Source organism: Malania oleifera, chromosome 4 (genome assembly GCF_029873635.1).
Source record: "Malania oleifera isolate guangnan ecotype guangnan chromosome 4, ASM2987363v1, whole genome shotgun sequence".
NCBI lineage: Eukaryota > Viridiplantae > Streptophyta > Magnoliopsida > Santalales > Ximeniaceae > Malania > Malania oleifera.
The window spans coordinates 57,772,224-57,844,312 of NC_080420.1; the positions used below are offsets into that span (position 1 = coordinate 57,772,224).

At 36.4% G+C, this 72,089-nt stretch overlaps 1 protein-coding gene across 1 annotated transcript; it reads left to right on the forward strand.

Annotated features, from left to right (window-relative positions):
• Positions 1 to 12,117: 12,117 nt before the first annotated feature.
• LOC131153121 (uncharacterized) lies at positions 12,118 to 28,431 on the forward strand. Its single transcript, XM_058105192.1, has 7 exons — positions 12,118 to 12,802; positions 21,381 to 21,467; positions 21,600 to 21,644; positions 21,758 to 21,853; positions 21,956 to 22,057; positions 27,818 to 27,972; positions 28,070 to 28,431. Exons 1-7 carry the CDS (start codon positions 12,230 to 12,232, stop codon positions 28,149 to 28,151), a joined length of 1,140 nt encoding a protein of 379 aa, XP_057961175.1. The 5' UTR covers positions 12,118 to 12,229; the 3' UTR covers positions 28,152 to 28,431.
• Positions 28,432 to 72,089: the final 43,658 nt, after the last annotated feature.

Below are 72,089 nucleotides of genomic sequence, written 5' to 3' on the forward strand. Positions count from 1 at the left end.
TAGAAAAATGGTTCAAATAATCGCAAGGGAATGATATTACCAAAAAAAAAAAAAACGAAACAAAAAATAAAAAAAACAAAAAAGCAAAAACAAAAACAAAACAAAACAAAACAAAAGAACTATTCTATTCTATAGCACCAAAATCACTACTAAATCATCAAATGTATATTTGACTTTGATATAATGTTTTTTATGAATATATAATCCAAATTTCATTTATTTATTTATTTTTTTAAAATATTCATACCTTATTGTGTACGACTTACTTAACATCATTTTCTGTTTTTGAGGATTAAGTCTTCAACTCCTTTTCCCTCTACTGTCTCTCCATCCTAATATAAATTGAAAATTTAATTTTAAAGAAACAAGCAAGTGAATAAGCTTGTTTTTCCACACACAAAAAAGAGAACATTAGTACAAGCAATTTAAAAGCACAAAGTGTGGAAATAATGGCAACATGAAGAAATAAGAAGCATATGGTGGCATACACACACATATGGAGAGAAAAGGATCAAAGGAAGAGATCTATTCAACACATAAAATATAATTACTAAGTAGACCCTCAAGCTTAACCATAGCCACCAAGGGCACAATGCGAACTGCGAGAATAACTAGAACCTAGGTGCAAGCTAAAGGCAAGTTCCACATAAAGGTTAGGCCGACACTTGCTTCATTCCAATAGTGAGAAGTGTGGATAGGGTCCCATGGTCCTAACTTTTGTAGGGTGCAACACAATGGAATTGAACCTCAATATAAATTTCAAATAACTACATTAGTTTTGGGATTTTGGCTTCACATCTCAAATTTGAATTGGGATTTAAGGTTTCTTAAGTGCGAGTACCACCTCACTATCTTAAGGTTTTCGTTGTCTTCTTCTTCTTCTTCTTCTTCTTCTTCTTCATTGCTCATCTCACTGAGTGGGTTGCATAATAGCCACCTCACTACGTCAAGGTCTTCTTCTTCTTCTTCCTCCTCCTCTTCTTCTTCTTCTTCCTCCTCCTCTTCCTCTTCTTCTTCTTCCTCTTCTTCTTCTTTAGCTCAAGTTCTAGTTTACTTCTTCACTTTCATAAACTACTACTAGAGTTCTTAGAGGAATATTAGTATTGTTGTTAAAGTAATTAAATTGATGGCACTTTTTAGACACAAAAATAAAAATCACAAACAAACCTCACTTTCACCTCCTCTTACTTTTGATTGATTTACTGAATATTTTCTCAACAACCTCTGTACAAAAAAATCATGCATATTAAAATTCTCAGCTATAAACCAAAAAAATCGCAACCAAACAGCCCAGTATTCAGTTCTCCAAGGATTAGATGGTTCGATTTGGATTTAGTTTCTGTTTGACTAAAGTTAAAAGCACACTTTTCTTTTTGGTTTTCAGTTTGCCCCATAAATCGAATCGAATTGAACTGATTTCACCCCTAAGTGTGGTTATTCATGTATTAAGTTAAAAATGTAAGAGAAAGTGCATGTGCATGGGGCATGCAAAAATGTTGGTTGCTATTTCATAGGGATTTCCTTTTACAATGTAGGGTCTATTTGAAAAAAAAGGCAAGTCAAAAGAAGAAACGTAGTCCGCTTTATATTCGGGTTTGTTTTCCAAGGTTGTTGCTTCATAGGGATTTCTTTTTACAATGTAGGGCGATGACAAGTAGAAAACAAGAATTGGAACCAAGCATGTGATTAATGAGACCATAAAGAAAATTGAGGAAGCTACAAAAGGATGTCAGTCTCTCAGTTAAAAGGATGAACAACTCTAAGGTACAACCATCTAATGTTCCTACCTACTTATACCGTGAAGGGTTTCCTACATTCCTATATGTTTGACAACTCTGAACAAATCAGATGTGAATGCATCAGAAACAAAAAAAAATGACAAGTTGCTACAAATTATACGTCAATTTATCAGCAAAGGTAATTTATTATTGTACACTTTTCCTACATCAAAAGGTGTTAAAGCCTCACAATCATCTGCTGTAAATTTCAGGTTGTTGAGGTGGATCCCACTCATTGTGTTGTAGAAATATTAAAATATGTAGGGGAATTGGGAGTTTATAATGAGGAATAATAACCTTTTGTACACTTATTAAATTTGTGGAGCAACTCTTACATTGCTAATCAATGACTAGTTTTGTAACAATATATCGGGTTTGTTGAAAGAGAAATCAAGTGTTCCATTAGAAGGAGAAAAACGCAAGGAATTTCACATTAACAATCAAAAAAGAGGACGGTAATCCTCAACAGACTTGAACTAAAACAAAGATTGCTTCAGTCCATACACTATCATTTTTCACTTATGTAGATCTGAAGAGAAACATGATGAGGACAATAGAGATAGAAGGGTTATTCTTCTTGACAACAACCCCCATCTCAACATACTTCAACGTAGTTCCTAGTGGATCCTAATGGATGATGTGAAACACACAATAAGGTGACCTGTTGTTGTGAATATGAAAGAAATATTGCACATAGATTATCCAGTACTTAGCAAGAAATGTACGATGCCTCCATATTATGTGTTTCAATGATTTTGATTTTTTGACCCTTCCACACACATATGTAATGATAAAAGGTTGGAATTTTCACCACTCTTTTATTGAAAGAAAAATAAGAGTTGAATTTTCAACAAACATGAGTCTCCTTATTTTAGCATATTTATTTATCTATTCGCAACTTAAATTCATGTAGAGAGAGAGAGAGAGGGAGAGAGAGAGAGAGAGAGAGAGAGAGAGAGAGAGAGCATCATCTCAATCCCCCATTACAGCTTCATCCAAACCCACTATTCACGGTCATCAAGCACACTTCCAGCATCTCAGCTTTGCTGCCATCATTCTTAGCCATCAACGAGTACTCGTAGCCCTAGCGCCAGCATAAAAAAAACCCTTCCCATCCATCATTCATAAGCCCAAACACCTTCAAAAACCCTAGTTGACCCCAAGCTTCACCAAATAACAAATCCAAACCCAAATTCCTCTTCTTCAAACACTGCATTAAGGTCTCCACCACCCATACTAGAAAGTCCTACTCCATCACCTCCCGCACTCATGTTACTGTTCCTCGGGTCCATCATACAAAGGAAGCAGCTAATCTCAGCATACAATTATTATCACACAACCAATACACGGCTATAATTCATAAATTACTCTTTTATGACCATTTATCTCCACATCCTTAATCCCCAATTAGGATTCAGCCTTACCACTCAGAAACAAGACACAACGATAATATCCATGGTTTTCCTGAAATCGTCACCCTACCACTCAGAAACAAGACACAACGATAGTATCCATGGTTTTCCTAAAATCATCACCCTAGGAAAAACACAGAAACAATCCCGATACTCCTGTCTCTAGGCCGCAAGATAGAATCCTAAATTTTCACCTCATCCTTTAACAATCACTAACTCACATTTCAATCTACCCATCTCCTATTTCCATCAAAATCCACTCCTATACTCTGGTATTGTATTTTGTTGTTTACTAAAGTCTACAGAACCTAGAAACCTAGGCTCTGATACCAAATTGTGACACCCCAATTTTCATACAATTTTTTTAAAATAATAATAAATAAATATTCACTCTTCATCCACAACATTCACAAATTGGTCATGTCAACAACCCTACTACCATTCATACGACCCGACCTGCATTGGGTACCGGGTAAAAAGTCATTTTATTTATATAACCTAACAATGGAAGATAGTATATACTTAACAACCAGAGTATAATACCTAGAGAATCAACATACATATATGTACATACCCATCACATACCCAAAAATAATAAAACTCTAGGGGAATTACACCTCCCTAGTCCAAGAACTCGCCCTGTGTGTTAAGGTCCCAACTCCCTATGGTCCCGGAGCTCTATCTCCTGGCCTATCCCCGTTCCCTGAAAAATTTAGATAATTTGGGTGAGACACATCTCAGTAAGAAGGAATAAATTATTTACAGTGTGTGGCCATATGAGTTCAGTTATAACACACTTTACTTTTCAAATCAACATTTCATCTGAAAAAAAAAACACTGATAAACATATTCTCATAATCATATAGATATACAACACAAGCTTTTATAAGCTTTAAAATCATTTCTGAAATTCAATCATTTTCAACACATATTTACCCGCGAAGTTCTTAAGAATGGGGAAGATTACCCGCCCATACAGGTAGCTTTCCTCTACCCTGACACGTTATGCAACCAGGTATGGCCATGTAATGCCCTAACCTGGGTTTGCCACGGAGCACTGCATCTCTCCTCCTCCACCTGGACCAAACAACAGGAGGGCGGGCCTTATCGGACTAATGACTGACCCCACAAGCCAACACGTGTCCTTTTCAGTGTGTTTTGTCCTTACTCACACATTTCCTGCGAAAACTTCCCAGGTGGTCACCCATCCCAAGATTGCTCCAAGTCATGCATGCTTAACTATGGAGTTCTTATGGGAAAGCTCCCGAAAAGAAAGGTGCACCTTGTTGATATGGGCAGTAACATCTAATCTTTTTAAGTCTTTCATCCATGGGGTATCACATTTTCCCCCACTTATAGAACACAACGTCCTCGTTGCGAACTCATATTTCCAAACCCAAGCGATGTGAATCTCATCACACTTCCGGTTGGGTGTTGGCTCTAATACCATTTGTAACGCCCTTACCTGGGTCTGCCAGGGAGTACTGCGTCTCTCCTCCTCCACCTGGATCAGACAACAGGGCGGCCTTATTGGACTAATGACTGGCCCCACAGATCAACACGTGTCCTTTTCAGTGTGTTTTGTCCTCACTCACACACTTCCTAAGAAAACTTCCCAGGAGGTCACCCATCCCAAGCTTGCTCCAAGTCAAGCATGCTTAACTATGAAGTTCTTATGGGAAGGCTCTCGAAAAGAAAGGTGCACCTTGTTGATATGAGTAGTAACATCTAATCTTTTTAAGTCTTTTCATCCATAGGGTATCACATTCTCCCCCACTTATAGAACACAACGTCCTCGTTGCGAACCCACATTTCTAAACCCAGGCGATGTGAATATCATCACACTTCCGGCTAGGTGTTGGCTCTGATACCATTTGTAATGCCCCAACCTGGGTCTACCAAGGAGTAGTGCATCTCTCCTCTTCCACTTGGACCATACAACAGGGGGGCGGGCCTTATCGGACTAATGATTGACCCCACAAACCAACACGTGTCCTTTTCAGTGTGTTTTGTCCTCACTCACACACTTCCTGTAAAAACTTCCCAGGTGGTCACCCATCCCAAGATTGCTCCAAGTCATGCGCGCTTAACTATGGAGTTCTTATGGGAAAGCTCCCGAAAAGAAAGGTGAACCTTGTTGATATGGGTAGTAACATCTAATCTTTTTAAGTCTTTTATCCATGGGGTATCACAGGCCACATCTAATACCCATCAGGGCACTCACCTTACTTAGTAAGCCCTCAGATGGAGAATTTTACTTCACCTCAGTTATTTATGTTATTAACTCACACGGATCCATTTCTCAATCTTATCATTCTTTATTTCTCAATTTCCATTATTTCTTTCATTTCTCATTTTAGCCCATTTTCATTCTTTCACCTTCCATTTCCATTTTACTGTCCAGCTCATGAGTATCTTTGGTATCTAGCACCAACATTGCGTCTGTAACTCATGGCTACCCTAAGGATCTTTCTTTCCACGCCATACTTCTCCCTATGGTCAAGATTGTGTGGCCCAAAGGCTGGATCTAACCACGGTTGGTCAACCCGGTTAGATCAAAATATCATATCACATATCTCGCGTCTATAGTACGACTAGCTAGCCTATAGCCCTTATCTGGACTCAGGGGGCACAAAAACTCTACTAAACAGCTCAGTCGACTGTCATGCCATACGCTCCAAGAGTCCGTGTGGTTGCACTACACCACTAGCAACAGTATCGTGCTCAATATCACAACCCATCATTAGGCTTTCTACATCCATCCATCAGGGTTCACTACCACATACCCGCAATTATTATACGGTATTGACATTTCATCAATCATATTTCAGTATATACATTTCACATGTGCACACCCCACCTCAGTTACTATCTACTAGTCAGGCACGTCGATTGCTATTAGAAGGCTGTAAGGGATATTTAGTCTGTGTGAAGGCAGTATCAGAAGGGGACCTGAGGGTGGAGGATATCCCAGTGGTGAGGGATTTTCCTAATGTATTCCCTGAGGATTTGCTGGGACTACCTCATGATCGTGAGGTAAAGTTTGTTATTGATCTGGTTCTGGGCAACACCGATTTCGAAGGCGCCGTATAGAATGGCACCGACAGAATTGAAAGAATTGAAAGAATAGGGGCAAGAACTGTTAGATAAGGGGTTTATTCGGCCTAGTGTGTTGCCCTGGGGAGCATCGATTTTATTTGTGAGGAAGAAGGATGGGTCGATGAGGTTGTGCATTGACTACAGGGAAATAAATAAAGTAACTATCAAGAATAAATACCCGCTCCCACGTATCGATGATTTATTTGATTAGTTACAGGGGACATAGATCTTTTCGAAGATAGACTTACGCTTCGGGTACCATCAAGTGAAATTCAGGATGGAAGATATTCCGAAGACGACATTTAGAACATTGTATGGACACTATGAATTTCTGGTTATGTCATTTGGATTGACAAATGCTCATATAGTGTTTATGGATTTCATGAACAGTGTATTTCACTAGTACTTGGACCAGTTTGTGCTAGTATTTATTGATGATATACTGATGTATTCGAAGAGTCCAGTGGAGCATGAGGAACATCTAAGGATAGTGCTTCAGGTGCTGAGAGAAAAGAAGTTGTACGCAAAGCTCAAGAAGTGTGAGTTTTGGCTAGAACAAGTTACCTTCCTTGGACACGTTATATCTAGGGGTGGTATTTCTATTGATCCGAGTAAGATTGAGGCAATAGTAGACTGGGTATGACCAAAGAATGTGCACGAGGTCAGGAGTTTTCTGGGATTGGCTAGGTACTACCGCAGGTTTGTTGAGGGTTTCTTTAGACTGTCAGGCCCATTGACCAAATTAACCAGGAAGGGAATGAAGTTTGAGTGGTTTGATGAAAGTGAACAGAGCTTCTAGGAATTGAAGCAGTGACTCATCACTGCGCCTAGGTTGATGTTTCCTTCAGGAGAAGAGGGGTTCGTAATTTACAATGATGTGTCCCATAAAGGGCTTAGATGCGTGTTGATGCAGTGAGGGAGAGTGGTAGCCTATGTCTCACAACAATTGAAAGAATATGAGAAGAACTACCCTACCCATGATCTAGAGTTGGCAGCAGTGGTTTATGCGCTGAAGATTTGGAGGTACTATCTATATGGGGGTAGGTGTGAGATATTTACTGACCATAAGAGTTTAAAGTATTCCTTCACGTAGAAGAAATTAAATATGAGGCAGAAAAGATGGCTGGAGTTAATAAAGGATTATGATTGCACTATCAGCTACCACCCAGGAAAAGCTAACATGGTCGCTGATGCTTTAAGCCGAAAATCAGTGGATTCATTTATATCTGCAGTGGAGATTCAGCATCCGATCCAGATGGATCTAAAGAGGCTCAATGTGGAGCTGGTAAAGGGCGATTACCGGACATTTATTGCTAACTTGGTTTTGCAGCAAACTCTATAAGAGAGAATTAAAATAGCTCAGAGGAATGATGCGAATTAGTAGAGCTTATGGGGAAGGTACAAGATGGTCAGGAAATAGAGTTCAACATCTCAGATGATGGAGCCTTGAGGTTCCGTACCAAGTTATGCATTCCTTCCGACCTTGAGATCAAGAAGGTTATTCTGGAGGAAGCACATCGGTCTCTATATACTTTACATCCAGGTAGCACTAAAATGTATAGAGATCTTTGAGAGTCCTTCTGGTGGAGCAACATTAAGAGGGAGATAGCCCAGTATGTGGATCAGTGTTTGACATGCCAGCAAGTGAAAGTTGAGCATCAGAGACTGGCGGGATCATTACAACCACTCCACATTCCTGAGTGGAAGTGTAAGCATATTGATGGATTTCGTGACAGAATTACTGCCGACGTTGCATGGATAGGACGCTATCTGGGTAGTGCTGGATCGACTGACAAAGACTACCCACTTTTTGTCGATTAGAGTTAACTACTCCATGGACAGATTGACTGAGTTATATATCTAGGAGATTGTTAGGCTCCATGGCGTCCCAGTGTCCATAGTTTCAGACAGAGACCCATAGTTCACATCTCGTTTTTGGAAGAGTCTGCAAGAGGCCATGGGTTCTCAATTGTCATTCAACATGGCTTTTCATCCTCAAACAGATGGGCAGACGGAGAGGACAATACAAATTTTGGAGGATATGCCCTGAGCATGTGTGCTAGACTTTGGAGGTCGTTGGATACAGTTTTTCCCACTGGTTGAGTTTGCGTATAGTAAGAGCTGCCAGGCCAGCATTAGGATGGCACCGTATGACGCGTTGTATGGAAGGAGGTTCCAATCCCTGTTATATTGGGATGAGATTGGGGAGAGACATATATTGGGGCCAGAGTTGATACTACAGACTCAGGATAAAGTCAAACTCATTAGAGATAAGATCAAGACATCACAGAGCCGGCAGACGAGTTATGCAGATACTCGCCGACGAGAATTGGAGTTTGACGCAAGAGATCACATATTCTTGAATGTGGCACTGATGAAAGGAGTTATGAGGTTTGGGAGGAAGGTTAAGTTAAGCCCTAAGTATATTGGACCATTCAAGATTCTTGAAAGAGTGAGTCCAGTTGCCTATCGATTGGCATTACCATCGGTCCTGTCTAGGATCCATGACGTATTCCACGTTTCTATGTTGAGAAAATACGTCCCAGACCCCTCTCATGTGATCAGCTATGAAGCATTGGAGTTGGGTGATACTTTAGCTTATGAGGAAGTACCAGTGCAGACTCTTGACTAGAAGGAACAGGAACTACGCATGAAGAAGATTCCACTGGTAAAAGTTTTGTGGCGCAATCATGCCATTGAAGAGGCTTCCTGGGAACTAGAGAATCAGATACGCCAGAGATATCCACAGTTATTCAGTGGAGTTTAGTATTGAGCCAGTCATAATAAAGTGAATAATACTGTGTATTTTGATTTGTATACTGTAACATAGGATAGATAGAGTTTTTAGTTTTGGAACGTGAATGACTTTGGAAGAATTTTGAATAGTTGTAATCTCCCAGAACCCTCTTTGTAATCACGGTATTCCTCCGCCATAAGTGAGGATAATTAATAAAATTGGAAGTGTTTTCTCTAACGATGGGAAGCAAACGAATAACAAATTTCGAGGATGAAATTTTTATAAGGATGGGAGAGTGTAATAATCCCAAAAATGGCTATATAAGATTAGTGCGATGTTTCCAAAAAAAAATTAATTAATTAATTAAATTAAATTTATAAAAAAAGAAAAAAAATAACTAAAATTTATTTTTATTTTTATTAATAAAATATATTATTATTAATATTGATTAAATATTATTATTATTATTATTATTATTATTATTATTATTATTATTATTATTATTATTATTATATAATGAACCTACCTGAAGCTTCCTTTTCGAAGCTTCAAGAGATTGTTGTTGAAAGGAAGCTTGCGCAGGGAGCCTCCCCTTTCTTCTGCGCGCAGGAGTCTCTCTCTCTCTCTCCTCGTTCTCTCTCCCTCTCTCCTCAGTTTCGTGATGGATACTCGCCCAATCGGAAATCAGAAGATACCACTTGACTCTATTTTCCGCTATCGTCATTTCTACCAGAACGGATTGGTTGTGGGAGCAGCGTAGGCGTATCTCCTAGGGTAAGCCAAATCTCTCATTTTACCTCAATTTATTGCGAATTATAAGCCCAATTGACGATTGGACACCACCACGAGAATTTAGGGATAATTCTCTACAAGTATAGTAAAATGGATTTCTCGTGGGGTCGTCGTGGGCATAACCCCAAATTTGGGATAAGGGGGTTATTAAGGGGCTAATTTCTATTTAATTAGTGTTGATTTAGAAATTCTAGAATATTGAACATCTGAGGTTGAAGTAAGATTTTTGAAATTTAGGGTCCGAGTGAGCGCCTCAGGTGTAATTTTAGAACCCGTAGGTTTAGTTCAGAAAATTAAGTGAGGGTGTTAAATATTAGTTTAAATGTTAATTTGGGGTATATGGAGCCTACAGAAGGTTAGATGGGTGTCATTTTGAGGAATGAGTTAATTAATTTGGGGAAAATGCAAATTGCAGGATTTGAGTTTCAGGTGACAAGGGCATAAGATTTGGATTCTAACGAGACTCTCAGTAAGCTAGGTAGGAGGAATAAATTATAACAGTATTTTTAGAACTACTATTTGAATTAATATGTAAAAATGAGCATATGATATCTTGTCTAGAAATTATTATGATATAAATATTAGATAAATTGTGTGGCATATGACGTGTATTGAAAAATATGAAATATAACGATGAGTAATTTCTAAGAAAATATTGAAATAAGAATTATTGATGTGATTAGTGGAAAATAATGAAATATGGTATTTATATGTGAGTAGAAATGATTTCAATTGCATGAAATTAATCCAAAACAGATAGCTGTTCTTTATTCATATCATTTAAACACTACACCCAATACCATGTTGACTTCAAAATCAAACTTCCCCGACCATAAAATTGTAACCAAAAATATTATTTTAAACTATAACAAACCAAAAAGAACAAAAAACTACAACATTGAACTAATATTTGCCTAAGAAATTTGCAGTTGGTGGCAAAAAATTACTTAACTATTTGATTTTTTAAAAATATGGAGTTATGAGATATTTTAAAAATTAAAAGTTAAAATAATTTGTCAGAATTACTTATTACTTATATATTTATACTATATGATATTATTAATAATGAAAACCTTTAATTGTCAATTTTTTTAAATATATAAAAGTAATAATTAGTAAAAGGCATATGATATTTGGATAGATATATAAATATTTTTTGAGAACATATAAAAGCATGTAATTTTGGAAAAGTTGACCAATGAATAACAAATCAATACAATAAAAAATCTAAATAGCATAACAAATATAACATCCAAAAATTGCAATTTTGCAGCAAACAGAATTACCAAAATTACAATATCAAAACTTATCTTAAAAAATACAAGAAAAACCCTAACCTTATAGCAGGCAGCACACGAATGAAACTAAGAAAACTACATTACAACATACAGATAAGAAAAACTTATCTTAATAAAACTACACTACAACATATTAAAAATTAAATTTCATATAACACATAACACATAACAAATGAAATGAATCAAGAAAAACCCTAACCTTAAATTTGGGCGTTTCCAAACGAAGCATTCAATCAGCAAATTGAAGGAGTTAGGTAGTAATTTATAAGACACATTAATAATTTGATCAATTAAACTAACAAACTCTTTAATCAAAAATATGAATTTCAATTTCAAAAAAAAAAAAAGAGCAAACGGTATACATTTTAACTTACCCCATCTCCTCCGTTTATATACTCTTCAACGTTCACGAAGACCGTTCGACGAGCAATGGTTACCTGCCACATGTTCGGCTTCTGCAATCTGCCCTCTACCCTCAGCAACGGTCACCTGCAGTCCTCTTCGGTCTCTCTGCGTCTGTGTCGCCCTCTGCTCTCTGTTTGTGTATAAAAGTGAAGGAGAAAGGACTGTTGAAAGGCCATAGCAAATCTCGCTGTTTGGTTTAGCGAGATTTGTCACACGCCAACTCACAGATTATTTTTGAAGCAAAACTCGCTGTTTCGTCCTGTGAGATTTGCAGGAAGACAATGCCATGCGTCACCATTGGAAGCCCTATCCATGACAAATCTTGCTATTTAGTTCAATGAAATTTGTTTAAATCTTGTTCGACCAAGTAGCGAGATTAGGTGAACGTCATTTTGAAAAATATTTTCCGATATTATTTAATATATTATTTCGGAAAAACCTCTTCCCAAATTTCTGCTGCTCATGTCCTGGGTGACAGAGTGTGTCATCGCGACGAATCAGGCAGCTGACAGCTGATTGGAAATGGAAGGCACTCGGTTGTCATACAATAATTTCATGAGGGCAGGAAAGTAAAATGACATGGCTGTTACTGCAGGGAATCCGCTTTTAGATTTTAGTAGAAAACCCTACTCCAACTCGAGCGGCCCAGTCAACAAATATACGTGCCTTAAGAAGAAATCTTCCGTCGTCTCCCTCCGTGCGTGGAAAATGAAGGCCGCCGGTATTGCTCACCGCCATCCCCACCAGCTTCTCGGCAGCGCTTTCGTCCCCAGAACCAGTCTCAAACAACCGCCTACGGCCACTTCCGTGCGAATGTCCCTCCGAGAGGACGCCCCCTCCCTCGCCGTCGTCGGTGTCACCGGGGCCGTCGGCCAGGAGTTCCTCTCCGTCCTCTCCGACCGCCAATTCCCCTACAGCTCCATCCGAATGCTTGCCTCCAAGCGCTCCGCCGGCAAGCACCTGACCTTCGAGGACAAAGACTACGTCGTCGAAGAACTGACTCTCGACAGCTTCCACGGCGTCGATATTGCTCTCTTCAGTGCCGGAGGCTCCATCAGCAAGCAGTTCGGACCGATCGCCGTTGATTCTGGATCGATTGTTGTCGATAATAGCTCCGCATTTCGGATGGACGAGAATGTGCCGCTTGTTATTCCAGAGGTTAATCCCGAGGCAATGTCGCATATTAAGCTTCGGTCGGGGAAGGGCGCTCTTATAGCTAACCCAAATTGTTCGACTATTATATGTTTGATGGCTGCCACGCCTCTTCATCGACATGCCAAGGTAAGAGTTTTTTTGTTTTGTTTTTTTTTTTTTTGGGCGAGTGGGATAAATGGAATGAAATTTTATTGATGACTATCTGCCAAAATCAATAATCTCATAACTTCATCAGGATAATTATGAGGTTCAAAAATACTGGGTGACCAACAGATCTACAGAACTGAGCTAAACAAGCCTATTATGATGGTGAAGGAATTTATGATTGGAACATAAAAGGATGGTGGAATAATTGCCTCATTGCTCAAGATAGAAGTACAATTCTTCAAGCTTTAAAAATGGAAGTAACTTGACAGGGTCAAAATTTTGTAGAAGTAACAAATGAAGAAGCATTTTCTAATTTAATGCTGATCCTTTTCTATGAGAAAAATAATTGGACCATTATGTCAAAGTCTTAGAAAAATCATTTTTTGTGGTCTTTAAAACATACTTGCATATTTCAAAAGGTCAAAAATTCCTGAACCAAAACATACTTATCTAGTTCAAGGTCAAGAGTCAAGAAATTCCTGATCCCCCTTCTCCAGCCCATTCTTCTACACTCCCTAAAGTATCCCAAAAATTTCCCAGGACTCTCTACATAAACAAAGAAAATCTATTATCTCTATTTCTGTGATAGAACTTGAATTTGTGAATCCCAATATCCTTTAAATAGCCCAGAAAATATTCCCTCTTAATTTCCATTACCTACATGAAACCTTCCACTCAGTTAATGAATTTATCCTTGTTGAGACCAACTCCATTACCCTGAAAAAACACTATGACCAAAAAAACCAAAAATGTCCGTCTTACTGTAAATAATAAAATGGAAACATTATATAGGAGTATTCCCTATCCACAAATCCTTCTAAAAGTTGATTTCGGCACCATTCCCCATCTTGTATGTAGCCAAAGAGATAAAAAAAGGTGGGCTAAATTCAAGAGAGAAGTTTCCAAGGACTAGCATGGATACCTTTCCTTCCACCTTAGCATCCCATCCATTTCAACGCAGGCCATATTTACTTTTGATTACCTTATGCTGAAGGGGTCTAACTGCTAAAGATAGCTTGGTAACAGACCCCCAAAGAAATGTTCTTGTACACTGAGCTCTCAATCCCCAATCCTCCTATAGAATTTGGCCACTCTCAACCTCTTACCTTACTAAATGGTCTTATCTACCCTCCCCCATTTCTGGCCAAAGAAGATCTCATAAACTTTTCTAGCATTCCAGCCCTTATTGACAAGCTGAAACTAAAGTAATGCAACAACTTAAAGAAAATTTATACACTTTCACCCATCTAGCCTCTTGGCCACTTGCTCCTCAACAAGATCCCAAAAAGAAGTTGCACAAGGACCACCTCCCAAAGGGAGACCTAAGTATGTCATAGGTCTCTCCTTCATTCTATGGGCTGGGAGTTAAGAACAGAATTGCCAGCAAACAATCAGAAGCACGCGAAGGACCAGAATTAGCTGCCAGGACATTTTGTTAGTAAATAGCAGATTTGAGCAATCAAAGGTATTTAAAGAACCAAATTTGGCTTTCAAAGTAGTGGAAAATACAAATAAAAGTCCCTTAAGCCTCATTTAGAAAAAATTTCAAAATCAATCAGTTCAGAATTATCAGCCAAGAAATGAAAGCATGTTTTGGAACATGCTTCTTAAAACAAATTGGCATTTGCCCAAGGAACCAAGGGAGCCTTTACTCTCAAGTGATTTCTACCTGATTTAAGAGAGAAGATGCTTGGGGAGTCAGCTTCCCAATAAATTTGATCAGCAGCATACACATTGAAACAAGCACAGTTGGAATTCTTGAATAAAATCAACAAAACAGGAGAAGTTGGAAGATGGCCAATCCGGAGAACTAATTTCCCACACCACTGCTGCAACTTTAGCGTTAGCTGTTAGACCAAAATCTTGCTCTATTTGAGCAGTGAGCACCATAAGCCAAAAACAGAGAACAAACAAGACCCCAATTATCAAAAAACAGGATGTTTATAGAAAGGCTCTTGCTGCTTCTACTTTGGTTAACAGTATTTTCTCTCAGGAAGCTGGACTGATTGGATTACTGCAGCTAGTTCCTCTCACACATTGGTTTCTCAAATCTGCAGGCTCATTTAGGCAGCTTACCATATTTGGGGAGCTAGAAATTTGGAACTCCATGAAAATATGTTGATGTTAATTCTGTTATTAATGAAGTTCTTTTTGATGCAGGACTCATTACGTAACGGTTGCGGCCGTTATTTAAAACCATGTGTAGGAGGATGGATTTTGCATATTGGTAAAGTTAAGCCAAATAGTTGTAGTGCTAGGATTGTGGCTAATTTGGAGCTGGATTAGGTTCACAGTTTTAGCCTCTGCTTCTTTTTGTTTAGATTTCCTGTTTTTTCTGCTATGCTTACTATATTTTTTTTCCCTTCTCCCAAAAGAAAAAAACACTATAGTGCAGTCTCTTATGGTCCTACATTGGAGGTGTACTAGGAAAATCTTAGGCTTATAAGTTTGGTTTGGGATCCAACCATGTGAGGCGCCTTTTATAGGGCAAATCCATGAGGGCAGTGGGCCAAAGCAGACAATGCCTCACTGGAGTTGGGCCCAAGACTGTTATGTTTGGTATCAGAGCCACTGTAGGGGTAAGTGGTAACATCATGTGGGACCCTGCTTGGAGGCAGTCTGACGAGGACGTAAGAGATTAGATAGGGGAGAATGTCATGGTCCCACATTGGATTTGTGTTAGGGAAATCTTGAGTTTATAAGGTTGGTTTGGGCTCCAACTATGTGAAGCGCCTTTTATAGGACAAATCTGTGAGGGCAGTGGGCCAAAGAGGACAATACCTCACTGAAGTTGGGCCCAAGGCCATTACACAGTCCTCATTCTGCCCCATGGGGTGGGTGATTGTAATTCTTTTTTGTTTTTTTTATAGGTTTGCTAATGGCAAGAGGAGAAAGAATATGATCTTGGAATTGGAATTGGAATTGGAATTTTGGGGTGTTTGGTGGGTGGGGTGGTTGAGGTTAATATTGATAATTTTTTGCTAATCTGTTTGGGGAGGATGGGTGTAGGCCCTATGCTTGAGGGGTTAGAGTGGAGTGATGGTTTTAAGTAGCAGCCCTGACTATTACGTAATGGTGTTACATAATGGTTTTTTGGTTTCCAAATACTGTTATACCCACAGTAGTCAAAGGCGTGCCTCTGTTATACACACAGTAGTCAGGCACACCTAGGTGTGGGTCGCACTGAGGCAATGAGGCTTGCACCTCGTAGGGGTTGAGGCGAGGCGACCTTTAAGAGGCACAGGGGCATACTGAGGCATAGCGAGGCACATCTCACAAATTTTCAGATTATACTCTTTTTTTTTCACTTCTCTTTAATCTCAGCTATCTTTTTTTTTTTTTTCCCCTTTATTTCTTTTTGCTGTATTTATGGAATTGCTTCCACTTTTTCCTGATATATGTCCTCAGCTGCTCTCCGACTTCTTCCTTCTTTTCTTCTTCTTCCGGCCTGCTGTGCTCTCGGTCAAAGCTGTGAAGCCCTCTTTTTTCTTTTTATTTTATTTTTTTAAACAAATACCAATAAACATCACTACAAGAAGGTGGACATTGATCCAGTAAGTTGGTTGTCTGTTTCTTTTCCGGAAATTTCTGCTCTGCTGCTCCTCAGTCTTCTTCTTCTTCTTCTTCTTCTTCTTCTGAACTGCTCTGCTGCTCTGTGCCACCTCATTTATGTTCTTTTTTTTTCCCCTACTTTTTGGCAGTTTTATTTGGAAAATGAGCTGTTTTATCTTCCTGGAAGCATTTCTTTTTCTCAAATTTCTACTTCTGCAATCTGGAATTTCAAGCATTTCAGTCAGTGCTGCACTGCTGCTGCTTTTGCCGTTTTCTTTATATTTATATATATATATATATATATATATATATATATTTTAAATTTCCCTGCTGCTTCTCTTTTGTGGAACTTATGGCATGAACATCAGATATTATGAAAATTTGTGTTATAGTATTCTTTTTTATGCCCTTTTGAGTATTTTGATATTTTAAAATTCAAATGTTAGTCCTAATGTGTTTACAATCAAAAATCCATTATGTAGGGTTATTTACAGACAATTTTAACAGATGTGTGCCTCACTTTCATGAGGCGCGCGCCTTTGCCTTGCGCCTAGGCTCCAGGCACCCTTTGCGCCTTAGTGTGCTTTGCACCTTGGACTACCATGGCTACACATCACTAAAATTGGTAGGAAGAAAATTCACATCTGTAATGGCCGCTATGGACCACTACCATTTAATAACAGTAGTAGCGACTGTTATGTAACTGCTACCAGACTTTTACAGCAAAACATATGTATATTTTAACTTTTTCTTTTCATTTTTCATTTTTTTCCCTTTCACAACTCATTTTGATAAGCTATGTGAAAGGGGAGTAGAGAAGATAATGAGGATGATGATGTTACAAAAAAAAATTATTTTTATTAATATTCGCAGGAGTTGCATTAATTAACAAATTTTGATATGAATTAACACTATTTTGTTAAAAACATATTTTGATAATATTAGTAATTTATATTTCTTTTTTATATTTTTCAACTTCAACCTTCTTTTCTTTCTAGGATTCTAGTTTTGTCGTGTTCAAGTTAGTACTTTATTTATTTAGTCATAAATTTTATTAATTTATATTTTATAATTTTGAAGCTTAGGTTATAGCTATACAATATAACTCACTAGTCTAAATTTATTATATTTTATACTTTCAAAAATAAAATAATAAAAATTGTTTAAATTGTTGTATTGTTTGTATATCTCATGTGCCTAATAGATTAATGGAGTGTATGATATATTTTATTTTATTAATTGATTTATCACACATATGATCAATTAAAAAGTGAAAAAAAATATAATTTTATCTGCCAATAGTGGTTTAAAAAAAATGTAAAATTTATTACCATTACTAAACAATGCTAGCGAGTTGAGCTAATGGATCCAGAATGCACTAAAACTCTTTTAAAGAAGTTTTGAGAGCTTAAAACATGTAGATAAACCAATATAAATAAGAATGTGTGTTTGAAAAAAATTTACGGCTGTTACTCCCCTTTCTCTATGTAACATCTGCTACTTTTCTTTTCACCCGATATTGTTACGCTATGCTATTCTCTACCATTATTTAAAGTCATGAGTGGAGTCTAATTTCTAGAGAGAAGATGGTTTGGTTGGAAAAACCTTTTGAGGAAAGTGAGGTGAAGGTGGTTGTGTTTGGAATGTGAAGGATAAGGCCCCCTGCTCAGAGGGGTTTTATATGGTTTTTATCAGGACTGTTCGGATGTGGTTGGGGGGGATTTAATGAAGATATTAAGGAATTCTATTTTTAATGGGATCTCAAGTAAGAGTATTAACTGAACTTTTATCACTTTGGTGCCTAAGAAGAATAGGCCTATTAAAGTTACTGATTTTCGGCCTATTAGTCCTGTTATGAGTATCACATTAGTAGCTGATAGCATGAGTTATGTGATTGGTGATGCTATTGCTGAGGGCCGGTGGCTCAAAGTGATTTTGTGAGGGTAGGCAGATTGTGGATGCTATTTTGGTGGTTAATGACTAATGAGATTGCTGAGAATGTTCGGAGGAGGAAAGAAAAACAGGTTGTGTTTAAAGTGGATCTTGAAAAGGCTTATGATCAAATAAGTTGTAATTTTTCAGATAAAATCTTCATTTAGGTGGGGGTTTGACAGGAGGTGGCAATGTTGGATGACGGGGTGCTTGTCTAATGCTTTATTTTTTATTTTTTATTTTTTCCCAAGCTATTATTAATGGAGAAAGGTCATAGTTTATGGCTTCAAAAGGGGTTGGGCAAGGGGATTGACTTTCTCCTTTTGAGTAGATTGGTTCATCAGGCCATAGTAAATTTTTAATACCCAACACCCTCTCGGGGGTTGTATGCAGTAGCATGGTGTGGTATCCCATGTTGGCCCTTGACTTATCTTGGAGTCCCTTTGGGTGGTAACCTTAGGTCGGTTGGGTTTTGGGATTCTGTAGTGAAGAAAATGTATAAGTTAGATGATTAGAAGGGTGCTTCATTCTCTTTGGGTGGGAGGATCACCCTTATTCAGAATCTTTCTAGCATCTCTTCCTCTCTTCTTTTCTATTTTTACTGTGGGTGTTGCTAGAAATATTGTTAGAGTGATAAGAGATTTTCTTTGGTCTAGGATGGGGAGAAGAGGAATGGTTAGTTGGTAGATTGTTTGTTGATGGAAAGAAGATGGGGATTTGGGTCTTGGGATGGTGTATTGGGTAAATGGCTTTGGCGTTTTCTTTTAAAGGAAAATTACCCTTGGCATAAATTTACTAGAAGTGAATTTTTCATGCAGGTTAATGAGTGGGATGCTTCTACTGGGCTTAGGTGTTCTTTTGAAAGCTTGCGGAAGTGTATTTTGCGTATTTATTCTATTTTTATCCCATACACCAAATCTAATGTAGGTAATGGTTATCGCATTCGGATTTGGAATGACAATTGTGCGTGATTTTGCTCTTTGGACTTTTCTTTCATATTTATAGTGTTTTCTCTTTGCATAATGAATCTGTGTTTTCCTTTTTAATTCAAAGGGAGATGAGCTCTCTTGGTATTTTCATTTTCTTAGGCATCTTAATGATAGGGAGGTGATGGAGCTATTGTCCTTGTCATGCTTGGTTGAAGGAATTCCCCCTTCCATCAGGATGGACTATCAGTACTGGATTCTAGACTCTTCAGGGAGTACTGCAAATTTGTTTTTTAAGTTCTTAATCCCTTAGTATCTGTCTTACCCATTTTATTGTACCATTTGGAAGGTCAAAGTCCCTTACAAGATTAAAGAATTTACTTGGTTAGTTGTTCTTAATAGAGTTAACACTAACAATTTCTTGAGGAGTAGGAGTCCTTTTAAGGCTCTATGCCCCAATGTTTGTTCACTATGCTTTGTAAGTTTAGGATCTGTTTTTCACTAGCGCCTTCATTGTACATTTTCTTGGAGGATTTGGAGTAATCTTTTTGGTCTATTTGGATTTTGGAGTGAATAGGGTTTGTTCAAATTTGATGGAGGATTCCATAGCTATCTAATTAAGGGTTTCTGGAAGAAATACAGATGGATCAGCTTTGTGGAGATGTGGTATGTTTGCTGTCTTGGGGGATTATTTGGTTTGAGAGGAATGCTTGTTATTTTCATTGGGAAAAAGTTATCTTGCTCAGTGCTGTGGGATAGGATACAGCATATGGCAGCGGTTGTTTTAAAGAAGCATCTTTTTTTTGTTCTTCAATGCGATTGGAAGGCAGTTCTGTTTTGGCGTTTTTTCTTCTTTTTGGTGCTCATCTCTTATAAGGAGGATTTCTTATGCTCCTTTTTTTTGTATATTCTCCCTTCTACAATAAAATCTCTCGTTTTTTTTTTATATTGAAAGAAAACGGAAAGAAAAACAAACTTGAAAATTTTTGATATTAGTTTGCATTTTTTAGGTTAGACAAGCAATCATGTTACTAATATACAAATGATTTTCTAGAAACGAAAAAGTAAAATTCATCTTTTTCCTAATCATAAATACATAATTGATACCAGTCCTTTAAAGGTTTGTAAGTTTGTAACTAGATGCTAACTTGTGTGATGAATCTGTGGGCCATGACCTTGTGAATTCAAGGTTCCCTTTTTTTGTCTTCAATTTTATATATTACATAGTTGAGATCCATACATAGATGTCCTTAAAGACATCACTGATCATTCTATTTAGATGGCTTTAACTGACTTTGGTTACTTTTAATATTAAGGGAATGTGAGAAGATGTGCCATAGTTTTTTGGGAGGATGACAATCTGTTTTCTTTAACTCATTCACAATTTGTTCATATGAAAACTGTGCTGGTGGAACCTTTTCAATTAATGTGTTAAATTGCTATTTCAAGAAGGGGGCATTTTATTGACCTGAAGTGTGGTGTGTACTTATTAAAGGTGTTAAAACATTTTATTTTCTGGATTGTTGAGCTTATCCCTCTTATTGTTTTTTGGATGATAATCATGGAGCAAAAAGAATTGTTGGGCTTTCAAAGATGTTAATATTTGTATTGATACTTTAAAGGACACGAGGTTCAAAATATTGTATTTCTTGTTTTAGCTGGCAGCATTTTTTCAGAACTCAGAAGTCCGGCTGCCATTGATTTTGTTGGTCCTATTTTCTTGTAAATCCCTCTGTTTTATTTGGGTTGCACCCTGTTTGCCTCTCTTAGTGGATTTTTCTCTTTGCTTCTAAGAAGACTAAATAGAAACATATAAGTATATATTTATGTGCTCATGCAGAATAAAGTATATTAGTAATCAATATCCATCTATTAATAGAAAATGACTGACAAATGAAACGGCCAAAATGATATTAATTGTATTTATTAACTAATGGTTGTAATCCATTGCTGAAACCTTGGTGCACTTGAGCAGAATGATTTATCATATTGAGTTAAAATCAAAGGATATTGGGGACACGAGTGTATGGGTTCATCTTAGATCTGCACTCATTACTGATTGTAGGTATAGCTAAAGTGCTCTAGGCAAGTTAGACATAATGGTATTGTGATGCCTCACTGAATTCCTGGTTAAATGTACTTTGCAGGTAACACGAATGGTTGTTAGCACATATCAGGCAGCAAGTGGTGCTGGTGCTGCTGCAATGGAAGAGCTTGAACTGCAGACTCGTGAGGTTTATTCTATTTATCCTGTCTCACTAAATTGATTTTGGTTTGGTTGTTGCTTTTATAAATCGAACATGAAAATCTAATTAATACTATCAATGTTCCATGCTGATCTGTTTTCCCCATTTTTTTCTGAGAAGGTCCTTGAAGGGAAACAACCAACTTGTAGAATCTTTAAGCAACAGGTCACTTTTCTTCTCATGTCTCATGTTGTGATATCATAATACACACACAAACATTCATGCGCTCTTCTATTCTTTCTCTTGCACTTTTTAATCACTCTTTTTACTTAATACAGTATGCCTTTAATTTATTCTCTCATAATGCACCTGTCCTCTCAAATGGATACAATGAAGAGGAAATGAAATTGGTGAAAGAGACGAGGAAAATTTGGGTAAGAATTGAAATTGAATTTTTTATTTACAGTTTCTTGTACCTTTGGAGATCACTAATTTTTGTAGTCTATGTCACATGATTTTGACAATCTGTTTTGTAGAGTGACGGGAATGTCAAAGTGACTGCCACATGTATACGAGTTCCTGTTATGCGCGCACATGCTGAAAGTGTGAATCTTCAATTTGAGAAACCCCTAGACGAGGTAATATTCTGATGATTTGAGCTACTGTTTTGCCTTTTAAACCCAAATTTGCATTTCTAAGGAAATATTCTTTTGAAAGGCTTTATACATAAATCATCACCATTCACTAGTGGTTATGAGTTTGAAAAATTGAGCCCCAGATTGTGGATCGTAACAATGTGTGTAATAAATGTGCCTTATGTGCCTTTATGTTATGAATTTCCATTCTGCTTTATATCAACGATTGCCCTTTGAGTCTGCAAATTTTTGTTATTATCTTAATGTGTTATGTTTTCCTGTATCGCTATATGCTATTTTTTGTCTTTGTTTTTATTTTTTTGTGTTCAAACATCTATATGTTTGAAAGTATGTCCTTACAAATTGTCGGTTCGAATTGATTTAGGTGATGTGTTAATATATTTTCATCCAGTGTTTCCTGTTACATAATAATCTACAAATCTTTACTTTTCTTTATCAAGGCTACCTCCTTTATCTTCAATTTTCTTCAAAATGTCTTTCCACTTCGTCACTCTTGTCATATTACTCTTGACTATTGAGCTATTGTTTGTTTTGCTATGAGGGCAGGATCTCCAATAATATTCAGGGTGTTGTGATACCTTTTAACTTCTCTCATGGTTTAGACTAGAAGGGAGCCTGATATGCACTGATACTCTCACCATCCTTGAAGTTATTTAAGTCATTCTGAGCCTTAAAACCTAAATTACTTTTTTCTTTAATATCTGGCGTTTATTGGCTCTGTGCCCTTGAATATATGCTTGCCTCTATATACATGGAATACAAGTTCCCATTGTTTGACATGTGTCATTCATAATGGAGCACTACAGATAGGCTCGCCCTGCGCCTGGCCTCCCTGTGGGGAGCTCAGCCAGCATATTTTTGTTGTTAGTTCTGAGGAAAAGATAATTCCTAGTTACTTATAGTTTGACCTGGTAATTTATTCAATACTATTATTTTGATGGTAGTAATTTTACTATGTAGTAGCATTACTAGTAATAATAATAATACTAGTAGTAGTAGTAGTCAGTGTTTTAAAAGCCGAAGGCGTGAGGCGTTTTACCCTCCATGAGGTGAGGTGTAAGCCTCAAGGCGTTGAGGTGTGAGCATTTTGGGATTATATTTTTTAAAAATAATTAATAAATAAAAAAATTTATATATAGTATAAAAATGAGAAAAATGCTAGAATAATGGAGAAACAAATAAAAACATAATTCTTAAGTATCATATAGGCCAATTTTAGCTAACAAACTCAAACAATTCATGTTAAAAATAAGCCATAAGTTTACAAAAAAAGAGAAAAAGCCAAATTACAGCATCACAATGTCTCATAATCCAAGATTCTAATTTCTAAGACTCTAAATCTTGATCAACAATGTTCAGAGGGAACTATCAAGATCTTCATCAAAGTCCTCATCTTGATCAAAATCATCTATAATAGGAGTTCTTCCACTAATAAATTCCTCTCCCACTTCAACATCATCGTCTTCCTCAATTGTGCCCAATGTTGGCCTCTTGCATTTGTTTTGAGTGCCTACATATTCAATAAAGCTATAGGTTAGGAGTTAGGAGAAATGGAGAATTATAAATTAGTAGATTCAAAAATGACTATTGATATGTATGTACTCAAGTTCTCACAATAATCACTAATCTTCCTTTTGCTAGGAAGATTAGAATGTGAGCTACCAGAAGCTTGTGTTTTGAGCATCATCTCCTTCAAAAGTACCGCGGGCAAAGCTCTAATAGCATCAACATCTAGGAGATGTTCATCATCAAACCAAGAAGTATCTTTTGGGAGGATAGGTTCTTTCTCTGTGATCCATTCATCATTTGAAGCTGCTTCCGACACCAATATTGGATTATAATTTTGTCTTCTTCTTATAGCTCTCTCCTTCAGTTTGGTGTTGTACTTGACGTAAACTAGAGCATTCAATCTCTTGTGCTCTAATCTATTCCTCTCTTTCGTATGAATCTAAAAATTGAGTTTAAGACATTTAAATTTTTAGATATTAGAAGATAGTTTCATATTTGAATGAAACCATAATAACATGGCATTTGTAAGAAGTAAGAACTAAGAACCTGCTCAAATGTGCTCCAATTCCTCTTACATCCACTAGCACTACATGTCGGGCTAAGAACACAAATAGCAAGCTTCATGAATTCTGGGGTCTTTGTCCCAAAACGCTTCCACCAATTAGCTACAAAAGAAAAAATCCAAGTTTAAGTTCCAAGTTATAAGAAGAAACAAGGATAGAGTACTACTAATTAACTTATTTTTATTGAAATATTATTTTTACCTGGAATTCTCAACATTCTGGAGTCAATAGCCACTTGAGACCCAAAATCCCCTCGTGCATTATCAAACAAATCCAATTGGATGTCTATAGCTAGCCTCTCCTCATATGACAACATTCTATCCATGCATTCATATAGTCCTTGCTTCACTTCTTCACAATCAGAGAAGTTCTCCTTATAACGCAATTGGGGATTTAAATAATATCCTGCAGCATATAAAGGGTGATGAAGTTGTGGAGTCCATCTATCATCTATTTTGCTCCAAATGGGTCCATATTTCTTCTCATTTCTAGAAAAATTTGCAGCAATTTTTTCCTTCGCCGAATCCATCATCTCATAGAGAGACCCCATGGCTGGTCTTCCCTCAGAATTAACTTCCCTTAGAACACATACAAGATGGACAACATTCTTGATAACATACGCCACGTGAGGCCAAAAATGTTGGTCAAATAAAATTATTGAGCGACTCCTTATACCTTTATGCATTTTTGCATATGTAGGTACCACATCTACGAAGAAAACATAGATTGAAGACCTTGCTTTTGTTTGTAAATGCTCTGAAGTGTCAAAAATGCAAGTAGCAAAGCATATCACTACAGGGCGGATGAGTTCTTTGTTGTTGGTGAAATGCTTCCTCATCATTGCAAGTACATAGGAATGATTATAAATAAATTTCACAACTTGCTTAGCCTTTAGGATTGTGCTTGCATTGATCTTCAATTTTTCAATATCCTCCAACATGAGATCCAAACTATGTGTAGCGCATGGAGTCCAATAAAGCTTCTCCCTCTTTTCCAAAAAGCTTTTTTCCACCATTTTTCATGTTCTTTGCAGTATTAGTTATCACCTGCACAACATTTTCCTCATCAACTTCCTCAACCACCTCATCCATATACTTAAAATCAAATCACCATTTTTTATAGAATCAAAAGCATAAATGGATTTTAAAAACCATGTTCCAGTAGGACTATTCACAAGGAAATTAATCAAGACCCTTGAACACCCATCAGTCCATACATCAACCATGATAGAACATCCATATTCCTTCCAAGCTTTTTTGTGGTCTTTCAACATATCATCGATATCTTTCACTTCATCTTTAAGGATCCACGTCCTCATCTCATGCATAGATGGAGGCTTGAAACGTGGCCCATAATTAGCAATACCATCCACCATAACTTGCCAATGTATGTCAGCCATCAAATTAAATGGTAAAACATTATCGATATCTTTCACTTCATCTTTAAGGATCCACGTCCTCATCTTATGCATAGATGGAGGCTTGAAACTTGGCCCATAATTAGCAATACCATCCACCATGACCTACCAATATATGTCATCCATCAAATTAAATGGTAAAGCATTGTTGAACACACAACGGCCAACTTTCCTACACACTTCATTTCTTTCTTCCTTCTTCCATTTTGAGTTTAGAGTGGATTGTTTGGTCTGAAAATTGAAACTTATCCATTGGACCTTTAGCCTTAGGAGTATGTCCACTCCCACTATTCTGCTACTCAAAATCTCCAATTAATGGAGACATAGCACTCTGAGTCCCTCCTCTTGGACCCTACCCAGTCTCTTCAACAAGTTTATTTCTTTTACCCTTCTCTTCTCGGAATTTTTCAAGAGCAATCTTGCACTCATCACTCATGTTTTGAGGGGTTTTTGGGCAAGGTTTCATTCCATTCCTTGTTCCAGCCAAATGATGTTTAAATCTTGTGACAGTCTCACTACAACGATGATCACAAAATTTGCATCTAAAATATTTTTCTCCATCAACTTCTTTTATGTATTTACAAACAAAATCTTTTTTCTGCCCCTTAGAATCAACTTCAGACATGTTTCAGCAGGTGCAACAAGATTTAAACAATTAAAATTTGAAATAAAAACCTTAGAGACCAGAGACGAGAACCTCAGACTTGTTGAACAGAGACTTCGAAAGAGAGAGTTGAGGCTTCGAGAGAGAGCAGAGGCTTTGTCGAGCTTCGGCAAGGCTTCAAAAGAGAGAGCAGAGGCTTCGTTGAGGCTTCGAAGAGAGAGCAAAGGCTTCGTTAGGCTTCGTTGATAGGGTAGAGGAGAAGAAGCTTTGCAGGAGAGAGAGGGAGGATAGGATTTCAGTGCATTCTGGGACCTGGCCTTTTAAAAATGTGTTTTAACCTAGGAATACCGAAAGGCGTACGCCTTGAAGCTGAGGCGTAAAAAGACAATGGTTGTTGTTTGAGGCATACGCCTTTTTGCCAAATTTGTACGATTTTATGGAGTTGTGCCTTTTTCACATACGCCTTGGTGCATTTTTGCCCTAAAACGCCCCTCAAAAACGCCTTTCAAATCACTGATGATAGTAGCAACAGCAGCAGTAGTAGTAGTTGTACTACTACTACTACTACATGGGCATGGATGTAGTGTGCGCTCTATAACTTTTTATTTTTTAAAACTTTTAAAAAAGTATAAAAAAAAAAATAAAAAATTAAATTGTATAATGACATTTTGGGATAGTTGTTGATAGATATAGGGGTATTTTGGGATAATTATGAGTAATTTGAGGGATAAATTTGATATAATTATAAGGGTATTTTGAGATATTTGTGGGTAATTAAAGGAATATTTTGGAATAATCATTGGAAGTTATAGGGATAAATTTGACATTTTTGAAAGAGGACACCAAATGGGGGAATCCCCTTTATAGTACTATACATTAGTATAATAATAATACTATGTATAACAATAAGGGTGTATGCTTAGTTTAGGGCTTCAAAACAAGGGTGAAGTGATGAGGTATGCTTAGTTTAGGCCTTCAAATTCATTTATCTTTTCCAATTTTTTTCCTTCAAATTTGAGCTTGAAATTTTCAAAAACAAATTTGACAGTAGAGTTACGATTCGATACCTCCAAAACTCAATTTTTACCAAAATTTTGATGTTGTAGTAGTAGTAATAGTAGTAGGCAAGATGCATTTTAGTAGTAGTAGTAAAAATGCATTTGACAGTTGTATATATATATATATATATATAGAGTTTCGATTCAATACCAAAATTTTGATGTTGTAGTTGTAGGAGTAGTAGTAGTAGTAGTAGTAGTAGTAAGTGAGAGGGCATTTTAGTAGTAGTAAAGCGAATTTGATGGTTGTGTTTCGATTCGATACCTTCCAAAACTCAAAATTTTGGTAAAATTTTGATGTTTCAACTGAAATTTAAGTCATTGTCAGTAGTAGTAGTTGTAGTAGGTGAGAGGCCATTTTAGTAGTAGTAAAAAAGAATTTGACAGTTGAGTTTCTATTTGATACCCTCCAAAACTCAATTTTTTAGTAGTGGGAATGAATCACTGAATGTCAGATATTTTATTTATCATCCCAGTTGCACCTTTTAAGTGAATGATTTGTTATAAAATTTATACTCCAGACAAAAGCAAGGCCTTCCTAGTTCTTTGAACTATTTGATCTTTTAATCCAATTCTATGCTGTTTTCCCAGGACACGGCAAGGGATATTCTGAAGAATGCTGCGGGTGTGGTGGTTATTGATGATCGAACATCTAATTACTTCCCAACTCCATTGGAGGTATCAAACAAAGATGATGTTGCAGTAGGAAGGATACGCAGCGATGTGTCTCAAGATGGAAATCATGGGTAAGGCTGATTTGCAAATTCCAAGCCCTTCTCTCCTCCAGAAGGTACATATGTTTTAGCAAACCTTGATATTAATAAATGAGGAACTTTTATCTAGGTTGGATATCTTTGTTTGTGGCGATCAAATACGCAAGGGAGCTGCGCTTAATGCTGTCCAGATAGCTGAGATGCTGCTGTAGTTCACATTTGATTCCACTAGGATGTATGATTAGGTGAGATGAATATTTTAGGGTTGAGGAAGCACTTGTACCTTGGATGGAGATCTTTCCTGTTGCGAAGTAACTTTGGGTTACCCCTATTAACTTCCCCCCATGGAGTTTCCAAAATTTTTGATATATTTATTGGCAGTTAACTCCTTCCATTTGAAGAAGTTTTTGTATAAAATAATTTTGTAATTTCATAACTTTGTGCACAAACATTAAAAATGAGTGAGAATATGTATCACGTGATTTGAATTAACTCTTTTCACTTGCCTTTCCATCCAACCTTTTTAGTGAGTATATCCATTGAGCATGTTTTATATTTTGCAAGTGAACTGAATTCTTTAGTATACGTTGTAAAATTATTTATTAAGATCTGTTCATGCACGTCGACGATATTTTAATGAGAAAATTATAGGGGATTTAACTTGGGTAGGCCTCCTAGCCCTTAAACACAGATTTGGAGGAAAGAAAATGTCTCTGCTTATTAAGGTTGTGTTTGGGAGCTTAAGTTTTAATTTTTGGTTTTCTCGCCAATCTCCTTTCAGCCTCCGATGCAATTTTGACTTTATTTGCTTCCTGTCTGGAAATGCCCCTGCTGAATAGCACGACGGGCTTGTTGATGTTACCTCTTGGACTGATTAAGATCCATAAAGATGTAGGCATTTCTTGAATAATACTTTCTATGATGTTTGCTCCGCAGAAGATGTATAGCAGAGCTGTTCTTCGATAAGAGATGACTAATAATGAACCGAAACGGGGAGATGTGATCTCTCAGTATCTTAGGCGTTTCTTGGGGATTAAAAATAAAATAAAATTGGAGGTTCCATCTGTTAAAGAATCCCAAAACATTTCAAAATTATTAGGGTGAAGATCCATTTAATTCCATCATTGGATTTACAAATATGAAAAATAAATCCAGCTTTGTGTGTGTGTGTAAAAGCAGCTTGGAACAGTGATGAATTTATTCAATGAGGGGTTTAACCCGCTATTGGAGATATTGTATACGGTTCGGTTCGGTTTTGGTTAGAACCAAAAATCGAACCGAAATTTTCGGTTTTGGGATTTCCAAACCGAAATTATTCTTTAATTGAAAACTGAAAATGTGGCGGTTCGGTTGTGGTTTTTCAATTTTAAACCAATTTTTTTTATAAAAAAAAAAAACTTTATTTTTCATAAAGTTGTTGAAAATTTATTGAGCATTTTAATTTTTTATAGGGATTCGTAATTTTAACAAAATAAAATTTGTTGGACACTTTTAACAAAAATAACCTTTATTTTTTATAAAGTTCTTAAAAATTTATTGAGGATTTTTATTTTCTATAGTGGCTATATGGCTATATTGCATGCTATATTTTTACTAGCCGTATTATATATATATATCTTATATAAATCAGTTTTTTTGGTTTGGTTTCAACATAAAATCGAAACCGAAACCGAAATCGAAATCAAAATCGAAACCGAACATTTTTATTTTTGAGAATTGCAACCGAAACCGAAAATCGAAAAACTGAACCGTTTATGGTTTTGGTTCGGTTTCAGTCCGATTTTCGATTTTTCGATAATTTTTGTACACCCCTAGAGATAATCTTGGAGATCATTTTATATCCCACATCGCACAAGCTAGTATGCAGGCAAGTGGTGGACTAAATTAGCATAGGGGGATTTTGAGTTTAACAGCAATATAAGCATGGTTGAGTTCTATCTTAGTCATTAAAGAGCAATATAAGTGTGGTTGATTTCTATCTTAGTTGCCTATCATTCTTGATTAAGCTCTTCTTATTATTACCTTTCTCTTTGTGAATGAAGACTTTTATCAATAATATGCCAGTGTTGTGCTGGGCATTCTACTTGTGCCAAACGCCAATACTATAACTAATGCCATTGAATACATAAAAATTAAAGTAATGTAAAACCTAATAATAAAAGACAGTAAAAAGAACAAGACAAGAATTTAATGAAGTTCGGTACAAAATTACCTGTGTCCTCGGGTGTTGACGATCAATACACTACTTCTTGACAAAGTACAGCTTTGAGGTGTGATTTATAAGTGGAGAGGTGAGCTCTTTATATTGCTTCAACCTCAAGTCCAAAAAACTCTTCCCACCAATGTGGGACAAACAAAAAAAGTTCAACACAACTTTTCTACCAATGTGGGATAAACAAAAACCAACAAATCTCCTACCTTGACAATAAATTCAACAAATTTTTCAGTCACCAACATTCTCTGGAGTTCCACATCATTGGCTCCTTCCAAAAATATTCAGACTTGCAGGATATTGATCAAGTCCAAACAATGTTTTAACTTGATTGTTGTCACAATCTTGGTTAACATATCTGCGGGATTTTCAGATGTAGCAATCTTCTGAAAAAGTATCTTGCCTCCATCAATAATATCCCACATAAAATAAAATCGAATGTTGATGTGCTTCGTTCGTGTATAGTAGACTTGGTTCTTTGCCAATTGAATAGCACTTTGGCTATCATAGAATACAACAATATGCTTCTGAACAACTCCCAAATTTTCAAGTAAACCTTGCAACCAAATAATTTCCTTGACAGGCTATGAAGCTGCCATGTACTCTGCTTCTATTGTAGACAAGACAATGGTAAACTATAAGGTAGACCTCCAACTCACTAGACCATTAGCAAATGTAAAAACATATTCAGTAGTTGATCGACATTTATCTAGATCACCTGCAAAATTAGAATCCACATATCCAACAACACGTTGATCAATAGTATTATTTTTCTCAAATACTATACCAATATCAATTGTATTCATAATATATCTCAAAATCCATTTCATAGCTTGTCAATGTCCTTTACCCGGATTATGTATATACCTGCTCACCATACTAACAACTTGTGAAATATCAGGTCTAGTACAAACCATTGCATACATCATACTACCAACAACACTTGCATAAGGAACCTGTGACATATACTTACGTTTCTCATCTAATTTAGAAGATAAAGCTATACTAAGTTTGAAGTGAGGAGCAAGAGGAGTGTTGACTAGTTTTGACTGTTTAGACATGCCAAAACTTTGAACTACCTTCCTTAAATATTGTTTTTGAGTTAAATTGACTCTTCCCCTCATTCTATCTCTACATATCTCCATGCCAAGTATTTTCTTTGCTTTACCAAGATATTTCATCTCAAACTCTTGATTTAACTGACTCTTCGGTTTGTTGATTTCTTCCCTGCTCTTTGAAACTCTCAACATATCATCAACAGACAAGAGTAAATATACAAAAATCCATTTTGTAGTCTGCAAAAATAAACACAATGATCATGTTTATTTCTGATGTACTTGTGACCCATCATAAACTGATGAAATCGTTTGTACCACTGTCTTAGAGACTGTTTTAAACCATACAACGATTTACCTCGTTTACATACCCAATTTTTTTTTTTCCAGCAACCTGAAATCCATCTGACTAAGTCATATAGATTTCCTCTTCCAAATCACTATGTAAAAATATAGTTTTTACATCAAATTAAACTAGTTCAAGATCAAATTGTGCTACCAAAGCAAACAAAATTCGAATAGAAGAGTGTTTAATAACTGGAGAAAATACCTTATTATAATCAGTGCCTTCCTTCTGTGCGTAACCCTTAGCTACCAATCTAGCTTCGAAGCGAACATTACTTGCATATGGAAATCTTTCTTTCTTTACATAAACCCATTTGCAATGAATTGCTTTCTTACCCTTGGGTAGCTAGGCTAGCTCCTATATCACACCTCGAACCCGCGGATGGGTCCCAGGTGTGAACATAGTAACCTAACCTATCACTATATCAATTAAAACATACATGATACTACACTGAATGAGGGTCCGACCCTGTGCGGTACACGTACATCCTATACGCATTCACATACATATCCATACACATCAAATACGTAGTTGAAATTTTCTTTCTATACATACATCATATCATACCAGAGTCTATACATAACTAGAATATACATTCCCAAAATACATTACATACTCCGGGTGTCTACAAAATCCAACACTGACAACCCAGTTACAAAACCCGTACTTACACAAGTACTAAATGTAGGTAATCGACACCCACGCTTCCGGACGCTTGGATGTTAGTTTTGGCTACCCGAAGGACCTGAAAAACATTTGTATATTTGGGGTGAGACACCTCCCAGTAAGGAAGAAAATAGGTTATATCATTGTGTGACATACAAGTGTTATTTCAACATAAAACATAACACGATACAATTCTAATATTTTCACAATTCAGTTCCAGTACATACGATACCAAATATATGGTAGTGTCATCACACTCTAGCACACGATACCCTACAATAACCAAAGCCTCACAGTGATATCGTTTCCAGTACAGTGTCCACTCACACCCATCGGTGACCAGCTAGAACAAACTGGTGATATTTCACACTTTCGGATATAAAGCCAGACATTCTCGCCCACGATAATTAGCGAAGACATGGCGGAGTGTATGGTAATTAGCTGCCCCTAACTGCTTTACAAAACCTAGAAAAATTTTGGAACTCATGTTCCTATACTCATCAGCGTACAGTAATTAGTTGCCCCTAACTGTTTTACAAAACCTGGAACATTTTACATACAACAATTCATTCCACACTTATTTGAGCATACACAAATCATATTGTTTTTAGTTCGAGAAATACAATTTAATACAAATACAAGTACGGTCATCTCAATACTACAGTTTTATACATCATACAATTTTCTAATAGAAATAGAGATGATACCCAAAACCCCCACTTTTCCCAAAAACTGTAACCCGAAAATTTCGCATTTTCACCCAATAGATTTTCCCAAATAAGTAGCTAAGACATACATACGATAGTAAACTACAGGTTTACCAATCCTGATTTTGAAAATAACTGATATAAACAAAATCCTCTTACCTTTTTCCGAATACCAAAATACAAACTCTACGACTCCAAAACTATGAACCAAGTTCCCAAAACCTAAACATCCAAGAACTATACTTCACTATAATTCTTACTATTACCTATATATCGAAACGAAACTGAAATCGGACCATTACCTCAGTTTTAGGTCAAAACTCAAAAATCTTCGAAACGAATTTTTGATCCGCTATAAATGTAGAGATTCTCCTTCTGATCCATGTGGTAACGTCGGATCATAGATTCCAGCAACTGATGACCTGAAATCCTAGAGAGAGAGAAAGAGAGGATTCAAGTTCTAAAGAGAGAGATAGAGAGAGATTTTTGGTTTCTTAACCATTAAGCAAGTGAAAAAGATATTTATAAACAAGTTGACTCGGCTAGACTCGTTGATGAGACGGCGTCCTCATCGACAGGCCGCAGAAGGAAGTTTATCGACGCGAAGGTGGCCTCGTCTATGAGCCTGAGATTTCAGGATTTCCCAAAATCTCTCGGAATCTCCTTGTCAACGAGCTATTGAATCTTGTCGTTGATCAAAACATAAGCTTCGTTGACGAGTAAATAAGCCTCGTCGATAATCCTTGCAGATTTTTGCCTTTTAAACTTTCCTTCTCTTTTCCTCATTTATTTAATACACTTATCTTGGGTCGAGTTCTTACAACCTCCCCTCCATACAAAAATTTCGTACTCAAAATTTGTAATCTCTCATTTACCAACTCAACTACATACCCAACGCATACTCGATTCTAGAAAGAGCCGGCGGCCACCCACATAGCAGCCCCGTCCTAAATATATACATACCCTCACTTATGGCGGAGGAATACCGTGGTTTCATACATACACTATTTCGGGAGCTCACAATATTACAAAACTCTCCTGGAGACTAACCACACTACGTTACTACAATAGCAGAATATTACATACATACATACATACATACATACCCATACCGATCCTGCTACCAAGCTACTACTCAGAACAACTGTGGATGTTTCCAGTGTATTTCCGTCTCTAACTCCCAAGAAGTTTCCTTAACCGCGTGATTCCACCATAATAACTTCACTAATGGTATCTCCTTAGTATGCAGCTTCTAAACTTTACGGTCCAGAATCTGAATTGGTATCTCCTCATACACCAAAGCATCCCTAACCTCTAAAGATTCATAAATAATAACATGCGACGGATCCGACACGTACCTCCTCAACATGGATACATGGAACACATCAAAGATCCTTGAGAGCGCTGAGGGTAGTGCAATTTTATAGGCCACTGGACCCACTCATTCTAGTACATAGAATGGTCCAATATACCTCGGCCTCAACTTGTCCTTCTTCCCGAATCTCATCACCCCTTTCATCGGAGCGATTCTCAAGAATATCTTACCCCCAACCTCGAATTCCAACTTACGAAGGCGAACATCCGCGTAACTCTTCTGCCGAATCTGAGCTGATTTAATCCTATCCCTGATCAATCTGACCTTCTTAGAAGCTTGCTGTATGAGTTCGGGCCCTAATATTTGCCATTCACTGACCTCATTCCAATACAGGGGAGACCGACACCTCCAACTATACAATGCCTCGAACAGTGCCATCCCGATTATAGCCTAGAAGCTGTTGTTATAGGCGAACTCTACCAATGGTAGAGACTAAATCCAACTACCACTGAAGTCTAATACACAAGCCCGTAACATATCCTCCAAGATCTGTATCGTCCTCTTTGATTGTCCATCAGTCTGGGGGTGGAATGTTGTACCGAAGTAAGCTTCGTCCCTAGTTCTTCTTGCAAACTCTTTTAGAATCGAGAAGTGAATCTCGGGTCCCAATCTGAAACATTGGACACTGATACCTCGTGCATTCTGACTATCTACTACATATATAAGTAAGCTAACCTACTCAAAGAGTAGCTAACCTTCAGCGGTATAAAGTCAACAGATTTAGTCAACCTGTCCAAGATTACCCAGATAGTATTTTTCCCGTGTAGTGCTGGTGGTAACCCGGTGACAAAGTCCATGGAAATATGCTCCTATTTCCACTCCGAAATACTCACTGGCTACAACGGCCCTGCCAGCCTATGATGTTCAGCCTTTACTTGTTAACACATCAGACATTGCTCCACAAATTGAGCAATCCCCCTTTTCATACCACTTCACCAGAAGAACTTTCACAAATTCCGATACATCTTCGTACTACTCGGATGTACCGTATATAAAGAATGATATGCGCCTCCTCTAGGATCGTCCTCTTTATCCCCCCTTCATTTAGAACACACAGCCTGGTCCTAAACCTTAGCACACCCCCCTTAGAGATGTTAAAATCTGCAGTCTACCCTTACTGCACTTTCTTTACAACCTTGACTAACTCCACATCATTAGCCTGCACGACTTTAATCCTCTCAAATAACATCGGATGGATCACCAAGTTAGCAATGAAAGCCTGATGATTACCATCCACCAACTCCAAACCAAGACTCTCTAGAGCCTTTCTGATATGATGCTGACCTACCATTGCAGATACTAACGAGTTCTTTGAATTCCGACTCAATACATTAGCTACCACATTAGCTTTCCCTGGGTGATAGCTAATCGTGCAATCGTAGTCCTTGATCAGATCCAACTACCTTCTCTACTTCATATTCAACTCCTTCTATGTGAAAAAGTATCTAAGACTTTTGTGGTCCATGAAGATCTCACACTGATCACCATACAAGTAGTGTCTCCAGATCTTCAACGCATATACTACTGCCGCTAACTCCAGATCGTGTGTAGGGTAATTCTTCTCGTACTTCTTGAGTTGCCGAGAAGCATAAGCAATTACTTTCCCCTGTTGCATCAGCACACATCCCAAACCCTTTAGTGATGTGTCGCTGTATATCATAAAACCACCGTCCCCAGATGGGATGGTTAAAATCGGAGTAGTGACCAGTTGGTGTTTCAACTCCTGGAAACTCTGCTCGCACTCACCATTCCAATCAAATTTCACACCCTTCCTCGTCAACTATGTTAGAGGGCCAGATAACTTAGAGAATTCCTCCACAAACCACTAGTAGTACCCAGCTAATCCTAGGAAACTTTGAACATTCTACACACTCTTCGGTTTCACCCAGTCAACCATTGCTTCTATCTTACCAGGATCAACTAAGATACCACTTTTTGACATGACATGGCCTAGAAATGTGACCCGACTTAGCCAGAACTCGCATTTCTTTAGCTTAGCATATAGCTTCTTTTCTCCTAGTACCTAAAGTACCAACTTCAGATGGTTTTCATGCTCTTTCGAACTCTTAGAGTATACCAAAATATCGTCGATAAACACCACTACAAACTAATCTAGGTATTTATGGAAAACCTTGTTCATTAGGTCCATAAATACCGTTGGAGTGTTAGTCAACCCAAATGGCATGATCAAAAACTTATAGTGACCATATCTGGTTCAGAAAGCAGTTTTCACAACATCCTCCATCCTAACTTTCACCTGATGATATTCTGACTGTAGATCAATCTTCGAAAAGACCCGTGTTCCCTGCAGTTGGTCAAACAGATTATCTATACGAGGCAATGGGTATCAGTTCTTCACTATTACTTTGTTGATCTCACAGTAATGAATGCACATTCGCATCGATCTATTCTTCTTCTTCACAAACAATACTGGAGCTCCCCAGGGTGAAATACTAGGTCGCATAAAGCCCTTGTCCAGTAGCGGAGGAATACCGTGGTTACATATATAACAGTCTCAGGAGTTCACAATACACACACACTCCCAATGACTAACCACCTATCCCAACCCACAGTAGGATCATGTACAAGTGCTCAAAACAACTGTGGATACTTCCGTCGTATTTTCGTTTCCAGTTCCCAAGAAGCTTCCTCAACCTCGTGGTTTCACCACAATACCTTCACTAACGGTATCTTTCTGGTACGAAGCTTCTGAACTTTACGGTCCATAACCTGAACAAGTATCTCCTCATACGCTAAAGTATCCCTAATTTCTAACCTAACATAACTAATAACATGTGAAGGATCCAACACGTACCTCCTTAACATGGATACGTGAAACACATCGTGGACCCTCGAGAGTACTGGAGGTAATGCAACTCTGTAGGCTACCGGACCCACTCGCTCAAGTAGCTCGAATGGTCCGATATACCTCGGACTTAGCTTGCCTTTCCTCCCAAATCTCATCACTCCTTTCATCAGAGCAATACGCAGAAATACCTTACTGCCCACCTCAAACTCTAACTCACGGTGATGAACATCTGCGTAACTCTTCTATTGACTTTGAGCTGATCTAATCCTCTCCTGGATTAAACCTACCTTCTCAGATGCCTGCTGTAAACCTACCTTCTCAGATGCCTGCTGTACAAGTTCAGGTCCTAACACCTGATGTTCACCAACCTCATCCCAACACAAAGGAGATCGACACCTCTGACCATACAAGGCATCAAATGGTGCCATCCCGATACTAGACTGGAAGCTGTTGTTATAAGCGAACTCTACAAGTGGCATAAATCGTATCCAGCTACCACCGAAGTCTAACACACATGCTTGCAACATATCTTCCACTATCTGTTTCATCCTCTCCGTAGGCTTCATCCCCAATGCCTCCTACAAGCTCATCCAGAATCGAGAAGTGAACCTCGGATCTTGATTTGACACAATGGACACCGGTACTCCATGCATCCTCACAATCTCATGCACATACAAATCTTCTAGCCTACTCAAAGGATAGCCAACCTTCATCGGTATGAAATGAGTAGATTTCGTCAATCTATCCACGATCACCCATATAACATTCTACCTGTGAAGCGCTGGTGGCAATTTGGTTAAAAAATCCATGGAAATATGCTCCAATTTCCACACCGAAATAGGCAAAGGCTGCAATGGCCCTGTTGGCCTCTGATGTTCAGCTTTCACCTACTGACACATCAGAAACTACTCCACGAACTGAGCAATCTACCTCTTTATACCAGATTACTAGAAGGTCTCGCACAAGTCCCAATACATCTTCGTACTACCAGGATGTACCGTCAACATAGAACGATGCGCCTCCTCTAGAATCATCCTTTTGATCTCATCATCGTTCGGAACACATAGTCTGGTCCCAAATCTCACCCATATAGCATTCTACCTGTGAAGTACTGCTTGCAATCACTGGTCCACTCAAACTGCACTCCCTTCCTGGTCAGTCATGTCAAAGGCCCAAAAAAGTTTAGAAAAACCCTCTATGAACCGACGATAGTAACCCGCCAGTCCTAGAAAATTCTAAACCTCCTGCACATTCTTCGGCCTTACCCAGTTGACCACAGCTTCAATCTTGCTAGGATCAACTGATATAGCATCCCTAGTAACCACATGGCCTAAGAACGCAATCTGATTCAACTAGAATTCGCACTTCTTCAGTTTAGCATACAACTTCTTTTCTCGCAGAATCTGTAACACTAATCTCAAATGTTCCACATGCTCTTCCATACTCCTCGAGTATACCAGAATGTCGTCAATGAACACCACTACAAATCGATCCAAGTACTCATGGAAAACCCTGTTCATCAAATCCATGAACACTTCCAGAGCATTCGTCAACCAAAATGGCATTACTAAGAACTTGTAGTGGCCATATCTGGTTCAGAAAGCCGTCTTCGCTACATCCTTTGCTCTAACCCTCACCTGATGATATCCTGACCGCAAGTCAATCTTTGAAAAGACCCGCGTCCCCTGTAACTGGTCAAAGAGATCATCTATACGAGGTAAAAGATAGCGATTCTTCACAGTTACCTTGTTAATCTCACGGTAATCAATGCACATCCACATCGACCTGTCCTTCTTTACAAACAATACTGGAGCTCCCTAGGGCGAAACACTAGGTCGAATGAATCCTCTGTATAGTAGTTCCTGTAGCTGCTCCTTCAACTCCCAAAGTTCTGTTGGAGCCATTCGGTACGGAGCTTTAGAAATTGGTGCCTTATTGGGCAGCAACTCTATCGAAAACTCCACTTCACGATCCGGAGGTAAACTAGGTAAATCATCTAGAAATACATCTAGGAATTCGCTGACTACCCGAATGTCCTCGAGTCTTAACTCATCCCGTGGCGGTTCCTTTATACAAGCTAAGTACCCTTGACATCCGTCCAAGAGTAGCCTCCTCGCCTGTAGTGCCGATAGAATCTGTGGTGCTGGACGCACACACGATCCCACGAACTCGTACTCTTGCTCCCCAGGAGGTCTAAAAACTACCACCTTCCTACGACAGTCGTTCACTGCATAACTAGAGAATAACCAATCCATCCCCAGAATGACGTCGAACCTTGACATGTCGTATACCACAAGATTCGTCGGTAACAACTTTCCCTGAATTTCCACTGGGCAGTCTACCAACATTTTCCTACAGAAAAGATACACTCCCAGAGGCGTAGTAACAGATAACACCTCATTCATGTCTCGGGTCTCAACCTCACACCGTCACACAAAATTCATAAACACAAAGGAATGGGTTGCACCCGAATCAAACAAAATAGAAGCTTTATTTGAAAGCAATAATAAGGTACCTGTCACCACGTTACCTGCATGCTCAGCGTCTGCTGGAGTAAGAAAGTATACTCTGGTCGGAGCTGTATTTGCTTGAATGGTCCCCCGAGGTATCTGATTGCTCCCTTAGTTCCAATTAAATGCAGGAACATCTCGCCTCAGTGCTCGACAATCACGAGCTATGTGACATGGTTGGCCACAGTTGTAGCAGTTACCCTCAAATGACCAACACTCACCCTAGATAGCTGGAAGGTGGCATAAAGAACTCGCTACCTATCTGTGTAGTGCAGGACCTCCAAGATCTTCTCAGTTTTCTCCACCCAATCCTCTGCTATCGTCGGGTCAGGTCCTCTAGAGAACGTTGGTGGGTGCATGCATGTGAACCTCTCAATGGTGCACCCCGCAGCAGTAGGATAGTGCTCGCGTCTCGTCACACTCCACTCGATCTCTCGCAGTACCTGTCTCGTCAAACCTCGAGGCACAGAAGGAGACTCATCACTCGAAGTCTCATCGGAGCCACTTCCCAGGTTATTATCCTTGGGCTCCATGCTGCAATACAATAGGAATCTATCAATACCCTTACACCACATACAGTTAACACAATGATCTACACTAATCGTGTTAACTACTCCCTGCCAGGTCTAGGTCTATCCTAGCACACTGACACGAAAGTCATCAATGATCTGCCCTACTTTTACTGGAATCGTCATATTAGAAAAAATACAAAATACCATCGACAAATCCCGGTCTAGCAACTGAACCACTTTCAACCAACTCTACTCACATCCACATTTTATAATCTAGTATGTACTCATAACTAAGCCTAACCAAGTCTACAAGATCTAGTAACCTAGTTAGCTCTGATACCAAGTTGTCACGCCCCGAACCTCGAAATGGGACCCAAGGGTGAAAATGTAACTAATCTGATCCTGTATCTGATAAAACATCTAAAGATACAGTACAATGGATGATGGTCCGACCTCATGGGGTTCCCAAGAACCCTAAACACATCCAATCACAATCATATACGCAGCGGAAAAAGGTCATTCTATAACATCATATACAGTACCATACCAGAGTCTATACAAGAGCAAAACATGGCTCTATCACAACGTACAACTGGGTGCCCAAATACAACTCAAAATGGCAACCCAAAAAAAATACAGTCTTAGCACTTACCCAAGTGCTAAACGCAGTACACCGGCCACTATGCTCCCTACACCATTACGCTAGTTTCGGTTACTCGAAGAACCTATAAAAATGTACGTATAGCAGGGGTGAGACACCTCTCAGTAAGGAAGAACACAAGTTATATCGGTGTGTGACATTTTAGTGTTATCATGATACAACATACACACAGTTGAATGCTATCCAGTACTAGTTCACACAGTGCATACACGCACACACACACATGATCAGCAACCCGGTGTCGTCACACCTTTTGACCTGAAGCTGGTCCGAGAAAATCTGGTGTTGGCCCGGCCTACCCGCGAAGCACGGCACCACCGGTACATGGCTAGTCCTTGGCTCCCATGGCATCGTACCAGTACTAACTGGTGGATCCACACATTTCGGCCTGATCTGCCGGTATAGGCTCATGCCCTCGGATAAAAATCCAAACACTCTTGCCTATGTGGCAAACGATAAACACATGCCCTCGAATATAGAGCTGGACACTTTCAGTACCCGGAATCATTTCGAAACCCAGTTCTTACTAGCATTTCAACATAGCACACACACATGCATGCTCATATAACCAAACAAACCACACCCATTTGGTAATCTATATCATGGTTTTCCAAAAAAATACAGTTTAAACAAGTCAAGGCATGACCATCCCAATCACGGAATATAAATCAACATATACATAGGTTTTCATTAAAACCAAGGATGCAGCTTGTCGCCCCCTTTTTCCCAAAACTGTAATAATGAAAAACCCATAGTTTTCCCCGTTAGATCCCCCTAAATGAGTAGCCAAAACACACACAGGACTGTGGACCATAGTTCCATCGAGTCCGATTTCAAAAATAACCAATATAAACATAGTTCCCCTTTACCTTTTCCTCGGATAACAAATCCCAAACTCCAAGGTCCCTAAACAGCGAACCGAGTTTCAAAACCTACAAATCACAGTACAAAATATGCTCACAAGACAGTTACCTACAAAACTACCGAATCATAATTGAAAACCGAGCCTTACCTTGATTTTTTGTCGAAACCCAAAAATCTCCGAAATAAGATTTCGATCCATAGAAGTTGTAGAGAATCCTTCCACAATCCTCGTGGTAACTTCATATTTCTGATTCCATCAATGATCAGCGAAGAAATCTAGAAAGAGAGAGAGAGTAGGGAGAGGTTTAGAGAGAGAGAGAGAGAAAATCTAAGTTTTTTTAGTGAGGAAGTAAATGAATTTCTATTTGTAGCCCTTTTGACCCCGGGCAATTTTTTCAATGAAATGGTGCCTTCGTCGACGAATCCTTTATTGACTTCGTCAATGAATCGATGGCCTTGTCGACGAATCTTGATATTCCCAATTTTTGAAACTTCTCGGCTTTTCCTCGTCGATGAGTCTCTGAATTTCGTCGACAAGAAGAACAAAGGCTTCATCGACAAAATTTGGCTTTGTCAACGAAATATGCCAAAATTCCCAATTTGCCCCTCTCTTATTAATTTAAACCCATTTATCACGGTTTGGGTTTTTACACCGCCAATGAGTCCCCGTCTAGCAACAAAACAACCCTCGACCTACTCTACCAATTTCCTACATCCTATACTCTGGTATGTACACAAAGCTACGCCTAACCAAGTCTACAAAACCTAACAACCTGGTTTTTCTTTGATACCAAGCTGTCATGCCTCGAACCCGTGGATGGGTTCCAGGTGTGAACATAGTAACCTAACCTGTCTCTGTATCAATTAAAACATATATGATACTACACTAAATGAGGGTCCGACCCTGTGGGGTACACGTACACCTTATACATATTCACATACATATCCATACACATCAAATATGCATCGAAAATATTCTTTCTATACATACATCATACCATATCAGAGTCTATACATAACTGGTATATACGTTCCCAAAATACAGTACATACTCCGGGTGTCTATAAAACCCAACACTGACAACCAGGTTACAAAACCCGTACTTACATAGGTACTAAACATAACTAACCAACACCCACGCTTTTGGAAGCTAGGATGCTAGTTTCGGCTGCCCGAAATACTTGAAAAACATTTGTATATTCGGGCTGAGACACCTCTCAGTAAGGAAGAAAACAGGTTATATCAGTGTGTCGCATACAAATGTTATTTCAACATAAAACATAACACGATATAGTTCCAGTATTTTCACAATTTAGTTCCAGTACATACGATACCAAATATATGGTCAGTGTCGTCACACCCAAGCACACGATGCCTTGTAATAACTGAAGCCTCATAGCGATATCGTTGCCAGTACGATGTCCACTCACACCCATCGGTAACCAGTCGGAACAAACTGGTGATATTTCACACCCTCGGATACGGAGCCAAACACTCTCACCCACGGTAATTAGCCGAGACATGGCGGCAACGTACGATAATTAGCCACCCTTAATTGCTTTACAAAACCTGTAACAATTTTGGAACTCATGTTCCTATACTCATTAGCGTACGGTAATTAGCCACCCCTAGCTGTTTTACAAAACCTGGAACATTTTACATACAACAGTTCATTCCACACTTATTTGAGCATATACAAATTATATCGTTTTTAGTTCGAGAAATACAGTTTAATACAAATACAAGTATGGTCATCTCAATACTATAATTTTATACAACGTACGATTTTCCAATAGAAATATAGATGATACCCAAAACCCCCAATTTTCCCAAAAACTGTAACTTGAAAATCCCCCATTTTCACTTGATAAATTTTCCCAAGTAAGTAGCCAAAACATACATACGACTGTAAACTATAGGTTTACCGATCCTGATTTCAAAAATAATTATATAAACAAAATCCCCTTATCTTTTCCTGAATTCCAAAATACGAATTCTACGGCTCCAAAACTACGAACCGAGTTTCCAAAACCTAAACATCCAAGAACTATATTTCACTATAATTCTTACTACTACATATATACCAAAACAAAACTGAAATAGGACCCTTACCTCGGTTTTGGGTCAAAACCTGAAAATCCTAGAAACGAATTTATGATCCACTATAAACATAGTGATTCTCCTCTTGATCCACGTGGTAACGTCGGATCGTAGATTCCAGCAATTGACGACCTAAAATTCAAGAGAGAGAGAGAGAGTTCTAGAGAGAGAGAGAGAAAGAGAGAGTTTTTTGGTTTCTTAACCATTAAGCAAGTGAAAAAGATATTTGTAAACAAGTTGACCCAGCCAGACTTGTCGACGAGACGGCGTCCTCGTCGACAGGCCGCAGAAGGAAGTTCATTGATGCTAAGGTGGCCTCGTCGACGAGCCTGAGATTTCAAGATTTCCTAAAATATCTCGGCATCTCCTCATTGACAAGCTACTGAATCTCGTCGTTGAGCTAAATAGAGGCTTCGTCGATGAGCATCGTCGACGAGCCCTACAGATTTTTGCCTTTTAGGCTTTCCTTCTTTTTTCCTCATTTATTTAATACACTTATCTCAGGTCGGGTTCTTACATCCCAAGTATAATTCTGATGAAGAGACTACATTTCTTCTTTCATCACTCTTTTCCACTTATCTGATTTAGAGTTCCTCATTGCTTCTTTGAAAGTGCAAGAAACATTATAATCTACAACTGGAAGTGCATAGGCCACCATATCAGTATACTGAGCAGGTTTTCGAATTTCTCGTCTTGGCCTTTGAGAAACAATTGATTCTTGTTGTCTCGGATTGAAATCTCCTCTTCTTGTACACTATTCCCCACCGTAACTAGAGAGTTACTTCATGTAGTCTCATTTCTCACTGGTTTTCCCAAAATTGTCTCAACCTCCACCTGTTGTTGAGTACCACTAGTCTTTTCTTCAATTGGTGTCTCCTTGCGTATTGTTTTCTTCATCATTGTAAGTTCATCAAAAGTCACATCCTTGTTTAAAATCATTTTTTTCATCTCTAGACACCAAAAGGATATCCTTTGACTCCTGCGCTAATCCCCAAGAATATTACTTTCTTAGCTCTTGGATCCAACTTAGATTCTTTAACATGATAATAAGCCATAGTAACAAAAACATGTAAAGAATCATAATCACTAGCCGGATTTCTAGACCATATCTCATAGGGTGTTTTTCTCCCTATTACAGTTGATGGTAGACAGTTGATGAGATGACACACATATCTAATGGTCTCAACCTAAAACCTTTTGTCCAGCCCAGCATTAGACAACATACATCAAACTTTCTCCAACGAAGTCCGATTCATACGCTCTGCCACCCCATTCTGTTGTGGTGTATCTCTAACTGTGAAGTGTCGAGCAATACATTCATCTTGACATACCTTCATAAACGGGTCACTCGTGTATTCATCGCCATTATCTGATCTGAGCTGTTCTACCAGTTTGAGTTTCAACTAAATTTTTTCACTTAAGGAAAATATCACACACTTCATTTTTATGTTTAATAGAATACACCCAAACTCTCTTGGAAAAATCATCAACAAAAGTGACAAAATAATGCATACCACCCAATGAAGCAGTTTTAGTAGGTTCTTATACATTTGTATGGATGCAGTCTAAAATACCTTCAGTCTGGTGGATTACAGTGCCAAATTTCACTCTAGTTTGTTTTCCCAGAATACAATGCTCACAAAATTCAAGTTTGCACACCTTTGCACCCTTCAACAAACCTCGCTTAACCAATTGTTGCAAAGATTTTTCTCCTGCATGTGCCAATTGTTAGAGATTTATACTAAAAGACATGCTTTATGTAATCAATTTTATTTTTTATTAACAACTTTAGTTATTCCATTTTAATAAGAATCTTTGTGAGCAATGTTTGCTTGACATCTATTTAATGATTATGCATGTGTCTTTTATTCTACATAGTAGGTAATCTAGTGTGTAGAGTACGACTTACACACAGAAGATTAGATCATTAGTTCTTATAGAGTATAAGTTTATTGTTCACAGTATTAAATGGAATTGGGCACACCTTTGGTAGGACTATAGCATAAGGTTTTAATAGGTCTGTCTTGACTATGGGGAATGGTATAGTTCCAACTCCTTGTGCTAGTACACTTTGAGTGTATTGAATAAGACCGTCTTGGGGTAATTTTTTTTATACTGACTATAAAAAACAATTAATACCTCATGATTATTATGAGTGCTTATGCTCTTAATCATGATATGATTATTAGACACATGCATGTAGTATTTATTACTTTGATTCATAGAAGAGTGAGATTCTTTATGGGTCAATAAACTCAATGAGTTGGGTAATGGCATTATGTGTATGGTGAACATTAATTATTGATGGAATCCACGTCCCGGTATCGGGATTGATGATACCCCCTTGAGGAAGCTTATAAGTTTTAATTGTGTCAAACCCTGCAGGTGGATTTTGAATTCGACATGTCAAATAAGTTAAGTGGAAGATCTCAGGGAATTAATATGTCAATTAATTCAATTTTTAGTAATTTAATTTAATTAACGGGTATCTGTAGTCTTTGCGTGGGGAGATAAATAAGCATTTAATAATAGGAGCTCGAAATTTAATTTTGAATACGATAGGGAGTGCAATTATAATTCTTAGTGGTATGAATTGTAATTAACATAATTAAGAATTAATCCGGGTCGGGAGCTCCTCTTCATGCTTGTAGATTTAGGAGTTCTTCATTGTGCTTGCAGATTCAAGATCAAACTAGAGAGATCTCGCAGGTATAATCCTAATCACGCAAGATTGAATTTTTATTGTGATCCGGATTTGAAAGATCGAATTTTTGTTTAACCTAGGTATGCAAGATCATTTTTTTTTGGTTATTTGTATGCACTACAACCAGATCTTAGGGCTATTCGGCAGCAGGCCTGTTTAATTGGTATCAGAGTCTTGACTGATACTGTATACGGATAATAGTACCATGTTCTTCAGTTTTTGAACCATTGCATGCATAGGGTGGAACGTGTGGATGCGCTAACTTCTGTTTTGTAGCTTTTTGCCCAGTTATTATGGTCAGACGAATCTATGGTTTATGATTGTGATTGTTTAAAAATTCGTAGCATGTTAACTCTAGATTATGGAGGCATAGGATTCTGTAATCTGATTGCAATTGTTTGTTACATGATTCGTAGCATGTGAACTCCGGTCATGGAGTCAGGATTCTGTAATTTTTTGTAGGTTCACCTGAGACGTAGGCACAATTGTGGCACGTAGTAGTGGTAAAAAAGAAGAAAAAACCCTAGAACAGTTGCAGTTTAAATTTGAATTTGAATTTGAATTTGAAATTGAAATTGAAATTGAATTAGAATTAGAATTAGAATTTTAAATTGAAATTGAAATTGAATTTGAATTTAAATAAAGGGTTTATAAATAGACTTGTAGCCACATTCTACACGCCGGACCCCGCCGACCACCGGTACTCCGTAATGGCAAGTAAGTAATCATGGTTTTATGATGAGAGCTACTGTACCATAATAGCCGAGATTTTTATTATATCATATTTCTTGTTTATATATGTTTGCTTGGCGTGTTTTTTGTTTTATGTCATTAGCATTTAAGATTTAATATTTCAATATTGGTTTATGCATGTGCAACTAGAGAATAAAATTAATTCCCAAGTTATAATTTAAATAATAATAATAATTTAAGGGAATTTAGAATTTTTTTTTGCGTATATTTTAGTTACCAATATTGGAATATTAAACACGTGCAAATTTGCATCCCTCATGAATTAAATAACTAAGTGGGTGAGGGAATTTATTACGTATAAATCCCATGGTCTTTACCACTAGCTTATAGGTGATGTAATTAATTTTATGAGTTGATATTAGAATCTTCCTTCCCATCGGATGGACATAATTATTGACTCACCAAGTATAAACTCTAGTAATTGTTAGTATTGGGTCATCACTCCATCTGGGGGATTCACTACGGGACAATAGGTCTAGTGTTACGTGATGGTATACACTTAGCTATGAATAATAGTATTCTCACCATTTGAGTTACTGCTATTATTTATAGGACCAAAGCAAAGTCAGCAATTTAATTTTTCTTGGCATTGTCACTTGCCTAGATAGTAAAATTAATAAGTCCTCCCCTGTCTACACAAATGTTGAGTAATAGACGACCTCCCATCGAGGCATATTACTCACGGTGTGTTAGGTTGCCGATAGATTCTTTAAAAGAAAATATTGGTAGAGGGAATCATATTCTTTTAATTGAATTAAAAGTTTATTATTGCTCATCATATTTTATTATAATATGTGGTTCTCAAGATTAAAATGGCTTTCAATCCCCTAGCTGTTATTCTCAAAGAAAACAAACTGGTTGGACCTAATTATATTGACTAGAAAAGGAACTTGGACATTATACTGACTGCAAAGGAGTACAAGTATGTGCTCACAAAGGTATGTCCACAAAAACCCGGTGAAGGGGCAAACGATGAGAAAACCTAGGCTTATCGGAAGTGGATTAAGGCTAATGAGATGGCATGGTGTTACATTTTGGCATCATCGAATGTTCTGCAACATCAACATCAGTTTATGCCTTCTCCCTATGATATAATGCAGAACCTCAAAAAAATATTTGGGGTTGAGAAGGCCTTGAACCACCCAACATGTATATCTCATTCACTAGTAGTTGAAACATGTTTGGCGGTGATATCTACTAGTAACTGGTGTGTAGATACATGAGCCACTAATCATATTTGCAATTCTCTGAAGGGGTTCCAGCAAACCCTCCAACTAAGTGATGGGGAGATTTACGTATTTTTGGGAGATGGCATGAGAGTGTCAATAGTTGCAGGAGGAGATATTCACATTTCTTTTGGTAGAGATAGGATTTTAATATTGAAAAACTCTCTTTATGTATCTTCTTTTAGAAGGAATTTGATTTCAGTTTCTAAGTTGGTGGATAATGGATATTCCGTTTATTTTAATGACTCAGTTGTTGTTAAGTTAAATAAACGTTTTATCTGTTTTGGTACATTGGTGGATGGTATTTATATTATTAATCATACTTCTCCTACAATGCAACTAAATGAATTGAATAACACTAATAAACAACCATGTAAGAGAAAGAAATCTTCTGAATTGAACCAAACTTATCTTTGGCACTTACGCCTGGGTTATATTAATCTAAGATAGATTTCAAGGTTGGTTCAGAATGGGCCATTAGGTTTATTAGAAGTGGAGGCACTACCAGTTTGTGAATCTTGCTTAGAAGGTAAGATGACCAAGTGGCCATTTTCGGCCAAAGGCTATAGAGCAAAAAAGGCATTAGAACTGGTTCACTTTGATTTTTGTGGCCCCATGAATATCCATGCTAGAGGTGGCTTTGAGTATTTCATTATATTCATTTATGATTACTCAAGGTGTGAGTATATTTATTTGATGCTCCATAAGTCTGAATGCTTTGAGAAATTCAAGGTATTTAAGGCGGAAACAGAGAAGTGTCAGGGTAAATGTATCAAGACATTGCGATCTAATCGTGGTGGTGAGTACCACTTAGAAGATTTTATGGATTACTTATCAAAGGAGGGAATTGAATCCTAGTTAACTATACTTGGTATGCCACAACAGAATGGTGTAGCAGAAAGAAAGAATAAAACTCTTATGGACATGGTCAGATTTATGATGAGTTATTCATATTTTCTTAATTCGTTTTGGGGGCACGCACTAGAAACAACAACCTATATTCTGAACTTGGTCCCATCTAAGTAAATACCTACTACACCCATAGAACTGTGAACTGGGCGCAAACCTAGTTTGCAACATGTTCGGATATGGGGTAGTCCAACACACGTGCTAAAAGGGAAAGCAGATAAGTTGGAATCAAGGACAGATGTCTGTTTATTTGTTGGCTACCCTAGAGGAACGAAAGGTGGTTTATTTTATTGTCCCAAGGATCATCAGGTCATTGTTAGCACCAATGCTCAATTCTTCGAAGAGGACTATGTAATGAACCACAAACCCAGAAGTAGGATTGTTCTAGAAGTGTTGAGAGGAGATATACCAGCTATACCAATAGTGCAAGAAGAATCACCACAAGACATAGTTATTGACGTCCCATTGCCTCTTCATAGTGGGAGGAATGTTTTAAATCAAGCTAAGTTTGACCCATCACATACAACTATGCTGATTGTACAACTAGGGTAGAATGATGGTGCACAAAAATTAGGATCAACATAGTAAAACATGCCTCATCATAGTGGGAGGGTTGTACGCCAGCTTGATTGGTATATATTCTTAGGAGAGTCTTATGATAGGATCCTTGATGAACTGGATACTGATTCCGATAACTACTATGAAGCACTTCAAGATAAAGATGCAAAACTTTGGCTGAAGGCTATGAAATCAGAGATGGAGTCCATGTATTCTAATCAAGTCTAGGATCTTGTAGAGCCACCCGAAGGGATAAAACCCATTGGATGCAAATGGATATATAAGAAGAAGAGAAGAGTAGATAGGAGGGTTGAAACCTTCAAGGCTAGGCATGTTGCGAAAGGATTTATTCAGAAAGAGGGAATCGACTATGACGAAACTTTCTCGCCGGTAGCCATGCTAAAGTCAATCCGGATTCTCTTATCCATTGCAGCTCATTTCGATTATGAAATTTGACAAATGGATGTCAAGACAGCTTTCCTTAATGGAAGTCTCAGCGAGTGCATCTATACTTTTTCTTGAGTGGACAATTAAACATTATGTGTCCTTCATTTTTACACATGTAAAAAGTAGTATGCTCATAGATATTTGTTGATGAAGTACTTGCATAGTGTTTAGATTGATTTACAAAATATCCCATAAACAAGTCTTTCTTTTTCTTGTTTGGTGTTCCATTGTAACCAATTCCTTCTTTATTATTAGCCATCTTTTGTTGTCCTACCATTTTTTTGAAATTATCTTTACCTTTGGTAAAGTTGTAAATGACTTTTTCCTTTTCTTGAATTTGATTTTTAAGATCAATTATTTCTTGCACTCTCTTGCTATCTTCATTCACTTGAGACTTAACTAATTTTTGAGACAAGTTATTTACTTTCTTCTCATGCTCTTCAATCTTTAAATCTTTTTCTTTTTCAACAAGTTTTGAGGACTCTAGCTGATTTCTAAGTGTTTCATTTTGCTGTTTCAAGCTCATGTTCCTTTTTGAGACTTTAATGAACTTAATATAGAGAGAAAATAATTCAGCTTGAAGTTTTTTGTAAGAGAGCATGTTTTCACACGAATTACTATATGATTCAACACACGAATCTTCAGAGAGAGAGTAGTAAGAGTTTACCTCTTCATTATGTGCCATGAAGCACATGTTTGCTACTTTTTGATCGCTTGACTCACTCTCCGATTCACTTGAACTTGTGTCATCCCAAGTTGCCTTCATTGCAGGATTCTTTTTCTTCTTTTCCTTCTTGAGTTGTGGGTAGTCCGACTTGATGTGTCTGACCTTTTTACAGTGATAGCAAGTGGGAGGATCATTTTTGCTTTTGTATTCCTTTTTATTATTTTCACCTCTTTCAGCTTTTGATCCGTTGAATTTTCTAGTTCCAAGTCTTTTAGTTTTGAAAGCTAAGTCTTCATCTTGTAATTCACTAGATTCATTATCTTCTTCACTTGAATGTTCTTTCAAGGTTTTTAGAGCTATAGACTTCTTATTTTTGTTTTTAGTGCTTCTTTCTTTCAAAATCATTTCATAGGTTAGAAGTGATCTTATGAGTTCATCTAGGGAAGTTGTTTTAAGGTTTCTACCTTCCGTTATGGTTGTGGCTTTTGGTTCCCAAATAGATGGAAGTGCTCTTAAAATTTTACGAATCATCTCATGGGTGGAATATGTTTTTCCCAAGGCACTTAGTGAGTTTATGATATGTGTGAACCTAGTGTACATGCTTGTTATAGTTTCATCGGAATTCATCCTAAAAGCTTCGTATTCACTAGTTAACATATCAATTCTACTTTACCTAACATCCACTGTGTCTTCATAGGTTACCTCTAATTTATCCCAAATTTCTTTAGCTATTTTACATGCCATTACTCTATTGTATTCATTTGCATCAAGTGCACAATATAGGGCATTTATTGCACTTGAGTTAATTTGTAGCATTTTGTAATCTGATTTGATTAGTTCTTTATCTTCTTTAGGTGCTTATTTTCCATCTACTAGTTTTGTAGGAATCGGGTTTCCATTTGTAACAACATTCCATGCCTTCCAATCCATTGTTTGAAGGTAGATTCTCATTCGTTGCTTCCAAAAAGTATAATTTAATCTACAAAAAAAATGGGTAGCCTAGTCGAGGATTGACCCTCACCAAGGGGAGCTACTCCTATTTGTGCCATTTAGATCTTTATATAGCTACTTCTTAGGTTTTGTTATAACCGCGCTCTGATACCAATTGAAACCTAAGGTGTAGTCCTAAGAGGAGGGATGGGGGGCATGAATTGGGTTATTTAAAAATTCCTTAGTCTTTTTGACAATTCTTAACTTTTTACAATCGTTTAAAGACTTCTTATACTTTTTTTGATTAGGCAATCCACACAAGCACTAAGTTCCTCTACTCAATCAACAACCACAACAAACATAACCAATTAATTAACTGTTCAAGCAAAACAACCACAACACAAGTAATCAATCTTGATTTGCAATATTCAACAACTCTGTATATGAATGTGCAAGTCCTGTAGTTGGCTTTTGAACTGAAGATAAAAATAGCATCCAAACACCTTTTTTTAATTTATTTTTTTATCATAATTTAAATAAACCTTCAACTAATGGGTTTTGGGTTGTTAACCAATCAATGTACTCCCTTATAGTTTCCGAAAAAAAATGATTAACCAACATACTCCCTTTCAGTTTCCGCAAGCCCAAGAACAAATTTGGCTTTGGTTTATTTAACTTCCAATATGCTTTGTTTTTATAATTAAGAGAATTACAACATCCACATAGTTTATATGTTTCCTGGAAATTTAAAAAGAGTGAGGGAAAGAGAGTGACACCGCCGTTTTTACGAGGTTCGACTTACCCTAGCCTATGTCCTTGCCTTAGGTCAACCACCTAAGGATTTCGCTATACCTTGTTCCTTTGGGTGGAACAAAAACCTGTACAATAACCAACCTCTTTTTCAGGAAAAGAAACCTCTCCAAGCAACAACCTATGCTTGGTCTAATGATTCAATAATACCTTGAACAGTCAAAGATCTAGTAGAAAGGAATGGATATCTGAGTACAAAAACACTCTCAAACACAGAGCAAGTTGTGCAAGTTAAATCCCAAATTGTACTTCAAAACCAAAACTAAATAGGAAATGTGAAGCTCAAGGTTTAGAAGTCACCAATGGTTCTTTAAAGATTTTAGATGCAACTTAGAACCAAACCTCTATTTTCAGTCCAGCAATTTTGTAGAGTTTTCCCCCCAGCAAAAAGGTGTGAGCAAGAATGAGCTTTAGGAGAGTTTTAGCATAGAAATCGTTTATTGCTTATGTGTATTTTTTTATTGAGCAAAGGAGGTACTTATAGATTTCGTGTAGAAAAGTTTCCTTATTTAACATGAGGCATTTAGGTAACTTTTCAAAAGATATTAATTCAGAGAATAAATTTTGAAAAACTTCCTGTAGGTTTGAATTTTAAAAAATCTCCGCAGAGTCAGTCGGCTGACCCACTCGACTGGGTCATTTTTGCACTAGGCAGTCAGCTGGACAGGCGTTTGACACCATTCGGTCTCTCAAAAATTAATTCTGATAAATTGTCAATCGGCTGACTGAACCATGTTCAAAATAGTTAGTCGGCTGAACGCTTTTCAGTTCATTGAGTCAGTCGGCTGGATAGTTAACTTTATTGAAGATTTCCTGTCAGTTGGTTGACTGAACCACGTTCAAATATGATCAGTCGGTTGGGAACTGTTAGTTGGCTGGGTACTGAGTCAGTCGACTGGGCAGTCCTCTTTTTCAAATAATTTCTATTTTTTGATTTCTTTAAAATCCAGTTTACTTGAAAAACTTAATCACAACTTGTCAACAACATTTTCAAGAGTTTTTCAAGTGCTAGTCTCTAAGTCTTTGTATCTTAAGGAGCTTCACATATCTAAATAGCAATGACTTAAAGTACTTACAAATATCCTTCTAAGCATGATCTCCTTAATCACTAAGTCTTGCATCCTCTTGAGATTCACTTTTGATTTCAAGATTTGCTTGGCACTTAAGCTCTTTATTTGTCGTTCATTACTTCAATATACTGAGAAATTTTCACTTGATTGACATTGGTCTCCAACTTGCTTCCATGATTAACCGTGAGTGTCCTTATACTGAGACCTTAAATAAAGCCACTCAATAACACACGTTAAATTATCCTTCATTTTGTTATCATCAAAACAAGATTGAAAAGCCTAGTTAGGCCAATAATCAACTATATTTCCCCAAACCTACATACTCATAAATTTTCTGAATTATAATTTACTTGAGCTCTTGAAAATATTCACTGGATCCTCAACCCATGCCTGTAGGGTCCCAAAAACACCATAATCCTGAAATCATAACATCCTAATTTTATTTCACAAAACTCTAGTATATTCCTATATAACTTAAAATCTAAACTCAAATAAGCCTAATAAACTGAAAATACCCAAATATTCAACTTGCCTTAATTTTGGGATGGTGCTCAAGTTGGCCTAACCAACGATTTACTTCAGGAGACTTGAAGAGAATCTTCCTAGGAGTAACATGGCGGCTTCCGATCGTCAAATTGGTGAAAAACGAAGCCGGAATCATAGAGAGAAGGGGAGAGGGTCAGTTTTAGAGAGAGAAGGGGTTTTTGCACAAATTTCTTGCTAAAAAATCCGAATTAGGAATATTTATAAACCTGGGTTCGTCGATGAGACACGTCACCTTGTTGACAAGTCCATGAAGGGAGTTCGTCGTCGAACTCGAATCCCTCGTCGATAAACTTCAGGCTCTGCTAAACCCCCTCTCATTAAATTCTCGTCGATGAGACAAGTGTCCACGTCAATGAGCCCAAGAAGGATGCTCGTCAATGAGAATCTTGTGTTCGTCGCTCGTTGACGAGACCCTATAAGTCCCTTTTTGGAATTTTCCTTTTCTTCCTTATTTCTTTTACTATTTAATTACTATAATTCTTCGGGTCTCTACATAAGGAATCTACATCTGAGAAGTGAGAGTCTAGTAAAAGAAAAGAAAATCGAATGCTTCCATATGCTACAATTGCAACAAGGTTGGGCACATCAAACTAGATTGCCCACTACTGAAAAACGATGCTAGGAAAAAGAAGAAAGCCATGAAAGCAGACACTTTGTGGGATAAACTAAGTAGCAGTGACTCAGACTCTGACCAAAGTGACTCAGAGGTTTCTAATTTGTGCTTAATGACACATGATGATGTGAAAACTAAGGTGTAGTCCTAAGAGCGGGGTGAATTGGATTTAAAAATTTTCTTTTTAATTCTTTTCAAGAATCCTTAACTTCTTTTTCACATTTTAAGGAATTCTTTACTTCTTGTTGATTTATTCAAATACATAATAAATACTTTGAATCCACCACCACAAGTATTTAAACAAACCATTTACCAATCAATCAATCAAACCAATCAATTTTCCAATCAACCACAATATCCAAACTAAGATAGAAGATTCAGCATGTATTTGTTTACATCCCTATAGTTAATGAAATTGCTTTCTTAAAATGAGGTGCAATCCAATACTATTTCCAAAAGTTTAGACGTTAAATAAACTTTTAGTTTAATGAATCTTTGAGTGTTTCACCAATCAACGTACTCCCCTACAATTTCCGCAAAGAATGGATCAACCAACGTACTCCCTTTCGGTTTCAGCAATCACAAAAATAAATTAAGCTTAAGTTTACTTAATATCAAATCCACGTAGTGTTTGATTAAGGAATTTAAAAATATCCACGCAGTTTATATATATAGTGAAAATAAAGAGCAAAGGAAAGAGAGAGTGAAACCACAGTTTTTACGGAGTTAGGCTTATACCTAGCCTATGTCCTTGCCTTTGGCAAAGCATAAGAGGATTCACTAAAACTAGTTCCTGTGCCGGGCGGAACAACACTATTTACACACTCCTTCAGTTGGCCAGAGCCCGCCTCTCCAACTGATATCCCCTCACTTGATCACTCCTTTAAATAGGCTAAAGCAGCACCTCTCTAAGTGATATCCCCTTGCTTAGCCAGTGATCCAACAATCCTATAATCGTCACAATCTACAAGAATACAAGATAAACTTTGTGTACAAAAACACTCTCAAACACAAAGCAAGTTGTACAAGTTAAATCACTAATCGAACTTGAAAACCAAAACTAAACAGAAAATATGAAGCTCAAGGTTTAAGTCACCAATGGTTCTTTCTTATTGATATAGAAGTCTTAGTTGCAAATTTGAACAAAATTTTTTTAATCAACTAGAAATTTCGTAGAGTTTCCCCCAGCAAGAGTGTGAGCAAGTATATGCTTTAGGAGAGTTTTGGCGTAGAAATCGTGTATCACTTGAGTGTATATTTTCATTGAGCAAGAGAAGTATTTATAGATTTCTTAAAGAAAAGTTTCCTCCTTTAACAAGTTGACATGGAGTATTTAGGTAACTTTTCAAAAGCTATTAAATCATAGACTTAATTTTGAAAAACTTCCTGTATAGTTCAAAATTCAAAATCTCCGTAAAGTTAGTCGGCTGACTCACTCAATTGGGTCATTTTTGTACTAGTCAGTCGACTGGACAAGCGGCTAACACCATTCTATCTCTCTCTCTCAAAAAATTAATTTTGATAAATTGTCAGTCCGCTGACTTAGTTATGTTCAAAATAGTTAATCGGCTGGATAGACCATGGAGGCAGTCGGCTGAATGATCCCAGTTCAAAACTGGTCAGTCAGCTGACCAGTCCTCTCTTTTTCATTTTTAATTTTTAAACTCTAGTTCATTTTGAAAAGCTCAAGTACCACTCTTTCAAAATCATTTTCAATGGTTTTAGAAGAAATGGTTTCTAAGTCTTTTTATCCTAAAGAGCTTCATAAATCTAAATAGTATTGGATTGAAGTACTTACAAATATCTTTCTAAGCATGAACTCATTTAGTTCTAAGTCTTCAAGTCTCCTGAGGTTCAGCTTTACTTCAAGTCCTACTTAGCCTTTAAGCTCTTCATTTATCTTTTATTGCTTCAATATTCTGAGAAGCTTTCACTTGATTGACTTTGATTTCCATCTTACTTCCATAATCATGAGTGTTGTTTTACTTAATCTTGAAATAAAGTCACTCAACAACACATGTTAAAATATCCTTCGTTTGTTATCATCAAAACAAGATCGAAAAGGCTAGTTAGGCCAACAATCTCCCCTTTTTTTGTGATGACAAATAAGGAGCAAAAATTTGAATAAGCCTTAAAAATACTCCCCTTTACAATAAGCATCATCTTAACAATATTTGTAGTTTGAAAACCAATTTCAATATCATACAATATCATGCTCATTACATCATTCAAGTTTAAGATCATTCAATATCAAATACTTCTCCCCCTTCCTTTTGATACAGATATCATGTTCGAATTTTTCAATATCATACTCAATTTTTGCTCAATACTTCTCCCCCTTTTGACATCAATCAAAAAGAGTAAGATATCAAAAAGATTAAGTTCAAATGAACATATGAACACACACTTCTCAATATATTGCAATATAGTATATGTAGTGTGCTTCGATGGTCAAATAGTCATGCATATTTCATATTTGTCGTTCATATTGTATATGTATTGTGACATCTTTAAATTTACAATCAGACATATATTGTATAACATTCATATTAGCTAAAAATACTTCAAAAGTCATATTTGCCATTCATAATTCATCATTCTTTCCCTCTTTTGAAATTAATTCATGAAAATTAGGGAAAACTCATACTACAAGCAATGAGTTATAATACTCCCCCTGAGTCATATTTGATACCAATTATGCTTTAAAGTTTATCATCCCATGCTTCATATATTGATTCATATCATGTATGTGCTCATGGATACTAATATCAAATACCAATATCATGTCAATATCATCAATATCATTACATGCTCATAATGATGCTATCTTGCTCAAATACCAATTGATATATTCATGGATACCAATATACTTCCTAGATACTAATGTTGATGTCATATCATGCACTGTGCATAGATACCAAATTATTTAGATGCCGATTTTTCATTTATCCATGTGATCCATCATAAGCATACATGGTCAAGAATTAATCAAGTCATTTCAAAATTCATGTTTCTAAATTATGCTTAATAACTTTATGCTCAGATTTTCAAAATATAGTGAGCCATAAATCATTAATATTTTATCTTCTTTAAAGATTTCAAGATACCAAGTTCAAGATATACATATGTAGCATATTGCATATCACATAAGCATGAAGTCAATCATTATCATGTGTATTGTACTATACTTTTGCTTGGATTGTTGTTATGTTGCTCAAGTATTTCATTTCAAACTTGTTTTAAAAAAAAAATTTTCCATCAGTCAGTCGATTGAGCTTTTGTCCAGTTGGCTGACTTATCCTTTCTCCTTAAAGGTGTTGTTCAGTCAATCGGCTGATCTTATGGTCAGTCGACTGACCACTTCTCTGTCAAGCTCTTGTCTTTAAAATACTTATGCAATAAGCTCAATTTGCTTCATATTTTCTTTTCTTTTGATTTCATATGAACTCCAAAATTTGCTTTGCAAATCTTAATGTTTTCTGACTTAAGCCTTGTACGATTCATTTATTGATTGAGGCCAACAATTTTTATTAGTTTTAATATGATAAGCATCATTAGGCTTCCTAGAACTCATTTTTTCATTTCAACCGGTTCAATATCATTGTAGAAGAAGTGATTAAGTTTCTTTCCTAATTTCTAAAGGAATACCTTACATTTATGGAGTCCTTGATTTATGAACTTGACTTTTATCTTGGTACCCATACTTTCTTGGGTATGAATGGTTTAACAAGAGAAGTTTTTTTTTTTTTACTTTCCAAACTTATTTAATTTTCACATCTTTCCTCTTTAATAGACATTCAAACTTTATATGTCCCTTCTTCTTATATAGGTAGCATATAGTGTGAGTATATGCATTAGAAGAGGTGCTAGCATAATTTTTTGAGGCTTTTGTAAAGTATCCCATGTAGAGATCTTTTTTTTCTTTTATTCTCAGTTCCATTAAATCCTATGCCTTCTTTGTTTAGGGACATTCTTTGTGATCCAATTATTTTGTCAAAATTTTCTTTCCTTCTAGTAAAATTGTAAATGATCTTTTCTTTATCTTCAATTTGTCTTTTGAGATATATCTTTCTTGCCATCAACATTCACTTGTGATTTCACTATTTCTTGAGACAAGTTATTGATTTTACTTTTTAATTCAGAAATATATATATATATATATATATATATATATGTCTTTCTCAATTTCCATAGAAGTTTGGAGTCTTAGATCTTCTATTTCTTTCATCAATTTTCTATTCTTACTTTCTAATTTCTTGATTTTCAAATCTTTTTCCTTTTCAGCAAGATTTTTAGCTTCTAACTCTTTCATAACTCCTTCATTCTTGTTTTTCAATAATGTGTATCGTTTAGTCACATTAACTAATATCTTATGAACCTTGAATAAATCATTTTGAAGTTCTTCATAAGATGACATACTATCATCATCGGATTCATTAGATGAATCACCACCATATTCATTATCTGATTTGGATGAGGAACAATGTTCTTCATCGTCATCCCATGCCATATAGCAAGTATAAGCAACCTTTTATCACTTGATTCATCATCGGAACTACTTATACTTAGATTATCCCATGTAGTGGCTTTAACTGCCTTTTTATTTTTGGAATCCTTCTTAAGTAGTGGACATTCTGGTTTTATATGTCCAGCTTTGTTGCAATTATAAAATGTAGGTATTTTATTTCTTGATTTCTTCTTGCTAATTTCTTCTTCATCTGATTCGGAGTTTTGGTTTCTTCTTTTGAATTTGTTTTTCCTTCTAAGAATTTTTGCAAGTTTCTTAGATATGAAGGCTAGTTCATCTTCATCCATCTCTTCTTCACTACTAGAGTTTTCTTTTGAAGCTTTGAATGCTATAGATTTTTGAGCTTTGATTTTACTATTCCTTTCATTCATTGACATTTCATATATAAGTAGAGAACCTATTAGTTCATCTAAAGAAGTGGTTTTAAGGTTCCTACCTTCCGTTATTGCAGTGGCCTTTGGTTCCCATATAGGTGGCAGCTCTCTAAGAACTTTTCTTATCATCTTATAGGTAGTGTGGGTTTTTCCTAAGGTAGTTAGGGAATTTATTATGTGAGTGAACCTAGTGTACATGCTAATTATAGATTCATATGAGTTCATCTTAAAAGATTTATATTCACTTGTAAGCATATAAATCCTATTATCCCTGACATCTATAGTGCCTTTATAGTATACCTCAAGTTTGTCTCATATTTCCTTGGCTAATTTGCAAGCCATGACTCTATTGAATTCATTCATATCCAAAGCACAATATAAATCATTCATAACACTAGAATTAACTTGCAGCATTTTGTGATAAATTTTAGTTATGTCCTTTTTCTCCTTAGGAACTTGTTTTCCATCTACTAGTTTAAGGGGAATTAGGTCACCATCTGTGACGACCTCCCAAGCTTTCCAATTCATAATTTGAAGATATATTCTTATACGCTATTTCCAAAAAGTATAGTTCAAACCACAAAAGATGGGTGGCCGGGTTGAGGATTGACCTTCTCCGAAGGGAGCTACTCCTATGTGTGCCACTAGATCTTTCTATAACTACTTGTTAGGATTTGTTATAACCCCTCTCTGATACCAATTGAAAACTAAGGTGTAGTCCCAAGAGGGAGGGGATGAATTGGATTTAAAAATTTTCTTTTTAATTCTTTTCAAGAATCCTTAACTTCTTTTTCTTCTTTTAATGAATTCTTTACTTCTTGTTGATTTATTCAAATACACAATAAATACTTTCAATCCACCACCACAAGTATTTAAACAAACAGGTTACCAATCAACCACAATATCCAAACTAAAATAGAAGATTTAGCTTGTGTTTATTTACAGCCCTGTAGTTAATGAATTTTATTTCTTAAAATGTGGTGCAATCCAATACTCTTTCAAAAAGCTTAGACGTTAAATAAACTTTTAGTTTAAAGAATCTTTGAGTGTTTCACCAATCAACGTACTCCCTTACTATTTCCGCAAAGAATGGATCAGCCAATGTACTCCCTTTCGGTTTTTGCAATCCCAAAAACAAAATAAGCTTAAGTTTACTTAATATAAAATCCATGTAGTGTTTATGATTAAGGAATTTAAAATATCCATGCAGTTTATATATATAGTGAAAATAAAGAGCAAAAGAAAGAGAGAGTGAAACCACGGTTTTTGTGAGGTTCGGTTTATACCCAGCCTACATCCTCACCTTTGGCAAACCACCAAAGGATTCACTAAAACCAGTTCCTGTGCCGGGTGGAACAACATTGTTTACACACTTCTTTAGTAGGCTAGAGCCCGCCTCTCCAACAGATATCCTCTCACTCAGTCACTCCTTCAAATATGCTAGAGCAGCACCTCTCTAAGTGATATCCCCCCGCTTAGCCAACGATCCAACAATCCTAGAATCATCACAATCTACAAGAATACAAGATAAACTTTGCGTACAAAAACACTCTAAAAAACATAGCAAGTTGTACAAGTTAAATCGTTAATCGTACTTCAAAACCAAAACTAAATAGAAAATATGAAGCTCAAGGTTTAGAAGTCACCAATGGTTCTTTCTTATTGGTACAGAAATCTTAGTTGCAAATCAGAACCAAAGCTTTTTAATCAACCAACAATTTTGTAGAGTTTCCCCTAGCAATAGTGTGAGCAAGTATGAGCTTTAGAAGAGTTTTAGCATAGAAATTGTGTAGTGCTTGAGCGTATATTTTCATTGAGCAAAAGAGGTATTTATAGACTTCTTAAAGAAAATTTTCCTCATTTAACAAGTTGACATGGAGTATTTAGGTAACTTTTCAAAATATATTAAATCATAGAATTAATTTTGAAAAACTTCCCATATAGTTCGAAATTCAAAATCTCCAGAGAGTTAGTTAGTTGACTTACTTAATTGGGTCATTTTGTTACTAGTCAGTCGGCTGGATAGGCGATTGACACCATTCTATCTCTCAAAAAGTTAATTATAATAAATTGTCAGTCGGCTGACTCAATTATGTTTAAAATAGTTAGTCGGTTAGATAGACCAGGGAGTCAGTCGGCTGACTAATCCCAGTTCAAAACTGGTCAGTCGGCTGACTAGTCCTCTCTTTTTCATTTTTGATTTTTAAAATCTAGTTCATTTTGAAAAGCTTAAGTACCACTTTTTCAAAATCATTTTCAAAGGTTTTAGAAGAAATGGTTTCTAAGTCTTCTTATCATATAGAGCTTCATATATCTAAATAGTATTGGATTGAAGTACTTACAAATATATTTCTAAGCATGAACTCATTTAGTTCTAAGTATTTAAGTCTCCTGAGGTTTAGCTTTACTTCAAGTCCTACTTAGCCTCTAAGCTCTTCATTTGTCTTTTATTGCTTCAATATTCTGAGAAGCTTTCATTTGATTGACTTTGATTTCCTGCTTGCTTCCATGATCATGAGTGTTGTTTTACTTAATTCTGAAATAAAGTCACTCAACAATACATGTTAAAATATCCTTCAGTTGTTATCATCAAAACAAGATTGAAAGACCTAGTTAGGGCAACATGATGAGGTATCGTCTTCTTGCTCTTTATCTTCATATTATTCTTCTGATAATTTTGAATCTGGTAGCATGCCTACTTTTAGAAAATTGCAATTTGAATATATTCGTGTGTCAAAACTATTGAGTAAAATGACCAAGGAAAATGATGTTTTGAAAAAGAAATGCAAAAATTGATCAAAATTATTTGAAATGGCAAAAATTTTTAATGCTTCAATTCTAAAAAGAAAAAGATTTGAAAATTGATGAGCTTGAAAGAAAATTGAAGGATAGCTCCAAAATTATTTTTAAATCCACCAAGGGCCAACACAATTTTTAAAAACTACTTTGTGCCCAAAGAAATTCTCTAAGTAAAGAGGTTCTTGGTTTTAATGCTGTTGAGAATGTTAGACGGCCGAACCTTTACTTGGGACATTTTACACATGAATCTAAATTTCAAATCCCACCTAAAGATCCTAACTGTAGAATGAAATGTTTTAAATGCAAGCCAATTGGCCACATTCAATTTGACCGCCCACCTAGAAATAAATGTGCAAAAATTTGGAAGGTGTGGGTAGTTAAGGGTGATTTAGTCACTAACCCCCGTGGACCCAACATAATTTGGGGACCAGCTTCAGTTACTTAGTCTATCTTACAAGTTTGTTTGAATTCGTCCTCTTCAAAGGACAGGTGGTGCCTGGATAGTGGGTGCTCATGGCACATGACTGACAAGGCAAAGTTCGCTTCAATCACTCCTAAGGATGGAAGGTACGTGACATTTGGCGACAATGCAAATGGATGCATCATTGGTGTAGGTAAGGTCGGTAAGGATTCTTCTCTAATTATTGATAATGTTCTATTAGTTGATGGCTTGAAGCATAATTTGTTGAGCATTAATCAATTGTGTGATAAAGGATATAAGGTTTCATTTGAAAATGATAAATACATGGTTGAAAATAAATCAAATCATAACATTCTTTTCACTGCATATTGCCATGAAAATGTATATACTACCATTTTTGAAAATTTAGCTTCACAACAAGTAACTTGTTTTTTTGCAATTATTAATGCTAGTTGGTTGTGGCATAAGCGATTAGGACACACTAGTATGGATTTATTGTTAGAACTAGTAAGAAAAGATCTAGTAAAAGGCTTGCCTAAAACACCATTTGTGAAAGATAAAATCTGTGATGCATGTCAAATGGGTAAGCAAACAAAATCTAACTTTAAGAAAAAGAAATTTATATCTACCACTAGACCACTTGAAATGCTTCACTTGGACTTATTTGGTCCTAATTCTGTGCAAAGTCTTGGTGGCAAATCATATGCTTTTGTAATTGTTGATGACTATTCTAGGTTCACATGGGTGCTATTTCTCTCACATAAAAATGAATCATGTGAACAATTTACTAAGCTTTGCAGGAGAATTCAAAATGAAAAAGGCTATAAGATAACTCATATAAGAAGTGATAGAGGCGCTGAATTTAAAAATGAAGGCATGGAAGAGTATTGTGACCTAGAGGGCATATCACACAAATTTTCTACACCTAAGACCCCTCAACGAAATTGTGTGGTAGAAAGAAAGAATAGGTCATTACAAGAAATGGATAGGACCATGTTGAATGAGCATAAGCTACCTAAATATTTTTGGGCTGAGGCCATAAATACTGCTTGTTATGTCATGAATAGGGTGTTGATTAGACCATCACTAAATAAAACCCCTTATGAATTGTGGAACAACCATAGACCTAATATTTCCTATTTTCATGTTTTTGGTTGTAAATGCTTTGTGCTTAGGGATAATGAGCAACTATGAAAATTTAACTCTAAATTTGATGAAGGTATTTTCCTAGGCTACTCTCTTAATAGTAAAACATAAAGAGTTTTCAATAAAAGAACCTTAACCATCATTGAATCTATTTATCTTGTATTTGATGAATCAAATCTGTTTTCTAAGAAAAATGATGAAGATGACATTGACGTTAGAAAATTATTAGACAAGTTATCTATTGAAAACAATGCAAGCCAGAATTCAGAAATATCTAAAGACAATAAGAATGACAATGAAATTCAGGAGTTGCCTAGGGATTGGAAATTCATTAGAAACCATCCTATAGATCAAATAATAGGTAAACCTTCCTGTGGTGTAGCCACAAGATCCTCCTTGAAAAACCTAGTGAGTCATTCTGCTTTCTTGTTCCAAGAAGAACCTAAAAATATTAAAGAAGCAATAGAGGATGAATCTTGGATAATGTCCATGCAAGAAGAACTTAATCAATTTGAAAGAAACAAAGTGTGGACCCTAGTTCCTAGGCCTAATGATCATACATTTATTGGAACTAAATGGGTATATAGAAAAAAGAAAGATGAGAATGAGGTAGTAACTAGAAATAAGGTTAGACTAGTTGCCCAAGGTTATAATTAGGAGGAGGGGATAGATTTTGATGAAACATATGCTCCTATTACTAGGATGGAAGTCATTCGTATGCTACTTGCTTATGCCTTTTTTAAAAATTTTAAATTGTTTCAAATAGATGTTAAAAACGCTTTTCTTAATGGCTATATTACTGAAGAAGTGTATGTAGAACAACCACCCGATTTTGGAAATCATAGATGTCCAGATCATGTATACCAGTTGTCTAAAGCCTTGTATGGATTGAAGCAAGCTCCTAGAGCTTGGTATGAGAGGCTTAGTGGGTTTCTACTAGAAAATGGGTTTACCCATGGCAAGATTGACACTACACTCTTCATCAAATCCAAAAATGATGATATGCTTCTAGTTCAAATTTATGTTGATGATGTCATTTTTGGAGCAACTAATGATGAGTTGTGTAATGAGTTTTCCAAATGCATGCAAAGTAAATTTGAAATGAGCATGATGGGTGAACTTAGTTTCTTTTTAGGGCTGCAAATTAAACAAGCGAAATATAGAACTTTCATAGGCCAATCTAAATATGTTAGGGATTTGTTAAAGAAATTTAATATGGAAGATAGTAAAATTATTGGTACTCCTATGAGTTCTTCCATCAAACTTGATAAAGATGAGCAAGGAATCCCTATTGATGTGAAATTGTATCGTAGCGTGATTGGGAGTTTTCTATATCTTTTAGCTAGTAGGTTTGATATTATGTTTAGTGTGTGCATGTGTGTTAGGTATCAGGCCACTCCTAAGAAATCTCATGTATTAGAAGTTTAATGAATCCTTAGGTATCTAGTTGGAACCATAGAATTAGGATTATGGCATCCTAAGCATACGACCTTTGAGATTGTTAGTTATACTGATGCTAACTTTGCCGGTAGTAAGGTTGATAGGAAGAGCACTAGTGGCACTTGTCACTATTTAGGACAATCTCTCGTTTCTTGGTTCTCCAAGAAACAAAACTCAGCTTCCTTATCCACAGCCGAAGTAGAATATATTGTGGCCGGAAGTTGTTGTGCTCAAACTCTTTATATGAAACAACAACTTATGGATTTTGGGTTGCACTACGATACAGTATCGATTAAATGTGATAATACTAGTGCAATTAATATTTCAAAGAACCCTATCTCACATTTATGAGCTAAACACATTGAGATTAGACACCATTTCTTTTGTGATCATGTGTAGAAAGGTGATGTGGCACTTGAGTTTGTGTGCACAAATGAACATGGGCTGACATTTTCGCTAAACCACTTCTAGAAGATAGGTTCATACAAATTAGACGTGAACTAGGTCTCATGCATAGTAGAGATGCTTCTTAGACATTTGATAGAGTGCATAAACTTAGGGGGAGCTTTCTAACAAATCTTAAGTCTAACAATTGATATAGCACTTGGTATCCTTCATTTGCTTGGACTTTATGAAATTGGTTATGTTTTGCAATGCATAATTCTCATGTTTACTGCATGATGATGGTTGTATTTATGTTTTATGTATTGATCATACTGGAACTATTTGAGTTGAGTAGTTGTGGATAAACTGTTAGATCTTAAAAACTCAAAATAGGTCATTTTTATACAGGATTGTTTTTGGGATATGTCTTATTTTCAAACGGCATGCTGTAGAAATTTTTAAAATTCCCAAACTTATCTTGTATACTAATGATTTTTACCCATTGCCTAAGGCTATTACTTTCATAGCCCTTTTTGCTGTTACCAAAAGGGGGAGATGGATAAGAGAGACCAAAATTGGGTTGCACTTAAGAAAAATTATTTGCATTGACAAACTTTTACATAATGCATATTGTTAGGGGGAGCCTTCTAAGGCTATACCCACTTTTTGCATGGTGTATTTGCCATCATCAAAATAGGGAAAAATGTTGACCTTATAGGCCACTCCCGGTTTTGATAATGACAAATACTTATCGTATTTGACGACTATCTAAGGATATGTGCAGGTATATAATTGGAAAATCAAAATGATGGCACATGAAATAGAACTTGAAGACCCTGAAGACCATACTTGTGTTGTATTTTAAATTCATTTTATGTAATGCGGGTCCGTAATAGTAATTATGAGAAAAGGCCTATAATAATTATCTACATATCATGCATATAGAATAAATTGTAAGCTCAAAAAGACCTAGAATGACCTTAGGATCCACATGCATGCATAAACAAATGTGCTTATATGAATAGGGTTAATGTATAAGGGGATTAGAACTGAAATGCATTAAAAATGCTTGTTCGATCGACCGAAACAAAATGTATAAGAACATTCGCTCGACCGAATCTGTCAGAGGTCAATGGTTTGACCACAGTACAATTGATTGAACCTTGCCAAGTTCATACAGCTTGGTTGACCGAACTCTCACCGGGTCAACGTTTCGAGTCCTCGGTTGACCGACCAAAAATGTGAACCAACTACCTGGTTGACCAAACCCCCACATGGGAGATTCCAACCACTCGATCGGCCGAACCTCAAAGTTCAAATTGACCCGATCGACCAAACCAAGCGGATTTGGAAAATCGCCCTTAAACCATACATGTACGGTCGACCGAACTCTCAATTCATTTTTGGCACGGTTGACCGAACTTCGTCACTTGGTCAACCGAACCTCAAGTTCGGTCTACCAGTGCTCTTGGGTTGGACAATTTTATTACCAAACGGAGTTTACTTTGCTAAATTGTTTTAAATGGTTATAATTCACCCAACTTCTATATATAGGGCTTCATTTGTGCAAATTATAAAGGATTAATAAAATCATTAGCCAAAAATTCTCTTTATTTTCAAAATCCTACTTTGCTAAAATGCTCTCATATTCTCATTCCCTTGATACATTTTAGTATTGTGAGAGCATATTGATTGTGCTAGTGCTTGTTAAGTATTACTAATACTCCCATTGCCCTGATTGTTTATTGATATTGATTTTGGGGGAGTTTAGTTAAAGTTAATCTCACAGATTTGAACATTATAAATCTTGTGTTGGGATAGACTAACGAGCTTAAGGATCTTTGCATGGTCATTGCAAGATTTCTATAGCTTTGATTTTGTTGTGCAAAATATTTTTCTACAAGCTACAATTTTTTCAAAACTACTTCTGTGTTCATTTCATTGAAGGAAATCTTTTGAGGTAGTTTGAATATCTACTTAGCATCTTTGAAACCCTGATTTGTTATTGAGATTCGATATAATTTGTTTCAAAGATATAGCTTGTTTAGAACACTCGTGAACATTCTAATGATCATATCTTGTCGAGTGTTGTTTGCACAAATATTCACATCACTGAGCTTACATTTACCTGTACAATTGATGTGCATGTGATTGATTACATTTGGTACATATCTACTTTACTGAGAAGCATAATCACTGTATCGATTATATTGTGAAAATACTGTTATATTCTAGGCGTGGCCTGAGGGGGCGGTAATCCAGCTCGATAAGGATTGGTTGTAAAGGTTGAGGTCAGTCCAGTGCTAATTGATCTGGTTGTTTACGTGCCGCTCCACCTGTTAAGTGAGCTTATAATGGTAATCCTTGTACTTGTTAACCAAGGCGGGGACGTAGGAAGTTTGCCAAACCTCGATAACATTTACGGTTGTCATTTTATTTACAGCTTTCTTGTGCATGCTTGGTTAATTTAATTGTGCAATTTAATTTCTACTGTATAGTCAAATTAATTTAATTTATTTGCACTAGATTGACCTTAGGGTTGTGTAATACTGCTGTTAGGGGATTGACCTAGGGCATTAAATTTGAAAATACCAATTCACTCCCCCTCTTGGGATTACGGTAAAGCTAACATTGGGAACCTTAAGAGGTATAGAGAAACCGAGAGAGAGGAGAATGCCACCCCGAGCTTAAATGACTAAGAAGGAATAATTTGAAAAGGTATATCTTTTCTCCTTCTACTTCATTAAATATTTCATGCCATGACTCATGTGATATTTTTCTTGTGTTAATTTCTTTTATGAATCATATGATAATTATAGCATGCCATCTTGTGAGAAACACGTCATAGAAAATTTTTATATACTCGTAAGACTTTTGGATACAATATATAAGGGGTTATAATGCTTTAAATGCTTAAATAGTGTTTCGTTCTTAAAATTTTAAATTTTAAAATACAGTATTGTTAATCCAAGAATAATAGAAAAGCTAGCCATGTTAAAAGGTTTCATTGATATGCCCAATTTATGTTATATATATATATATATATATATATATATATATATATATATATATATATATATATCGTCTTAATTGGGTATTATACAATAATATTGCCTATAGCATAAGTAATTTGTGAATCCTCTTCAAATAGACAAAGGAGCTTTATTAGTAGAATAATTATTAATGCTATATGTGCTTCAATATATATATATATATATATATATATATATATATATATATATATAAAATTTAGCATATCTTTTGTCCACCACACATAATTGAGGTTTAGGGATTTAATACTATATAGATCTTATGACCCTAAACTCATAATGCTCTTAAAAGTTCAATCGTATTTAAATGCTTCTAGAAGATAAAAAATAAGTAAAATAAGTTTATAACTTTAGAAGGATATTTTTTATCAATCCATTTTAAGTATTAAAAGCCAAATATTATTTGCTGAATATATAACTATGTTGGCAAATGAATTAAATTGAAAAAGGGGTTGTGACGACTAAAATGCTTGGGAAGTGGTGTGTGCTTACATGCTACCCTTGAATTGGAAAGGAATGAGTTTGTTTCTACTTGAATGGGACATCAGTCTCCACACTATTCATATCATTCCTTGGGATTGTTCAAAGTAAAAGGATCAGGGCATAACAAGCTAAATTATCTAGAACCTTGTAACTTTGAGATGAAAATCACAAATCATCATATCCTGAATAAAATCTCAAAAGCATGTTCTAGAAAATCTACTTCCAAATGGACAAGGCAACTTTGCTTGGTAAATAATTCTTAACGCTTAATCCATGCTTGAATATAAGAATCTTAAGTAGCATATTTTGTCCATCGCACAAGCTTGAGCTTTAGGGAATAAATCTTATACTATATATCATATAACCCCAAGCTCATAATATCTTTATTCAAAATTTAGTCTTTACTTAAATCATAGGCACATATTTTCATGATCAATCCTTAATTTAAGTGTTTATTAAAATACATCCTTCCGTAATAAAAAATAGAGACATCGACTAAAGGATTCAAGTTTTACTATTCAATCAAAATAATCCCTCGTGCTTAAAATGTAAAATTCTCTAATTTTGATCCATGCTAAAGGCTTCCTTCTCCATAGGAACTCTTTACCAAACCACGATCATATCTAGTAAAGATTCATCCTTTCATTGGTTTGTATCCTTACTCTAATTTGTGAACATATTTGTAGGGTACCCTCCAATAGTGGAAAATATGAAGTCACCAAAGAGTAGTGTTTTAATAAGTTCATGTACTCCTAAATGCTCTTTAGTAAGATGGTTAAGACATATTCACCAATGCAAAAATATTTTTAATATTGTCCCGCTTCTCCAAAATACTCTTTTGAACTCATTAGTGATGTAACTTTTAAGAGTAATTATCCAAACTCCCTTCATAAGCTTTCAAATTAACATCAAATCAAATAGAGCTTTTGAATATGTTAAATGGCTAAAATGATTGCACTAGATTTCAATCTAAAAGAAAGTTCAAGGTTTAAAGAAACCTATGCATGAGCAGTTAAAATTGAAATTCATTCAAGCTTGAGCCTCTCACGTATTGATATTTGTAAGAAAAGAGGCAGAAATAGGCTTAGCACTCTGAAGGAATATCATTTGTGACCTTTTGGCCCTTTAAGCCTATGCATGCAAAGCCAAGTTTAAATCATTGAAAATCTAGGGCACTTGGCTAAAGAAGAAAAGAAGAAAAATGCATAAGAAAATGATAATGTATTGAGTGCATAACTAAGGGGGAGCATTTCTATTTCATAACTATTTAAATGCTCTCATGATCATACTCAGTTCATGCCCATATGGCTATATTAAAACAGCACTACAACCTATTATCCATAATAAACTAAATGATTAAATTTTTTTGATGGATGATTTTTTTTTTCTTATTTCATTCAAATTGTTGATTGGACTATTGGAATGCATGCTTGTATGGAACGCCAACTGCATGGTTGATGTAGTAACTTGTGTATTGCATGCTAGTAGTGGATTTAGGAATTGCATGCTAACTAATCTAAAATCCACCTGCATGGCTGATGCAATGATATGTGAATTGCATGTTGTAGAAACTCTTAGGATATTTGGTGCATGTTTTTGTGATATGTAGAATGGGAAAATGTTCTATTTATAGATAGCATGCTACGGAAATTTCATTAAATTTTTCCCAAAATAGTCAAAAATCCATGAATTATGCACTAGAATGATTATGATAAATTGCATGCTTAAATTTTTTTGAAAGGATGAGTGAATTTGATCTTCATCCTTGATTGAAAATGCACGCATAAGAACATACAGAGGAGCTAAGCTCTACCCTTTAAGAATAGGATCTAATTTAAATACCTTGAGGACTCATTTGCATCACGTGTTTAGCTTTTTTGAATATTGAGGCTCTTATGAAAATCCTGAACATCATATCCAACTCTTAAAGATTTATGATTATATATGGATTGCTCTCAGTTATGAGCACTAGTGTACGTCTTAATATCTATTTTAGATGCATTTGTGGCCTACAAGGATAACTATACCAATCAGGTGATAAATATTTAGTATAGTTGGTCTAAGAAATTTAGAATGATTGGTTATACTGCTTGGCATGCTTAAGGAAATTATCTCTTAATTAGTATAAGCAAATTCATTGCATCTAAGCTAGGATTCAAATCAAAAGGGGGAGCATCTAAAAATTAAATTTTCATCTTGTTATGCTCACCAACATTTTTGGCTTAGATTTATTTTGAATTCATTGTGGCATGTGCTTAAATGTAATGATTTTATTGAAAATCTTAATTTGAAATATGTTGTTTAGATACAATCATTTGTGTAGCCATATGATCCTGATTTAAATTGTCATATCCTTAGGATCTATATGGTTGTATTTTTATAATCATATTTTATCTGTGCTTAAATGACTACTAGAAAAATTGAGCTTGCATGATCTTTAAAGTTTCTTTTTCAGCAAGCATTTGTCCCTTGTTC

Excerpts from the sequence above, each read along its gene's own strand:
- LOC131153121 (XM_058105192.1), top strand. The coding sequence starts at position 12,230 with ATGAAGGCCGCCGGTATTGCTCACCGCCATCCCCACCAGCTTCTCGGC. Across the intron at positions 21,468-21,599 it reads TTGAACTGCAGACTCGTGAG|GTCCTTGAAGGGAAACAACC; the intron begins GTTTATTCTATT and ends TTTTCTGAGAAG. Across the intron at positions 21,854-21,955 it reads AAGAGACGAGGAAAATTTGG|AGTGACGGGAATGTCAAAGT; the intron begins GTAAGAATTGAA and ends TCTGTTTTGTAG.